This window comes from Styela clava, chromosome 7 (genome assembly GCF_964204865.1).
Source record: "Styela clava chromosome 7, kaStyClav1.hap1.2, whole genome shotgun sequence".
Taxonomy (NCBI): domain Eukaryota; kingdom Metazoa; phylum Chordata; class Ascidiacea; order Stolidobranchia; family Styelidae; genus Styela; species Styela clava.
This window is the reverse complement of record NC_135256.1, coordinates 9,156,927-9,229,015: the sequence shown is the minus strand read 5'-3', so window position 1 is coordinate 9,229,015 and position 72,089 is coordinate 9,156,927. Positions and strand designations below refer to the sequence as shown.

At 34.9% G+C, this 72,089-nt stretch overlaps 8 protein-coding genes and 2 long non-coding RNA genes across 10 annotated transcripts in view; 2 read left to right on the top strand and 8 right to left on the bottom strand.

Moving 5' to 3' along the window:
• LOC120329063 (microfibril-associated glycoprotein 4-like) overlaps positions 1–6,599 on the bottom strand; it is a 10,584-nt gene extending 3,985 nt beyond the window's left edge. The window contains exon 1 of the mRNA XM_039395678.2: positions 6,273–6,599. Within this exon, the coding sequence (XP_039251612.2) occupies positions 6,273–6,516 (244 nt within the window). The 5' untranslated portion in view covers positions 6,517–6,599. The remainder of the gene's footprint in view (positions 1–6,272) is intronic.
• LOC144425281 (uncharacterized) lies at positions 2,369–3,324 on the top strand. Its single transcript, XR_013477426.1, has 3 exons — positions 2,369–2,492; positions 3,027–3,098; positions 3,187–3,324. It is a non-coding gene; the product is annotated as an uncharacterized LOC144425281 (long non-coding RNA).
• Positions 5,054–5,844, bottom strand: LOC144425280 (uncharacterized). Its single transcript, XR_013477425.1, has 2 exons — positions 5,714–5,844; positions 5,054–5,444 (listed from the first exon to the last, which is right to left on the bottom strand). It is a non-coding gene; the product is annotated as an uncharacterized LOC144425280 (long non-coding RNA).
• A 2,025-nt stretch (positions 6,600–8,624) lies between the features above and the next one.
• On the bottom strand, positions 8,625–12,136 carry LOC120329061 (ryncolin-2-like). Its single transcript, XM_039395674.2, has 6 exons — positions 11,302–12,136; positions 11,046–11,111; positions 10,821–10,972; positions 10,327–10,423; positions 9,529–9,625; positions 8,625–9,164 (listed from the first exon to the last, which is right to left on the bottom strand). Exons 1-6 carry the CDS (start codon positions 11,543–11,545, stop codon positions 8,843–8,845), a joined length of 978 nt encoding a protein of 325 aa, XP_039251608.2. The 5' UTR covers positions 11,546–12,136; the 3' UTR covers positions 8,625–8,842.
• Positions 12,137–28,041: 15,905 nt separating this feature from the next.
• Positions 28,042–31,135, bottom strand: LOC120329062 (ryncolin-2-like). Its single transcript, XM_039395677.2, has 6 exons — positions 30,801–31,135; positions 30,294–30,359; positions 30,062–30,213; positions 29,614–29,710; positions 29,142–29,238; positions 28,042–28,777 (listed from the first exon to the last, which is right to left on the bottom strand). The coding sequence occupies exons 1-6, from the start codon at positions 31,042–31,044 to the stop codon at positions 28,456–28,458; spliced, it is 978 nt and encodes a 325-aa protein (XP_039251611.2). The 5' UTR covers positions 31,045–31,135; the 3' UTR covers positions 28,042–28,455.
• Positions 31,136–35,803: 4,668 nt separating this feature from the next.
• On the bottom strand, positions 35,804–39,352 carry LOC120329083 (transmembrane emp24 domain-containing protein 6-like). Its single transcript, XM_039395701.2, has 5 exons — positions 39,084–39,352; positions 38,070–38,202; positions 37,596–37,741; positions 36,915–37,033; positions 35,804–36,116 (listed from the first exon to the last, which is right to left on the bottom strand). Exons 1-5 carry the CDS (start codon positions 39,306–39,308, stop codon positions 36,008–36,010), a joined length of 732 nt encoding a protein of 243 aa, XP_039251635.2. The 5' UTR covers positions 39,309–39,352; the 3' UTR covers positions 35,804–36,007.
• An 840-nt stretch (positions 39,353–40,192) lies between these two features.
• Positions 40,193–41,895, bottom strand: LOC120329057 (uncharacterized). Its single transcript, XM_039395670.2, has one exon. The coding sequence runs from the start codon at positions 41,814–41,816 to the stop codon at positions 40,722–40,724; it is 1,095 nt and encodes a 364-aa protein (XP_039251604.2). The 5' UTR covers positions 41,817–41,895; the 3' UTR covers positions 40,193–40,721.
• Positions 41,896–48,681: 6,786 nt separating this feature from the next.
• Positions 48,682–50,261, bottom strand: LOC120327919 (uncharacterized). The gene has a single exon (XM_039394289.2). The coding sequence runs from the start codon at positions 50,242–50,244 to the stop codon at positions 49,129–49,131; it is 1,116 nt and encodes a 371-aa protein (XP_039250223.2). The 5' UTR covers positions 50,245–50,261; the 3' UTR covers positions 48,682–49,128.
• A 3,853-nt stretch (positions 50,262–54,114) lies between these two features.
• On the bottom strand, positions 54,115–60,450 carry LOC120329042 (sodium-coupled neutral amino acid transporter 4-like). Its single transcript, XM_039395652.2, has 11 exons — positions 59,264–60,450; positions 58,683–58,852; positions 58,218–58,344; positions 57,996–58,117; positions 57,655–57,796; positions 56,907–57,155; positions 56,564–56,643; positions 55,863–55,963; positions 54,923–55,047; positions 54,588–54,732; positions 54,115–54,306 (listed from the first exon to the last, which is right to left on the bottom strand). Exons 1-11 carry the CDS (start codon positions 59,303–59,305, stop codon positions 54,137–54,139), a joined length of 1,473 nt encoding a protein of 490 aa, XP_039251586.2. The 5' UTR covers positions 59,306–60,450; the 3' UTR covers positions 54,115–54,136.
• Positions 60,451–68,707: 8,257 nt separating this feature from the next.
• Positions 68,708–72,089, top strand: part of LOC120329056 (OTU domain-containing protein 3-like) — a 4,311-nt gene continuing 929 nt past the window's right edge. Inside the window, exons 1-8 of the mRNA XM_039395669.2 lie at positions 68,708–69,124; positions 69,470–69,567; positions 69,932–70,080; positions 70,525–70,637; positions 70,897–71,019; positions 71,170–71,286; positions 71,710–71,800; positions 71,959–72,089. The exon at positions 71,959–72,089 is cut by the window's right edge and continues 54 nt beyond it. Of these exons, the coding sequence (XP_039251603.1) occupies positions 69,038–69,124; positions 69,470–69,567; positions 69,932–70,080; positions 70,525–70,637; positions 70,897–71,019; positions 71,170–71,286; positions 71,710–71,800; positions 71,959–72,089 (909 nt within the window). The 5' untranslated portion in view covers positions 68,708–69,037. The remainder of the gene's footprint in view (positions 69,125–69,469; positions 69,568–69,931; positions 70,081–70,524; positions 70,638–70,896; positions 71,020–71,169; positions 71,287–71,709; positions 71,801–71,958) is intronic.

The window sequence follows — 72,089 nt, the reverse complement described above, 5'->3', positions numbered from 1 at the left end:
ATATTGTGATGCAACTGAACAGTTGGATTAAGTTTTATTATTTTCTTCAATTTCAAATGCAATTACATATTAATATTTGCGTTCCACTATTATTGCAACATTTGCAAGTTACTATAGTTATTATAAAAAATCATAAAATTCTATGTACAACCATCAAAATCATTTTTGAACAAGCTTTGAATAAGGAAAGAATAATACATACACTAAAAATAACTTAATCTAAATATATGAACCTAAAATTAACAAAAATACTACAGTATAAACTCAATGTTCTAATAATTACATTTGTCCTGACGTTTGGCATCTTTTTTGTGTCACCAGCATACTAAGGCCAGGCTGAAATGATTTTATAGAACCAACTCTAACTAACGAGGCCACATGATCATGGGTTAATCTGGACTTTTGCGAATGTTTAATTAATTCCAGTAATGCAAAAAAGTTACTCATTTCATGTATAGATCAGTAAAAAAACAAATGACAGATTTTTTCGACAAGACATTTCGCACCACATTGCGTGGCATAGGATTGCTTGAATTATTATTGATATTGATTTTTAGTAACTAAGTCGTTGTATAAATATATTAATATACAAACACATGGAAATTTTCTGTTCGAAGTTGGTCTTCGAATTTGTCATATTGACTGCTGAGCTTATTGTGTTTTTTCATTGTATTGATGGAAATATGACAAATTAAACAATGTGCTTCAGAATTTTGTGAAAAGCAGAAAAGTTACAACTCCCATTTTCTTCGAAAATGCCACCTTCTTCATGTACTTTGCGTTTAATTTAATCACTCAAGTGTTTATTCAAGTATTCTTTTGCAAGCTTGATGTGTATTCTTAATTGGGCCAAAATGTGGACAAAAAAAATTAATATTCCAAAACTACTTTCAGTAAATTGTTTTCTGTGTGAATAATCAATTTCACTTTAAAAGGTTTGAAAAATCTATTACATTTAGATAAAAAAAAAAAAAAATACTATTACAATTATTGTTAAGCGTTCGAGGGCCGCACTGGAAGTTCTCTGGGGCCGCGAGTTTGAGATCTCTGGTCTAGATTGAAGTTGTCCAAAAATATATATGATAGTATTTTATCATGAATGATGATTATACCCCTTCCGGAATTTCTTCTATAGTACTACCAAAAGTTGATGAACCAAATATAACACAGGTGCAGTGAGTTACCCGTAATCCTCATTTTCCAAAGCTGTTTTAAGTATGTCTGGCGTGTTTTGTGCCTTTTTACAAATAAGACCCGAGTATGTAATTTTACGCTTTGCAATTTTTAGTTATTTTCCTCAAGCCCTGCAGGATGTAGGGGTCATACACAACTCTACCGGAGGGTCAAATGTCTTTGCATGTCACTGATATGTCGCCAGACTTCTGATATCTCCCCTTCTGCTATAGTTGTCATGTGAATAAATAATAGGAAATTGTGATTAGACGAATAGTTGAAAGTTTTGCTTAATGTCGGCTTAATTTCTTGATTGATATACTTACTATTTCTGCTATTGCCTCTTGTGCTGCAGGAGTCTCACAATGCTTAGACAGGTTTGTCCACAACTTTCACATCTGAAGAAAGAGAGGAGATTTATTAATTTTCGTTAAGAATAAATAAAGCAGTCTATATGATTTAGAATGGAAAAGCTAATGAATCCAATATCTCATGTTTTATGTAAAAAATATTTTACTGAATTTGGTTAATAAAACAAACTAATAAAAGGGTTTAGTCAGAAAATTACAAGCATTCGTGGCTCCAAATATTTGAGAGATCAGACTATACAATATAGACCGGTATGAGTGAAATGTTAGGTGAACTTGTTAACACTTTGATTCAATACGCAAATAAAAGTGAATGCGCAATAGTATGTTACAATGAGCAGCAATCAACAATGAGTATATATACTCACAACTGGAGGTGCATGAACTATTTGAAACCATAAGGTGTAAGTAAATATGTAATTTCGGCAAATGGGCAACCACGTACCGTACTGAATTAATAACTTCGGAGTATTTGACAAAGTCTGACTTTCCCACATGTACTTAACAGTGCGATGCCCGGGTGTGATATACAACAATAGTATTTACCTTATCTTTTTCCGATTTCTTTTTACCTTAACTTTCCAAAATATCTTTAAAATCGACAACAACTGTCAAAGCAGGCACGAACACCATTCGTGCTACGCCTTGAAAGCAGCACACATCCGCTCGTTTTCGTCTCGTCAAGTATGTGCATTGGAGCGTGCTATCGGATACGATCTTCGGCCAAAAATGCCGGAGTTGCGCATCATGTTGTTTAATGTCATCAATGACATTACTGGCCGAAGATCGTATCCGATAGCACGCTCCAATGCACATACTTGGCGAGACGAAAACGAGCGGATGTGTGCTGCTTTCAAGGCATAGCACGAATAGTGTTCGCGCCTGCTTTGACAGTTGTTGTCGATTTTAATGATATTTTGGAAAGTTGAGGTAAAAAGAAATCGGAAAAAGGTAAGGTAAATACTATTGTTGTATATCACACCCGGGCATCGCACTGTTAAGTACATGTGGAAAGCCAGCCTTTGTCAAATACTACGAAGTTATTAATTCAGTACGGTACGTAGTTGCCCATTTGCCGAAATTGCATATTTACTTACCCCTTATGGTTTCAAATAGTTCATGCACCTCCGTTTAGATTTTTTTAATCAGTGAGGATATATACTCATTGCAGATTGCTGTTCATTGTAACATACTATTGCACATTTACTTTTATTTGCGTATTGAATCAAAGTGTTGACAAGTTCACCTAACATTTCACTCATACCGGTCTATATTGTATAGTCTGATCTCTCAAGTATTTGGAGCCACCAATGCTTGTAATTTTCTGACTAAACCCTTTTATTAGCTGGTTTATATACCAAATTCAGTAAAACATTTTTTACATGAAACATGAGATATTGGATTTATTAGCTTTTCCATTCTAAATCATATAGACTGCTTTATTTATTCTTAACGAAAATTAATAAATCTCCTCTCTTTCTTTAGATGTGAAAGTTGTGGACCAACCTGTCTAAGCATTGTGAGACTCCTGCAGCACAAGAGGCAATAGCAAAAATAGTAAGTATATCAATCAAGAAGTTAAGCCGACATAAAGCAAAACTTTCAACTATTCGCCTAATCTCAATTTCCCATTATTTATTCACAGGACAACTATACCAGAAGGGGAGATATCAGAAATCTGGCGACATATCAGTGACAGTGTGATTCCAAGAAATATAATTAGAGTACTCCATGAATGTTTGCAATAGAAAAACAACCTATGGAAGCATGCAAAGACATTCGACCATCCGGTAGATTTGTGTCCACATCCTGCAGGGCTTGAGGAAAGTAACTAAAAATTCCAAAGCGTAGGATTGCATAGGCGGTCTTCTTTGTAAAAAGGCACAAAACAGCTTTGGAAAATGAGGATTACGGGTAACTCACTGCACCAGTGTTATATCTGGTTCATCAACTTTTGGTAGTATTATAGAAGAAATTCCGGAAGGGGTATAATCATCATTCATGATAAAATACTGTTTATATATATATTTTGGACAACTGCAATCTAGACCAGGGATGTCAAACTCGTGGCCCCAGAGAACTTCCAGTGCGGCCCTAGAACGCTTAACAATAATTGTAATAGTATTTTGGAAGTTTTTTTTTATCAAAATGTAATATATTTTTCAAACCTTTAAAAGTGAAATTGATTATTCACACAGAAAACAATTTACTGAAAGTAGTTTTGGAATATTAATTTTTTTTTGTCCCCATTTTGACCCAATTAAGAATACACAACAAGCTAGCCAAAGAATACTTGAATAAAACACTTGAGTGATTAAATTAAACGCAAAGTACATGAAGAAGGTGGCATTTTCGAAGAAAATGGGAGTTGCAATATTTCTGCATTTCCCAAAATTCTGAAGCACATTGTTTAATTTGTCATATTTCCATCAATACAATAAAAAAACACAATAAGCTCAGCAGTCAATATGACAAATTCGAAGACCAACTTCGAACAGAAAATTTCCATGTGTTTGTATATTAATATAATTATACAACGACTTAGTTACTAAAAATCAATATCAATAATAATTCAAGCAATCCTATGCCACGCAATGTGGTGCGAAATGTCTTGTCGAAAAAATCTGTCATTTGTTTTTTTACTGATCTATACATGAAATGAGTAACTTTTTTGCATTACTGGAATTAATTAAACATTCGCAAAGATCCAGATTAACCCATGATCATGTGACCTCGTTAGTTAGAGTTGGTACTATAATCATTTCAGCCTGGCCTTAGTATGCTGGTGACACAAAAAAGATGCCAAACGTCAGAACAAATGTAATTAAAAAAACATTGAGTATATACTGTAGTATTTTTGTTAATTTGAGGTTCATATATTTAGATTAAGTCATTTTTAGTGTATGTATTATTTTTTCCTTATCCAAAGCTTGTTCAAAAATGATTTTGATGGTTGTACATGGAATTTTATGATTTTTTTATAATAAATACTGTAACTTGCAAATGTTGCAATAATAGTGGAATGCAAATATTAATATGTAATTGCATTTGAAATTGAAGAAAATAATAAAACTTATTCCAACTGTTTAGTTGCATCACAACATAGGTCACAAACTAAAACTATCTTAAAAATATCTTTCAAGTATACATTATCAAAAACTGTTTGCGGCCCTTTTTACAATTTCCAAAATGCAATGCGGCTCTCGAAAACCCATGATTTTGACACCACTGATCTATTCTAGAGGATTCAAGCATAGCTTTGGGAAAGAATATCACTTCAATTAAATTGAAAAAAACCTCGCTATATTAAATACAAAATCGTTGCTATCATAAAGATAAACCAATTCAGCCACTCGAAATATATTGGCCTTCACAAAGTAATGGAGGCAAAATTGAGAGTTCATTAGCTATGAACATTTGTTCTTTTCGTTGTCTTGAACTTTTCATACTCCACAGCCCCTGTTCATTTTTCTAATTTTAATTACCATGTGATGGTCATACTTATCTTTAACTTGTATTTTCTGTCATGATGTATTATCTCAATGTGTCAAACTATTAATTAGTGTGCATATTTTGCTTCCAGATGACATAAATGTATTGTCTTGTTTATTACCTCAGCTTGGAGTATTGACAAGAAAAAGGTGCCAGTAAATTAGGTAAAAAAGTTTTCAACTCTTTGTTATAATCAGAATTCACAATTAATAGGAATTATAAACAGCCAACAATCAATGAGAATTATATGCGAAATCCCACAGAATAAAGTTGTCTAATATCGGAGGAGGGCAAAACATATAGGTAGTTTCCATTCACACAAGCATTTCAAGAAGACTTGCTCGAGCCAAACTAAATGAGCATCGTCAAGTGATCGGTAAGGCTGCAAGTTGAATTCAGCCCTGGAACCTCCTGCATAGAAGATAATATTAATTAGTGGGCTATGAGCTAAATTCCTAAATTTAGACACAAACCTATCTACGATGCATTATGTACCAGCAATGTTACCTACGATAAACTGAATATGTAATATGTCTAATAAATTCACCTAGTTCGATAGGTGCAAACTTTGTGTTATAAAATTGTATCACAGCATCGTTGAGAGAAGTAAAAACAGTTTTTTACGACACCCTCTTTAAATGAAAATGCAATGTTTAAGCGCAAACATCAAAATTACTAACTTTGAACTTTGTCATTATCTGCAAAATGTTCCACACAAATCTTCTTAGATAACTTCTTCTTCACAAACTTCTTAGATATAGAGATTATTTTCTTTTGTTACAGGCGCAAAAAGGCAGGTACTACACGTAAGAAAGACGCCGAGTAGCAAGAGCGAGCGGAAAACGGTCGCGAAAGTCGACGAGAAATATGTGAATTGGAGCGTATCATGAAATACAATCTTTCGCCTGTACAATGAAATACAATCTTTCGCCTGCAGTCTTATGGAGTGACGTCAGAGTTGCCTATCATGTTGTTTAATGTCATTGGTCTAAGTATGAAATGAATGTTGTCGAAAATAAATAGATGGTGAATTGGTAACACGAGTGTTTCTGTGGTGATTTATTCAATTATTTGTACAGTATACTGAAATCAGAGGGAGTGCGTCGGTACAGCCATTAGATATGTACCAAGGCGAAAATATAGCTAAGCCTATTTTACACGAAATCTAAATGTTAATTTTAACTAACTTAATAATCAATACTAATTTCGAAACCAACGTTGTGAGCGTTGCAGCCTTACCTTGGAACATATCCCTCAGTTTTCTATCGATAATATCATAATCAACGGTGCCAGGCGGTCCCTGAATTCCTGGGGGACCTTTTGGTCCAATCTTACCAGGCCTTCCCTGGTTTGCATGTCCAATCGAACCATTTTCGTCAATACAGTGATGATGCATTTGCGTAACGTGCTCACAAAAATTGTCGTTCGGAGTAGACAAGCATGGTGCTATCACGACTACAACAAACATTACTATTGTTTCCATATCTATGTTAATGTATGGCTAGGAACGTCTCAATTTACTTTGAAACAAAACAATAATCTATCAACCATATTCTAATTTAAAAATAGAATTTCCTTGCATTGTGATACTTTTTATTTCATAAATAAAATCATTTGACCCGAAACGATGCGTGATCTACATGCGTTGGTGATTTTATGCAAAAGTCGTTTGCTTGTCCTCGTTTCACGTGAATAATTTTTGGAAAATGCAATTATGTGGTAACAGTTTTTTTCGCAAATGTAGTTTTGCTTTCGCGAAGTATACTTATGGAGGATTGTGATTTTAGCAGAATGTATACTTAATCCTCGCAGAAATAATATCGCCTCCTTCGTAATCTATTGGGTAAATGAATTGAATAAAGTATGAAATAGGAAAATTTCGTAATGCTTCACTCATAGATGTAAATGAAGCATCTGAGATTGTTGATTGTTTGTCTTCGCATGTAAATGGATTTTTTAATTTATTGCTTTTGTGTAATGACAAATCACTGTTTTTCCGCGGAAGATTCATGCTGCCTCAACTATTTATACACATACAATATTTCTAAAATACACTATTACTTCATAATTCTTTTACTCTAATACTCTTTTCCATTACGAATACCATACAAATCTTATAAATCGAGCTGAGAAACTAAACCACTTACGCTTATCTTAGATAAGCAAACCAGACGTTGCGATTTTATATTTCAAGTATGATTCTAAACGTTGGTATGTAATATTATACCATGATCCTAGAAGCACAAACATACTTTATTGTGGTTAAAGATTTGAATAAACTTTTTCGCTCATACACTCTCTCAAATGAGATGAAATAGACAATTCGTTATTACGTCACTCTACACCTCTTTGTGATTCCCTTATCAACTTTTATTGTCTCTACGGCGTATAACGGCCGGTACGTTTTCTAGTCCGTTTGTGCGTCTCCTTTCAAGCATTGCGAAAAGTCTGCACTAGAAGTCTAGATATATCTTGTAAAACAGCCTCGTTATTTTGATAACAAAACATAACAACGATTATGCCAAAAAAGCGGAATGAACTTTGGGTGATAGATCGCAAATAGTTTGAAGGTTAATGAAAAGCTTAACTCTTGCATTATATTTCCATGCATTGTCAATTTGTGGATTATGGCATGAAGCGGAACATGGCACAGTTTTGGGGCGTCCATTCAATAAATAGTCTGGCGGTAAATATTTCAAAACATCTGGCTCATGAATACGTATGATTGACACGGTTACCATGGTAATATTGACTGAACCCCATAAGCGAGTACAACCTAATAAACTAACCATTCCAGATGGAAAACTAGTAAATTGTCGAGCATTATTGAGTCGATAGTACTCGACGCATAGTCCGAAGATTTACCATTCCCATAGATTCGAGATATTACAATGATTCCAGAATATTCTTGTGCGATGCAAAATAACATAATATGAACAAAAACGCCGCTATCGGTGGCATGGAACACATTTATCGTCTCGCCCGAGCCCGTCTTTCTATTCGGTACATACAATTGTCGTATCGTTTGAGTGATTTGCAATTGGTGGGTGTGTTTTGTTTTCAGTAGGATCAGAAAAGTTGATGCTGAGTGCAGGGGTTCAATAGCGCAGTAAATATTCGAATATATTGCAATGCAATAAGGAAATCAAATTTATATTCTATTCATCACTGCTTAATTTTTGTAAGAATGAGGAGGTAGAACCCTGGGTTCTTTCATTTCCGACCTCTGGTATGACGAAAAAGGGGTTTTCAGCCGTGACACTATTGCTATCAAAACAACTAAATCGCCTTTCCACAGTAAACGGGGTAATTTTAGATATAATGAAAAACTCGCTGAAGAACACCAAGCTCATCCATCTCATTAAAAACACTATAAAGAAGTTGTATAAACTAGTGTAGGGGGGCGATGGTACAAAAAGTTTGGGAACCACTGTTCTATAGCCTACTATCTTCGCAAATATTTGTTTGTCTCAAACGTCAAAATAAATTAAGTTGAAAAGTATTTTAACACGATTCTATAGTTACATTGGAATTAATTTTTGCATGAAAGCCCTGTCGATGATGATTACTACGATTTGAGAGACCACGTGATCGAAGCGTTAGAGTTAACTATTTTGACATTGCAAATCACACATATTAATCGGAATCACAAAACAAAGTTAACTATAAAGTATATGGTGGAACGATACGACACTATACTTCATCAAAATAAGTTCAAAGCACATTGCTCTGCAGTATCTTGTATATTCTATACATATATATATATCTATACATTGAAATATTTTCCAGCTCGTTGTACATCTCACATTTTATGAAGTTGGTCGGATTTTCATTTCCGTGAATTTGAGGGAGTAATGGTATCCTTTCCATCCATGCCAATTGATTCCATCTGCATAAGTAGAGTGTGCACCACCTTTATGGTATTTTCCGTTAAGATTGGCTATATGGCATTTACCATACCACCACGCTCCCTTGTACGCTGAAGCGCAATTGTTGGGCCAAGTATCGTGATCGCGATCTTTGGTTGAAAATTTCATCCCGTTTTCTCGCGACATTGAGTCCGTAGCATCGCCAGAATAAGCACCGAGATTTATCCGATACTTCGTACTTGCACTGCCGATCTTGAAAGTTCTGCAGACATTAAATATATATGTTAACCTGGCTGGTGGAGAGATAGATACTGAAACTCTTTAATTATGTACATGATTTTCAGATATATATATATATTCTTACATTGAAAAAGTTTGAAAAAAAAACTCAAGAATTTTTCATACCACAGAATGCAATAGAATTGAAAAAAAAAATCGTTAGACAACAGTACCAATTTGGCATACAGTTTTGCAGTCTACTGTAAAAACCTGTTATTCAAGTTTTAAAATCGCATTTTTGTGAAAAATTGGAAGCTTTCTCCATATAAATGCGTGATACTATATAGTGTAAAATGAAATATAGTGCTGACGAAAATTTTAAATGTACGAGAGGAATGAAAACTCACGAGTATCTTGCGTATTTCTTCACGCCAGACCAATCTTCGAGATCTACTCTGAGTTCATAAGACCCGGATGACGTTATTTTGTGTAGCGTTTCAAGACCTAAAAGAAGAAAGATTTAGAACTTCAGTGTTAAGTAGTTCTTATACATTTCATTTATACCGTTTATATAAAATATGTCAAAAACGCCGTATCAGGAAACCTTGTAATTTTTATTTAATGTTGTTTTATACCTAAACTATAGTGTGCGTAGCAGGATGTCAAGTTTGCTAATTGTTCAATAATTGTTTACGTTTGCCTAATTTATATATCTATTGATATATTTAAGTAAATTTTTCTTGATTGAACCTGGTGACATAGAAAAATGGAATTGTTTTTATCGCAAAAGTTTCACCCGATTCTATGGTAAAAACAAATGTAAATTTAAATTAATTTTATTGTATGACAATAGATAAGTACAACATCCAACATCTATAACATCCAATTCAGTACATAAATCTTTTTACAATTAAAAATTAAATTATCATTAGGTTTTAAAGACTTTATGATCGGGCGAAATTTTCAGGTCACCCTGTATTTAAGTAATTTTTTCTTGATTGGACCTGGTGACATTGAAAAAATGGAATTGTTTTATCGAATATAAAGATTTAGCACATTCTGAGAAAGTTATTGCCAAAAAAATACGTATACAATGTTCATTCATTCACCAAAGCAAAATGATTTCACGACCTAACATCGGAAAATTAAAAAACTTAAGAATGTTCAGTGAATGAGTTTTCCCAGAAGAAACTCCCATAACCTACCAAGCCAAAATTCCCCTTTTTTATTGCCGAATCCTGTTACATAGTCATTCCATGACCTGAAGAAGTCTTCACTTCCATCTTTTCTGCGTTGAAATACCTAAAAAAAGTTTTTTTATTGTTCGTTGTTTTGTTAAATTGTTGTTAAAAATTTTTTATATACAGAGTGCGATTTGACGCCAATATTGGTCAAAATTTCTCACTACTGTATATAACATTTTAATCCTGCTGTTGGTAGATTAAACTATTATAGAAAAAAAAAACCGACATCCAAACTAGGAACTCGACTATTTTCAATATTTAAAACAATCAAATCAATCGAAATGCGGTAACTGTATGGTAGCGAGTTATATTTATTTGTTTTACTTGAGAGATGATTTAAATTTTAGATAATGTTTGGGATATAGTTTTGTTTGCTGGTTTCAAACTCCAGCATCCATCCGAATCAGAAGCTATTTTGGTTGGTCGCAATTGTTAACAAGTGAACATGATTTTACAATCCATCCTCCTCCATCAGTTTCCATATCACAATAAACTTCTGTCTGTTTTCGTCCTGGATATATATCAAAAATTCCCCCTGTCTCGCTAGTTGATTTTATATCTTCCATCGATACCTTACTGCAATCGGTTACTGTACGGACACGTAGTTCTGGAAAATTTACAACATAGCGTGAGCGCTTCGTACGGATATATATGTCTTGAAACATTCCACAATAATTTACCTTCTTTCAAATTCTCAACGGCAACTTCACAACTTGCTACTTTTCTATTCAGCCGATTTTCAGTATCTTCAAAACAAAAATGGGTCTGTTACGATGTGATGCAAGTTAATATGGGAGAATGGTTTATCAATTGTATGTAGATTTCCAGGTGTTATATAGCTAAGCCTATTTTACACGCAATCTAAATGTTGTTTTCAACTCGACTGGAAGACCAACACTAAGTTCGAAACCAACGTTGTGAGCGTTGAAGTCTTACCTTGAAACATATCCCTCAGTTTTCTATCGATAATATCATAATCAACGGTGCCAGGCGGTCCCTGAATTCCTGGGGGACCTTTTGGTCCAATCTTACCAGGCCTTCCCTGGTTTGCATGTCCAATCGAACCATTTTCGTCAATACAGTGATGATGCATTTGCGTAACGTGCTCACAAAAATTATCGTTTGGAGTAGACAAGCAAGGTGCTATCACGAATACAACAAACACTATTATTGTTTCCATGTCTAAGCTAATGTAAGACTAGGAACGTCTCAATCTACTTTGAAACAAAACAATAATCTCTAGATCCTATTTGAATTCAAAAATGTCATTTCCTTGTTGTTGTAACAGTTTATTTATTATAACCAAAACAATGGATTTAAGAAACTAAGAACATGCAACATAATTTTTTTTAATATTTCACAAAGTGGATTATTCATTAAATAAATCAAATAAAAATAAATAAAGACATAACATGCAACATAATTCCTTAATCGGACCACCGTCTAATACTCGTAACAGCTCGTAACTAATGCAATGAGGCAGAAGCAGTCCGTTGTCGCTTGACGATAATCAGTGATCACAACACAAAGAACAATGATGCTATAATGACAGAATATGAACAACATAGTTTGTCTTCGTATGTGAATGAATTTTGTAATTTTTTGCTTTCAGGTCACCTGTTTATTGCGGAAGATTCATGCTGTCTCAACTATTTATACACATACAATATTTATAAAATATTACTCTATAATTCAAGTAATTTCTGTGATACTGATATTTTTGTAACTTACTCTTTTCCCTCACGAATACCATGCAATCTTATAATTCGATCTGAAAATCTAAATAACTTATAATAATTCTGATAACTGTCTTTGTAGTTCTCAAATTTACTACTCTATGTTTTTCTACCTAAGGTCGCGCGGCATAAAGCAAGACCATAAATTCTCGTGAAATCAGGCGAAGAACACTTCAGCATTAAATCAACCAATATTAACTACAATTCGCAGCAACAATCAATAAAATACCAAAACGTGGTTCATCAAGGCCTGGAGCATTTTTGGTATTGAAACGAATACGTCATTCAAGTTTCATTCATTTATAACTGTATTTTAGCTCATCAAATTGATCGCACTTGTTATATTAACATGACTGTGATGTACCATATAATTATAAATACCAAAGCACTTATTTATTTAGACAACAAGATCTACAGACAGACTGACTCATTGGCAAATTCTGCTGTGATTTTGCTCGCGTTTAACCATGCTCAAAATATATATAATTCATACAGCGTATGGACTGAAAATGAATTTCAATAATTAACGCGCGGATCGGCAATAATTTTTTTTCCTGAGACTAAGCGTCTGAACGGTACTAAATTTACGTACTAGGAAGATTTATCATGATCGACCTGACATGCACCACGTTTACATGCTCTCGTTAACCATATCTGTACAATACGACAAGCCATTCATTGCTAAGCATGCTACTGAGTGGGACTTCTGGCATTCCTTGGATTGAACAATCCTCTTTAAATTTGGCTTGTATGTCGTTGTTTTGTGATGACAAATAAAAGATTGATCGATTGATAATCGAAGCAGTTCTTTTACATGGTTGTCAGTCAGAACAGATTAATGCGTTTATTTCATGTGTTTTAGGGCAGAAAACACAGATTCGCAGACGTATGTTGACCCAAACATTGACAATATTCTAAGAGCAGCTCGTTTGGCATTGGGGTATTTTTCCATTGGTATGCTTTTCCTTAACTAACTCAATGGTCCCTTCCTCCAAAGAGCATTTCAGTTGGTCTTCCTCGTGAAGATCGATCATTTTCAACTCAGTTGCAGCCCCATCTGAGACTGAAGGGAATTTTAAACAATTCGTCTCAGAACTAAATGAGTCGTCGACGACGTAATCTGTGACGTTTTATCTGTACTTCACTCAAATGGTAAACTGCTCGTTTGTCGCCGAACTTGGTTTTCGATGCGATTACGACAGCCGTTGGAGTGCAATAAACGCTTCTCGCAACGAAGAATTTTATTGTGACGTGATAATGGACGATTGCAAGGTAAGTTGAGTGAAGGCGTTCGTGCTTCTTCGACGTAGAACAGTGGTTCCCAACCGAACAGTGGTTTTTGGCTCGCGACCCCCTTTGGTGGTTTACACATACCTCGCGAGTCGCCACCCCCTGCCCCACTTTCTTTACTTGTCAATAAAATAGGCGGCAAAGTGAATATTGTACAATTTAATTTTTTATCAAGCAGCAGTTTTACTCAATGTTACAGCTGGCATTGAAACCACAGACCTTATTCATTAAAAACCCATCCCACGCGCAAAAAGAAAAGTGATGTGAAAAAACAATTTTAACATTAGCTCTTATGGGGAATGTGATCACCAGAACAGAAATTTGCATATTTTGTAATTTTCTAGATATCTTTCATTGTATACGTGAGCAGTTTTGTGGATAGAATATTTTTTACATCTTTTTTGATATTTTTATCATGATAAACATGGTCAAGATTTTTGATAATCGTTCATTGAAATTTTAATGAGCGCGGTGTTTCCGATGACGTCATTCTCACTAGACCATGAGATTCTGTCAACGAGCCGTGCTCTGTGGAAACTGCTTGTGATAACCAAAGTGGCTATAACACTTTGGTGATAACAGAATACTGGAATACCGGTACCGGCACCACAACTGGCGTTCAACGAAAGACCTATTTTGGTTTTTATTGGATGTTATATATTTCATGAATTCCATGCAACTATGTACATTTCTGGTACACCTTTCAATATCCAATGGCCTAACTCAGTTCATATGTTGAGTCTTGTTGACACCAAAGTGACTATAGAGGACTTGCACGGGTCACGTGGCCTTGTTTACTGGACGGCAATAAAACAAAAACGTCCATTTGGCTCCTGTCAGTTGCAAGTCGGATTATACGTTTCCGTTTTGTTTGGCTGTTGAAAATGGTTATTTCGTATTGTTCCGCTGGCTGTACGTATAGTATAGACAACGAAATGGATCTTCAGTTATATTCCACTGTTTTCAAAAGATCCGGAACGTCGCGCAATGTGGATATCATCTATTAGCAGGACTGCTTGGTGTCAAGTCCAGAAGCCATCTCACTTGTGTTTCACTGTTTGCGGACAGCACTTCGTTGATGGTAAGTCATAATGTGCCGTTATCAATTTTTTTGAATATTCATAAGCTCCCTCATTTCAATGGAAAGCAGATGACAAACTACTGTTATTGGTAGGCCTAGGCGTAGGCATACTTGCAGACTTGACTCAAGTAATGTATTAATCAATAATTGCCATAAGGTATTGTTTCCCTAGTTAGCAGGTAATCTATTAGTAAGTGTGAAAAGTTGAATAGATAACCAAAGTTTAAGGCCAGTGCTAATGCAAAAAATAACCAGAATTCAATTGATTTCTCCATCTGAGAATACGCTCGCCACCGCATCTCTGACCCCCCTGGGAGTTTCACAGGTTCCAATCCCATGCGGGGATAGTTATGTGCGAGGGGATTGCAGCTCTCCTCCCACTGAGGGTGGTTCACACGACCGCTGGTCGATTACGACATCCCCCACCACCAAGTCCATGCTTCTAAAACAAATAACTGCCTAACTAATCCCGACATAGAATGGTAATTGTACGATGTTGCACCTTGCAATCTGTCCTCAAAACTACCCACATTGGTAGGCATAGTTGCGTATTAAATTGAAAGAAATCTTCATTAATGATCAGAAGGTGTTGTCTGATTGTTTTGTTAGTTAGCAGGTAATTTATTTCTGATCTGATACACAAACTTGGCACTGTCAAATGATGATTAGTGTTTAATTTATTTTCAGGAAAAAGGGAAGATAACTCATTATCAGCTGCTTATATGTCTCTTCGATATTTGAATTTTCGCCATCCCCAGAGAGGAAGAGAATAGTTAGAAAAAGGGGGATTTTGAAGAAAGGCAAAAGGCAGGACCATTTCAACAAATTCTGTTTACTTGTATGCGTTGCAATATTAATTTGCAGTTGTTAGCATAAACATTTAATGTGTCTTTCGACTAGACCTACCACACTTTAAAAAAAGCCGCCTACACCCCTTTTCACTAGAACCATAATACTGTGGAATATTTGATAGAAATTACCCCCGAGGCATCATATCGTCCATTTGAAAGGGCTGTGGAGGCAGATACATTTTTTACTCTAAATTATGGAATGATACTTCCAGGTTATCTTATCCTTGCTTATAGATATCTTGAGGTTAGTGACTCCAACTGACCCATGCATGCCACACTGAAAATTCTCTTGCGTACCGATAAAATTAGGCTGTTGAAGCCTTCAGACCTTGAAAACAGTCGAATCTGAGCACGATGGATTCATGGGAAACACGTAATATGCATTTAGAGGCAAACATATCCCATCCTGAGCAGCACCGATCCCCAACCTCCTGCCTATGGAATCAAAACATTAGACAAATTGGTGTACTGTGCGCATTCACAAATCTTTGCGAATCAAGTGTGCCTTTTGACTAAAGAAAAATTAGCATTGAAATGGTCAATCTCAATATCAACCTAGTATTTGCAGATAAAACCAAAAAAAAGTTTAGACTCTTAAGTCATATCTCATAATATTCTTTAATCAAAAGGTTGCGGCTAGCCAGCTACCGTCAGAATTCCCTTTCAGATCACAAAGTCGCAATATTACGCCTCGGTAAGTTCCATTGGCAACTGTATCTGGTTGTAGTATCGGTGTCCAACGTTAGACTAAAACCTTCACTACCAGACCCACCGAAACAATTTTTTTCTTGATAGGGTCGTCTTCAAATTGCTTTCGTTAAAGCGCAATGGACAGTTTGGACACTTTATCTCCACCAATCCACAGTAATCACAAGTTACTTTGTCATTACTATAAGCATCAATAAATGGATACTGAGGATGTATTATCAAGTCACGCAAGCTGAGGTCTTGTGCCACTGGGGTCTAGTTGCAACTTATACTTTGCAATCCATCTATTCCATGGTCGCACTCATATCTGTAAGATAATGGATACAGATAGAATTTTCATAAAATCTAACGATCAAGAAGTGTGAAATTTAGGTCCATATCCCACCACAGCCACTAGTCGTAAATGAATTTGATTCCAGGTAGCATCTCTTTTTTACCAATGACAATAAAAAGACATTTGGATCAGTTGCACAAGCACCATTAGGATAGGATTTATCTGGGGGGGAGCCAGTTATTTGTTTTCAGAAGCATGGACTTGGATGGTGGGGAATGGTCGTAACCGACCAGCGGTCATGTGAACCACCCTCGGTGGGAGTAGAGCTGCAATCCCCTCGCACATAACTATCCCCGCGTGGGATTGAAACCTGTGAAACTACCAGGGTGATCAGAGAGGCGGTAGCGAGCGTATTCCTAGATGGCGAATTCAATTGAATTCTGGTTATTTTTTGCATGACCACTGGTGGTAAACTTTAGTTATCTATTCAACCTTTCACACTTAGTAATAGATTACCTGCTAATTAGGGAAACAATACCTTATAGCAATTGATTATTAATTCCTTACTGTCTTACACAAGTCAAGTCTGCAACTGCAAGTAGGCCCACGCCTAGGCCTACTAATAACAGTAGTTCGTCATCTACTTTCCATTGAAATGAGGGAGCTTGTGAATATTTAAAAAAATTGATAACGGCACACTATCACCACATTATCACTCACCATCAACGAAGTGCTGTCCGCAAACAGTGAAACACAAGTAAGATGGCTTCTGGACTTGACACCAAGCAGTTCTGCCAATAGACCAAAGTTACCCCAGCCCACACTCAGCCTGACGTCAAGGGGTTAACCAACTATTTTACCACTTTATAAACGTTATTACATAAAAACTTGGTGGCTATGACAATATAGAGACCATATGTGATATACACAGATCAAATGCAATACCAAGCACGGCCCAGTTACCCCTAGTGTGGACTGTCAAAAACGAGTGTGGGCTAGCGTCACACGAGTGTGGGCTGGCGTTCTGACAGTGTTATACGGTAAGTTAAGGCATCCTAAACGCTCACAGAATACTAAATTACATATATCCACGTTTACCTCAGCACCAGAACCTCTCATAGTCCGGCAATTGATAGCACAAAACCGTCGAATCTCAAAAAAAGAAAATTGAAATCTTAGCTAAGTGACTGTTCTTTTTATGAATAAAAATGTAGTTATGAATAAACCATAATTGATTTGCACAAATACATCTTGTAAAATAAACATGATAAAAACATTTCACCGTCAGGTACATATTGCCTCGATGGCTTTTGATGTCGAAATTCAACAGTCCATCGAAAAGAAATCAACGAATTGTTTACCACGGAATCAAATTATCATAATATATAGTATATGATCTTACAAATTTCAAAAAATTCTACCGTAGAGAAAGACTTCAAATTTAAAGTCAAAATTAGCACACTCGACCGATATCAATATTTCGCGGTAATGGTGTTTCACGTCACATTTCTATTATAAACTGAAAATGATCCTACGGTTTGTTCCCCAAAAAATTAAATACTCGTATTACATAGTATTTCATCTAAAAAATATTATAAAACAAAAAAAATTCTACCGTAGGGAAAGACTTTAAAATTGAATTCGAAATTAGAACACTCGACCGATATCAATATTCTTTTATAATGGAGTTTCATATCAAAATTCAATTATTAATTGAAAATGATCCTATGGTTTGTTCCTCAAAAAATTATATAATCATATTACATAGTATTTCATCTAAATAATATTAGAAAATAAAAAAAATTTAAAGTGGGGAAAGACTTTAAAATTAATTTTGAAATTAGAACACCCGACCTATATCAAAATTTCGTGGTAATGGTGTTTCAAGTCAAATTTCAAATATCAATTGACAATGATTCTATAGTTTGTTCTTCAAAAAATTTAATGCTCGAATTACATTTAAAAAATATTGAAAAATAAAAAAATTCTATCTTTGGGAAAGACTTTAAATTTAAAGTCAAAATTAGAACACCCGACCGTTATCAATATTTCGCGGTAATGGTGTTTTACGTTCAATTTTAATTGTAAATTGAAAATGATCCTATGGTTTGTTCCCTTAAAAAATTGAATAGTCATATCACATGTTATTTCATCTAAAAAATATTGAAAAATAATAAAATTCTACCGTCGGGAAAGACTTTAAAATTAAAGTGAAAATTAGCACACTCGACCGTTATCAATATTTCGCGGTAAGGGTGTTACACGTCAAATTTCAAATTATAAACGGAAACGTATAACCCGACTTGCAACTGACAGGAGCCGAATGGACGTTTTTGTTTTATTGCCGTCCAGTAACAAAGTCACGTGACCCGTGCAAGTCCTCTATAAACCAAGTGGAGACACCGAGTGCAATGATGCATATCGGACGTCATTTTGTGTCCAGCGAATCGGGGGAGCGCGGCAACGTCGGTTTGTTTTAGCTTCGTCGGAAGGTCTCGTTCGTCATTTTGTTTGAAGATTTTTTACTGTTTTGCATTTTATTCGGGTAATTTCATTATTTTTCTTTTGCTATTTGCCTCGTGGAATCATACTGGTATCGTGCGGTTTCGTGAAAGTTTGGATAGTTATCTTATCATCCCGTGCGAGTTGTGCAACTTTGAAACCTCATATCTCACGAACCTTATGTTATATGCAGATAAGTTTTATATTGTTTGAAAGACAATCTAAGAGAATAATTATAATTATGAGATGGAGATAAAATGTCGCGATTATCATACAAAAATCGGCAAAACTGAATTTTTTTTAAAAGCTTTTGAATTAAATAACAAAAACTTCGAGTTGCTTGTTTTAACCTAATATGACATCGACACATTTGCAGAGGTTAAGAATAGCTTTCGACATTAGATATAATTTGTCGTGCACCAGTAAAATTGTATAAGTTATTTCATTCCATGTTCTCCAATTCTTGACATGTCCACTGAGCCAACTTGAGTTAAACAACAACGTTCCCTTATTACTTCGTTACGCAATTACGTAGCAACGTTCCGTATGAAAAACACATATCGCTTTTCTTCGTAAGTGTGAATCGTCATTAACCTAATGCATACGTTTAAATCAGGTACTATTTGAACTGGTATTATGATACCTGTTCACATCATGCCGAAAGTTTGAAGCCTGCGTGTTACATTAATCATTCCAGAAGCTGATGAAATGAATTTTCTCGGAAAAATGTTTCCTAATTTAACGAGGTATTGCAACAGTTGCTCCAAAAATTATAGAATGTAAATGATGTCATGGCTAGCACATTGTGGGGCCTAATGAATTTCATCGAAGCATGTACATTAGGTACAAAATTTAAAAACCAGCTGCCGCGATTGGTGTTGCAGCTCTTATCAACTTATTATTGGCAAGATATTTCGATTCTTTTGCGTCGGAAAATGTAAAATATGTACTAGGTGATCTAGCGACGCCATCATGTCTTCTACGTTCTCGTTGATAAAACTTAATTGTAATTTTATCGATATCCAACAGTGAAAAATTAGCCTTGATGTTTCCGGGGGAACCCTATAAAGACACGGGGTTCAAATTGTTTGTTTGTTTCTATGGAAAGTGTCAATCAAGTGTCAAGTGTCCGATGAATGCCCACAATCGTTACTAACTGTTTTTAGGTCTTACACACCTAATAACTATTTGAAAATTGATAGTTTTACCCAATATTTATGCCACCCATCCAAAAAAGCAATCGTATTTTTGCGCGAAGTATAAACTATATTTCGCACAAATACTAATGTCTTTCACAATATATGTTCGTCTGTTACTTTTCTGACAGATAAAGTTGCTTAAAATATAATTTCCCATCTTGCCAGAATATCGCTTTTAAAATTTTGAAACATTTCTCAATTTAAGGTTGAATATTCACGCAAAAGAGGAGACAAATAAAATTATTTAAAAACGGTATGCTAGTAGACCTGCGGCAAGAGCTCAAGTCAAATAGATAATATATTATTTTATACACTCCAGATTATTATATGTTCTTGTAAACTTGATATACGCCGTTATCTTTCATTCCATGAATGTAGTATATTTTTTTAATATTATTTTGGCAATGTACTCCTTGTTGAAAATTTGCGATACGCATATTTCAATATCCTGACATGTACTGCAAAAATAGTGCAAATTTCTGTAGTATAATTTGTATTGTAGTCCTGTCAGTTTGTTAAAATAGGTTCTGTGCAAGTAGCGATATTTACATCAGGAATTTTATAATTATTTAATAATACAAGAGAGCAATGCTCAAATATATGGACACGCAGAACAATTCTCCAAAAAATCATATTCGGTGACTTACCAGTACCTGTATAAACAACGCACCACATCACAGGAATCAAACAGACAAAAACACGGTGGTCGCAAATTGGTTGACAAAGATATTATCGACGTATTGGAAATGCGCACCCCCCTATTCTCCCTCCTTTAAATGTAAAAACGCGAAACCTTTAAAGATGGTTAAAAGAAACACAACGCTACCCACCTGCCAAAGTTCATCTTTTTATCTCTTATATTTGTATGGATTTTCAAGCTTTTGACAGCTACGAGTTAGTTCAGTGTCACCGCGCTACCAGAACTTCTCTATCTTTGAAAACATTGGGCTTCTAATTGCATTTCTGACGTCAAATTATAAACAAAGCACCACATCACAGCAAATAAACGGACAAAAACACGGTGGTCGCAAATTAGTTGACAAATACTGACATAACACAGTATCAGAATTTGCAAAGTTATAACTGTACGATTTAAATATTTATTCAGTTCAAAATTTTGTTAGGCAAGGATACCGGTACCGGTATGCCAATTTTAGTTTTTGAACGAAGTAGGCAAATCTGGTGAATGAAATTCATTTCACTACCGCTACTAGGCATTCTGACATTTCATATATTCCAGTATTCGGATACCGGTACAAATTTTGGTTTTCGTCCGAAGTAGCCAAATCTGGTAAAGGAAATTCATTTCACTACCGGTACCAGGCATTCTGACATTTAATATATTCCAGTGTTCGGCACTTACCGGTACCGGGTAACAGCGTATGGTACCGGTGTTAGAACTGAGACAACGCAGTTACAGGTACGGTATTAGGAATAAAATATTTTACATGTTTCCTGTTTATAATACAATAACTGAATAACCGTATTGGTCTAGTTACGGTCTACATACCGGTACATACTTGGTCTACATACCGGTACTGGTCTACAAGACATGCCACAGTCTACAAATATACTGACACCAAGCAAGCAGTCCATGATTTCGAAAAACAAATACCGGTAGCGAAGAGCGAAGCAGTATTTACCTTTGACGCCACCGGTACCTACAAAAAATTCCGAGTTTCGCGTAGAAATAATTTACAGAATCAAACCGGACAGCCAGTGTTCCCATGGATAAAATAATACAGCGAAATTTAAGACGAAATATCAGATTTCATGCGAAATTTAGAAATAAATGAAAGTAATAGCCTTCTGGCTAACCTTAACTTCGTATATGTATAACCTTCGTATAACCTTAACTTCGTATATGCTGACCATACCGCCGAGCCGAGTTATCCGAGAAACATCTGCGGATAATTAATTTTTCAGAAGAATGTTCATTCGTTTTGCCGCCTCGGAAGTTTGGTCCGAATTATGGAGCATCGTTATTTTTAATCAGCTGTTTAACGATCGCAGGTTTAAATCACTTAGTTAGGATCATACATCGATAGAACCCTGGACACAAAATGGCTGGTGTGACGTCACACAAGCGCTTATAACGTTACCAATGCATGTCCTCACTTGGTTTATAGTCACTTTGGTTGACAGTTGACACCATGTACGTTTGACTCAAAACTACACACGTATACGATGAAACCTATCTAGAAAATCTCAAAAAATGCAAAATTCTGCTCTGGTGATCACATTTCCTATAAGAGCTAATGTTAAAAAAAAAATTTTTACATCACTTTTATTTTTGCGCGTAGGATGGGTTTTAAATGACTAAGGTTTATTCGTGGTCTAGTTTTTGTCAAAGCTAATCTCATATCATCCTAGACCGGGTTCATGTGGTCGAAAAATTCTTAATTCTTCGCGGTGTATTTGGAATGCTTAGTCTCCAAATGACATTTCAATTTGGACGGTTTTGTGGATTCAGCACTGAGAACGACATTGCACAAGACACACTGCGGCTTCTCAATACCGCTGATGACGTAGGATGTAAAACCGAACTTAAAATAGTCCTTCTCATATCGTCGCCATGATAATTAAAACAAGAGAGCAACGCTCAAATATATGGACACGTGGACTAGAGCGAAGCAGGGTTTACCTTTGACGTTACCGGTACCGTACCCTCAAAAAGTTCCGGGTTTCCAGTCGCAAGAATTTTTACAGTCAGCCGTCACGCTTGGCGGATTAAAAACCGTGTTCCTATAATTAAAAATTATTACAGCGCAATATTGGATGAAATATTAGATCTCATAAGATTCATAGAAAATTCAGGAATAAATGAAAGTAATAGCTTTCTGGCAAAAAATCAATCTTGAACCACTGAAAATTCCAAAGCAATTGGTCCAGTATTCGAAGAGAAAAGCGATTTTTTAATGATAATGACGAAAGAAAATAACAATAACAACAAAATTTTGAAACGATCGTTATGGCCACTAAACGTGTCCAATAAAGGGAACCTCCTGAGATGGCGCACAGCTTGAACTCAGGTTGTGTACCAGCTTAGGGTTCAGGTTGGTGCGCATAAAGGGATTAAAACCAATAAGTTAAAGTACCAATAAAGGAATTAAAACCTTACTGCAGGATGTATGATAATCTTCACGATGAAACGACATAAACTACAAGCCTCCCTTGGTATCGAAATCTCTGCGTTCCACAGCATTCTTTCGAAGCCCGCTTTTTTAATCGCGGCGAGCGGAAATGCAGACGAGTTCGTGTGACGTCACAATGGCTAACATGCTAGATATATCTTGCGCCGCTTGCTTGGTTTTCAAGCAAGAAGTGACATTTTGGGGTCTCACGACAGCTAGTGGAAATCTCTCAAGACTTCGGATTCTATTGACAATATTTAACCTAAAGCTTTGTCTTATTTTCTACTGTTTTGCAAGACCTTCGCGACTCCCCTAGAAACCCGCCGCGACCCTCAGGTTGGGAATCACTGACGTAGAAGAACAATAGATCTTCCCCGAGCATCGACTTCCTTGTTTACTTCGTGACATTGGCCAATCAGCAAGATGCAAAAGTGACGTAACAATGCTTCTTTTTTCGCATCCGCTCGGCCACTTTTCCCACTCAGACAGATTTTCAAGCGGGGTCGTAAACATCGTTTTCGCGTTTTTGAACTCTATTCGTTAGTTTTCTGTTGTGTTTCGGAAACTTAAATATAAATCAGATGATTCAATAATCACTCTGTCTTCCTAGGAGTTTTAATTTAATTGCAGTAATAAAAAATTAGTGTAGAAATAGCTGTGATAGACTAGGCTAAAGTTCTCTACCGGTACTTTTTAAAAACAGATTGTTGTATGCCAGTGGTTCTTAAACTTTTTCGAGCGCGACCCAAATCTGAGTTTTATGAATACTCGCGACCCAATCCTAAATAACGCAAAATGTGTTTTTAATGTTAGTACAGTTTGACTCAAACTATTTATTAGAAACAGTCCATTGACTCAGTGAGATTGATGAAACTGAAATTTCCTTTTCATTATATCTTCAATACACAGCTCTATTTTACTTAACGCAATACGCAAGTTGTCACGGGTATCGAGGCGATTGCGAGCTTAGTTTTGTTAACCGTCAGTGCCAAATATCCTCGCTCGCACAAGTGCCTTGTCTCGAATTGTAGCAGAAAAGGCGCCCGCTGTCCGTCGCAAACACGACATCCTAGCTGGCCTTCGGTATCTCTCGCAATATACAACTTTTTACTCATCAAATGTGCACGCACTGCTTCGTTCGCGGTAAATGGTGCCTCGAGATGAAGTCACATCTTCTCTAGATATTGAATATTCTAATGTCGAGAAGCGAGCTTTTTCATTGCGTCGTCTATTACAATTTACATTACCAAAAAGACACCCATTTTTGGTTATTTTAATCCACTTAGACGGCATTCCACGCGGTCAACACAACGACAAGCGACATGCATGGTTATTGGTTACCGATACCATAAAAATAATACACGTGACTGGCATATCAGAATTGTGATGTAACAATGAGCTCAAGACAGTTCTTTCCGTGAATGAAATTTTATATTTCATTATTTTTAAATACCAGGGTTTAGAAGCTAAATTGAAACATTGGGAAAGCTGAAAATTCGCCTTCTCCTCTTAGATTGCCCTTGCATTGACGACTTTGTCGCGACCCATTTTTAAACCTTCCGCGACCCATGTTTGGGTCGCGACCCATACTTCAAGAACCACTGTTGTATGCGATGAATCATAATGATGGCTTGTAACACCATTTTACAGGCGCCAACTCGCAAAAGCACTCCTAAAATAGCCCCAAAAATTTTGCAATGGTAAAGTATGGGAGGAATTTTTCGGGGGTCAAAGGTCGGCGAACGGTCCATTAGGCCGCGAGACGAGGCCGTTTATCTTCCAGTTAGGGAACTACCTGAAAATGATTTTAAAATGTTCCTTAGAAATTTAGTAACAAATAATGACTTGTTTCCATTTCCAAAAGTTGCATGTTTTACGGAAAAGACGCTTTTACTACAATAAATATGTGCTACCATCTGTCCTATATTCTCTGCGTTTCCGGTATCATGGGCCAATGAACGCAGACTTCTGTATGACGTAACAATTACAATTGATCAGCTCTAGGTGGATCTCCCCCGTGGTCGGATGAATATCCGATGTACTGCTCGCTTTTGCGTTGAGTAGCCTTTCCATAGATTTTTTTCAGTTTTTTGACACGTTTGTGGACATAACGATCGTTTCAATATTATGTTGTTGTTTTTCCTTGAGACGTTGGACACCTAGTGGAAAACCTAGAAAGTCGCTTTCCTCTTTGATTACTGAACCAATTGCTCTGAAATTTTCAGTGGTTAAAGATGAAAATGTTCTACAGAAGGCTATTACAAGCTATTTCATTTATTTCAAATAGTCTCGATAGCACTATGGGATTCGTTTTTTTGACACATGAAGGATTTGTTTTTATGCTGGCACTTTTCTTCTTGTTCTTTTAATCACGTGCACATCGAACTTCGGCGGTTTCCATGTAACAAAACTTTTGCTATGCTAAGATTTGTTAATGGGAAATGTTGAATTGCGCGCAACGACTAACAGACCGATTGCGCGGCACCGGTACCTGGTTTTATAATATAGTAGTGACTCATCGCTTGGGTTACTACATTTGTGAGTTAGATCATCTTGCAATTTTAATTTACGCTGGCAAAGTACAGGAACTAGTGAAGACAAGGCAGTTCCGTTACCGTACCGGTAACACAGCACGGTGACACTAAATTAACTGTCTCGTAAAAGCGGGACTTGCACTCACTGTTATAATTAATGTCTTTAATATGGGTCTTTTCTTGGAATCGGTAAACTCTGCCGTGCTGGGTAAGTTACCGTACTATAGCCATGTAGCTGTTTCACTGTTCAGCTTCGTTCAGGATATCCTATGATTTTCAGTGAATATATAAAAAAAATATATTAAAATATTTCGCTTTGTACTACGTGTCCATATATTTGAGCATAGCTCTCTTGTAATATTTTGTTGTTGTTCTTGTTAATTTTCGTCTTCATCATTGAAAAATTGCTTTTCTCTTCGAATACTGGATCAATTGCTTTGAAATTTTTAGTGGTTAAAGATTGATTTTTTTCTAGAAGGCTATTACTTTTATTTATTCCTAAATTTTCTATGAATCTTATGAGATATAATATTTCATCCAAAATTGTGCTGTATTACTCTTTAATAACGGGAACACAGTTTTTAATCCGCCAAGCGTGACGGCTGACTCTGAAATTTTTGCGATTAGAAAATCGGAAGTTTTTGAGGCTACACGGTACCGGTAACGTCAGAGGACTGCTTCGCTCTGGTCCACGTGTCCATATATTTGAGCATTGCTCTCTTGTTATTAGTTGAGTTATTATAAGAAGGTGTTGAAAGTATAATTACGCTATTAAACACTTGTATATCCTTATCATAGATAGCAATTTTACTTGAGCACTAGCTCATAAAACACTGTTAAATAGGTAGGCCTGCGGTACGGTAACTCCCAAGCTCGGCTAGACCTACTGACTTAGAATAATGTGTCACAAATAACGATATTTTCTTGCTTGTATGAAAGGTTTATGATTAATTTAATGACGATCCTTCACTATTCAGCAGACTTATACTACTAAAGGGGCTACGGCATATTTGATTCAGAAAATGATGGCTGTTTCTGCAATGCACGTTTGTGTGAAAAAGGGGAAAATAATCAATTTCAATGATGTCAGTTCTCAGTTGGTCTAAAGCAGTGGTTCCCAATCTTTTTTGGCTCGCAACCCCCTTTGGTGGTTTACACATACTTCGCGACCTAAATTGCACAGATTTTTGTATCGACTGCAAAAACCACATTGCATTTATAAAGGAAAAGTCGATTTTCGAAATGAGGCTTTCGGAAGCAATTCAGAAGAAAGTGAATTAGATATAGATGTCAATTTAATAAATATTATTTTTTTTCAGACGTCTGTTAGTGTCGAAGGTCCTATTTCTATTGTCTTTATTTCAAATACACAACCACCAAAGCTGAAGAAAACTAATTGTAATATTGCAGTTCCCTGTGTTATGTACATCCTGTATTTATTTGATTTTCTTGACTTTTCTGGTATATTTCTCTGAGAAATAACCGATTTATTCGTGTTTTTGTGCCCACGATGATAATTTGTGACTTCATTGCTTAAAAATACATACGTTTGATAGTTTCTATGAAATAACTGCAACTTCTTATGCTGTTCTTTGTTGTAAACTACTTGTCTGAGGAAGTCTGATTTTGGTAAGACAAATGTTAAAGAAATACATTTGTGTTAGTGTGCAGCAGGGCTCTTGAATTGCATAGTTCTTAGGCTGTGTTGTTGTAAACCTATGATTATTGATTTTCTGGGAAACCTTATATTCCATTTCGCATCAGGAACAAGCTGTAATGCGTTCAGAACGTTCATTTTTATACAAAACTAAATAATTTATTAATTGATAGTTACAAGATGTGCTCTACGAAACTCATTTTCTGGGCGTTTTTCAAGGCCTCGTCTCACAGCCTGATGAATAATTCTATCCATGGTAAGGGTCTACAAGTGTTTAATAACTTACCGTACTTATACTTTTTAACACCGTCTTAGTATAACTTAACTAATAAATCTAAAAAAGACGATGGAAAGACTACAAACTGAGATTCATCCGCCCGCGAACAGATGATCAATTTTTAATTGTTACGTTATACTGAAATCTGCATTCATTGGCCAATGTTGCCGGGAACGTAGAGAATATAGGGCAAATCGTAGCGCATATTTCTTGTAGTAAAAGCCTCTTTTTCGTAATACGTGCAAATTTGGAAATGGGAACAAGGTATTATTTAATACTAAATTTCTAAGGAACATTTTAGATTTATTACCAAGTAGTTCCTTTATGTGCGCTACGAAACTCATTTTCTAAGCTTTTTTCGGGGCCTCGTCTCACGGCCTAAATGCACGATGAATCATAATAAGAGTAATTGATAAAACTTGCGCTACACGTTATGAATATCGCCGGAAAACTATCTTCTAGTCTACCATCCTCGCAAATATTTGTTCGTCTCAATCGTCAAAATAAATTCAATTCAAACGTATTTTAACACGATTTTATAGTTTTATTGAATATAATTTTTGCATGAAAGTCATGTCGACAATGATTACTGCGATTTGAGGGGCCCACGTGGTCGAAACGTTAGAGTTAACTATTTTGGCATTGCAGACTACACATATTAATTGCAATTACGAAAAAAAGCAAACTGTACACTGTGAAGTATATGGTGGAACGATACGACACCACGTGTCCACCAAAAAAGTTCACAGAATGATGTCCTGCAGTATCTAAACATATACATTGAAAATCAAATGAAAATATTGAACTGTTGTTTGGAAAATATTCTCCCCGTTGTACATCTCACATTTTATGAAGTTGGTCGGATTTTCATCTCCGTGAACTTGAGTGAGTAATTATATCCTTTCCAATGACGCCAATTGATTCCATCTGCGTAAGTAGAGTGTGAACCACCTTTATGATATTTTCCGTTAAGATTGGCTTCATGGCATTTACCATACCACCATGCTCCCTTGTACGTTGAAGCGCAATTGTCGGTCCAAGTGTCGTGATCGCGATCTTTGGTTGAAAATTTCATCCCGTTTTCTCGTGACATGGAGTCCGTAGCATCGCCAGAATAGGCACCGAGATTTATCCGATACTTCGTACTTGCACTGCCGATCTTGAAAGTTCTACAGACATTAAATATATATATATATACTGGAGAGATAGATACTGAAACATTTCAACTATGTACTTATTTTTCATATTTATATACATATACCGTATATATTATAACATTGCAAAAGTTTGAAAAGAAATCCAAGGATTTTTCATACCACAGAATGCAATAGACTTGAAAAAATAAAGTACCAATTTGGCATACAGTTTTTAAGTCTACTGTAAAAACCTGTTAACCAAGTATTAAAAGCGCATTTTTGTCAAGATTAGGAAGCTTTTTCTACATAAATACTTGATACTTCAGTGCAAAAGCAAGTATAAAACTATTGTGATGCTAATGTAATTTTTAAATGTACGAGAGGAATGAAAACTCACGAGTATCTTGCGTATTTCTTTACGCCAGACCAATCTTCGAGATCTACTCTGAGTTCATAAGACCCGGATGACGTTATTTTGTGTAGCGTTTCAAGACCTTAATGAAGAAAGATTTAGAAGTAGTTCTTATACCGTTTAGATAAAATATGTAAAAAATGCCCTATCTGTAAACTTTGAATTTTTATATTTAATGTTATTTTATTTATTTATTTGTTTTGGTTTACGTTTGCCATAGTTATATATCTATTTATATATTTAAGTAAATTTTTCTTTGGTGACATTAAAAAATGGAATTGTTTTTATCGAATATAAAGACTTATTACATTCTGAGAAAGTTATTGCCAATAAAATATGGATTCAATATTCATTCATTCACCAAAGCAAAATGATTTCATGATCTAACATCGGAAAATTAAAAAACTTAAGAGTGTCCAGTGAATGAGTTTTGCAAAAAGAAACTCCCATAACCTACCAAGCCAAAATTCCCCTTTTTTATTGCCGAATCCTGTTACGTAGTCATTCCATGACCTGAAGAAGTCTTCACTTCCATCTTTTCTGCGCTGAAATACCTAAAAAAAAGTTTTTTTTATTGTTCGTTGTTATGTTAAATTGTTGGTAAAAAATTATAATGTGGGCGATTTGACGACAAGACTGGTCAATATTTCTCACTGTATCGAATTTCAATTAGGATACTGGTAGATCAAACTATTCTAGAAAAAAAACCGACATCCGAACTGAAAACTCAATTATTCTCAATTTTTAAAATAATCAAATCAATCGAATAGCAGTAATTTTAGGGTAGTGAGTGATACATATATGTTTATGAGAAAGATAATTTAGATTTTAGGCAATGTTTGTGATATAGTTTTGTTTGCTGATGTCAGAAGGTCGCAATTGTTAACAAGTGAACAGTATCTCACAATCCATCCTCCTCCATCAGTTCCCATATCACAATAAACTTCTGTTTGTTTTCCTCCTGGATATATATCAAAAATTCCCCCTGTTTCGCTAGTTGATTTTATATCTTCCATCGATACTTTACTGCAATCAGTTACTGTACTGACACGTAGTTCTGGAAAATTTACAACTTAGTGTAAGCGCCTCGTACGGATATATATATATATGTCTTGAAACATTCCACATTTAACTTACCTTCTTTTAAATTCTCAACGGCAGCTTCACAACTTGCTACTTTTCTATTGAGCCGATTTTCAGTATCTTCAAAACAAAAATGGTTATATTTATAAGATATTTATATATATAGGAGAATTGTTTAAAAAAAATTCGTTTCAGAATTATTTTCAACACTGATGAAGATTTCCAAGTGTTTAATTCCAAAATTGCTTACGCATCTGAGTACAATATTTTAGAGAATTTATCGCAACAAACTATAAATTTTCTATATCCAGTTGAAGCATAAGATAAAAGTTTATTTCATGTTGTCGAAAATAAAAAAATCTGTGGTAGTATGTTGTATTATCTCAACAGTATTCGAAAATCAAAGAAATTGCGGATGTATACAGCCATTTAGATATGCACCAAGACAAAAAATAGGGCTAAGCCTGTCTCAGACGCAATCTAACTGTTACTTTTAACTTTACCTCGACAAATCAGCAATAACTTTGAAACCAACGTTGTAAGCGTTGCCGTCTTACGTACCTTGGAACAAATCCCTCAATTTTCTATCGATAATATCATAATCAACGCTACCAGGCGGTCCTTGAATTCCTGGGGGACCTTTTGGTCCAATTTTACCAGGCCTTCCCTGGTTTGCATGTCCATTCGAACCATTTTCGTCAATACAGTGGTGATGCATTTGCGTAACGTGCTCACAAAAATTGTCGTTCGGAGTAGACAAGCATGGTGCTATCACGATTACAACAAACACTATTGTTGTTTCCATGTCTAAGCTAATGTATGACTATAGGAACGCCTCAATCTACTTTGAAATAAAAAAATAATCTATCGGCGATATTCTAATTTAAAAATATAATTTTCATCGTATACCATTGTGTTACTTATTATTCGGAATTGCAATTTTAGCAGAATGTATACTTAATCCTCGCAGAAATAATATCGCCTCCTTCGTAATCTATTGATTAAATGAATTGAATAAAGTTTAAAATGCGAAATTTTTTTTTATTTTTCATTACGAATACCTATACAATCTTATAAATCGAGCTGAAAAACTTAACCACTCATAATAATTCTGGAAACTGTCTTTGTTCTAACGACAAAAATAATAATAGTTCTCAAATTTACTATTCTATGTTTTCTACCTAAGGTTGCCCGGCGTAAATCAAGACCACAAATTATCGTGTAATCAGGCGAAAGCCAACACTGACTAACTACAATTTGCAGCAACAATCGATAAAATACCAGAACTTGATTCAACAAGAGTACTTGTTATATCAACGATTTTTTTAAATTTAAAGCTAAAATTCCCAAAACATGCTGAAACACGATCAAAACAGACTGACATCAAAACACATTACTCATTGGGGAATTTTGCAGCGATTTGGCTCAGGGTTATCCATCTTTCCCAACTAAACACATTATTCGTTGCTTGCGAAAAATGCAAGCTCAAAATATCTATAAATCATGCGGTGTATGGGCTAAAATAAAGTCCCGCAAATATACGTGCGAGGCCTGCAATAAATTTCCTTCAGCAGACTAAACTTCTGAACGATAATTAATTAATTCACGTACGATGAAGATTTATCACCGCCGACCTGACATACACCACGTTACCATATTTGTGCAATACGATATGGATACAAGAGTCAGGAGTGGTTTTCAATCTTTTTGATGGAGCGGAACCTCAATGAAGAATTCCTGAGGCTAGACGAACCCCTGTTTAATTGTCTAAAGCAGCGGTTCCCAAACTTTTTGTGTGTGCGGCGCTAATTCATCAGGTTAAAATACCAGCGGCGCACTTACACGAAAAAAATATGCTGCTCTTCAGTAAATCTCAATATCGTGATCGTTATTTTGTACTTTATTGGACACGTAGTGGACATAACGATCGTTTCAATATTATGTTGTTCTTGTTGTTTGACACAGAATAACACACCTAGTGGAAATATTTAAAAACCGCTTTTCTTTTCGAATACTTTACCAATTGCTTTGAAATTTTCAGTGGTTGGAGATAAAATTATTCGCCAGAAGGCTATTACTTTTATTCATTTTAAATATTTCTGTTAGCTCTGTGAGATTTGTTTTTGTTTGCTATGACGTCATTAAAGGTTCTGCGCACTCGGACGCCACTTTGTGTCCTATTGTACTGCTTCGCTTGGTGTGAATATATTTGTAGACTGTGATCTGACGTTACGGTAAACCGTACTGTACTGCGAACAGACGTGTTCATATATTTGGCCGTAGCTCTCTTGTTCCATTTAACATTAGTAAACATGTATGCTCAAGGAATAAAGGCAAACTCTCCTTCCTCATCTTTGCCTGTTCGCTAAACTCGGTTCAGCAGATAAATAAATTGCAAGTGCAGCAAGTGGTGTCTGTATCTATTGTTACGTAACAATAGAGGCAGACAGGCACCATGTAACAAAAAGTAAAGCGCAAAGAATTTATTGATTCATATTCAATGGGAAACAATACAACTTTTATACTAAATACAATGTGTGAAATATCAAACCATATTTTAATTATGTTCAACACAATTCTGCTAATTTTGGCGGCGCACCTGATAACACGCTATGGCGCCTTTTGGGAACCGCTGGTCTGAAACAAAAAGCGCATTGCGTCAATCGTTTTGACATATTACTGCGAAACCTTTACTTTAACGTTTGTTCATTTAGTGCGCTCCGGATTTATCTTGAAGCAGTTGTCACAAGCAGTTAGCAAAAGAGAAAATTTTTGTTTTTAGTGAAGGACATTGTCCGAAAGGACCTAAGGCATTAGCCCAGGCCAGAATACAATTAAATCTCCATTCAAAAACTTTTTTTCAAATTTTACGACGACAAATGTCAATAAATCACCAATTTACAGCTGACTATACTCCTTTGTGTTGTTTTCTATATGTTTACAATAGTTATTAAAAAAGGTATGGATATGGTTATATAATTGTAGCTCATTTGTTGTTGCCATGCACTCAAATTATTATTGAATATGAATATGAAATGGGAACTGGGAATGACAATATGTTATTTATTATGGTAACGATCATTCTAACTTTAATTTGACCTCAGGAATGTGACGGGTTAATTAATACTCTCCCAAATATGACATCACACAGATGTCACCTTCTACGAACTCGCGTTTTTTCGTATCCGTTGATTTGTTGAGCAGCAATGCCAATAATACATTAAAACGAAAAGAAACCTACCATTTTCACGACGAATGGAAGGTGGATTGCTTTTACCACCATAAAAACAGCTTGCGTATGTCTCATTTGCGTGGCGATTATAGCGACGACAAAGCGACGAGATATTTCACATCTTGTCACTATCCAATTGTCAGCGCAGTACGGGCAGAAAAAGCCTGGCTTTTAAATTAAGCAATCCTCTGTTACGAGATCAGTGTTTGGTTCAAGCTATTTTTGTGAATCAACATTTTTAACATGAACTTCACAAGGAACTAAGCATGGAATACGCCTTACTGATGAAAATCTGCAATACCCGCTCAGAGTTATAGTGTTAAGTAGCCTATACGCAACACACTGGTGGAGAGCATCAGACCAGATTTGCTCGATTTTTGTTTTCTGCTTGTTGAAAACAAGATATTCATGATTAGTTGAATGTGTTTTTGAATGTAACATTTGGCAGTACAACTGTCAAGTTCATTTCATCTTAGAGTTATGCAGGGTGTTTGTAAAAAAAGTAGGTAAATTGTGGACCTGTGGTTCCGAGGATATTGATGTAGTGATCACTTTAAATTCAATTTGAAAATTGAAGTGTCATTGCTAATAATTTATTTGCTACGTTGTGATAATCGTTTGATTTCCTGAAGAATCATAGAGTTTATCAGTGGATCTATCTACTTGACGAAATAATACCAATAATTATCAAAAATTGAATCTAGCAAATTGACTTTTATAAAAGTGTGCATTGAACTGGTAGCCCTCGGCGTAATCGGTACCCAGAAAGTAGTCCTTGGCTTCGAAAAAGTTGGTGACCCCTGCTCTAGAGTCACTTATTAAATGATAGACGCTTTCAACCTAAATCTTTTTGTTCACGAAAGTTTCTATCATTCTCGGGTCGCCTCTTTGGGAGTTACGAAATCAAAAAAAACTTGCATTTTACCATACTAACAGTCGTCTCAGAAATACAAGCGAATACTACTCGCCCAGCTTGCTAAGTACGATCATTGTTTATAACAGTGGTTCCCAACCTTTTATGTTTCGTGGCCCCCTTCCGGCGGCTTTTTGCTCTCGTGGCCCCCCTGTTCGCCATTCCAAAATACTAAAGGTGTTGGATTGTATTGAGTTTTTACGACCTTTTATGGAATGCAAAAACACACCACAAGTCCAAATTTTTAGTAAACAATCAGTTGGAATCGTGCGCTTGGGACTGTCTGACAAGTTTTCTCTCATTAGGCACCGTCTTGATATAGCCCAGCCCGACGAATGTCACTGTCAACATCAAGGCATTTCTAGATTTTGTTTCCTCGGACAGAAACCCGAGCCAGTGTTGCTTTCTTGTCAAATTTATCTCCCTTGGCAGCCAAGAAACCGATCTTTCACCTGGTGATGATTTTTGTCACTCAACTTTTGGAGATTGGGTGGATGTAATGATTCCCTATTCATTACATACAAGTAATGCCGGCATTGAATACATTCTCTGTCATCTCGATTTACTCTGGTTGAGCCAACGTAACTGTCGTTCCATTTTCGGATTTTGGGCATTAAGATTTATATATGGATTTGGGCGTCTATAATACGATAGTGAAGGTGAAGGTTATCTCGCAGTCTAGTGAAACTGCCTGTCTGCAGGTTCAACTATTAGCCTTGTGTCGTGGCCCCCTTATGGGGCCACAGGCCCCCGGTTGAGAACCACTGGTTTATAAGTTTAATAGGTTTGACAAATTAGCTGTCTTGAAATAGCATACATTGAACCTCTAATTCAGGGGTCGGGAACCTTTTTGGTCAAGAGAGCCATAAAATATACATATTTTCAATTGCATTTCCGTGCGAGCCATATAACATTTCTTCACTTAATCAGGCCTGAAATGTTTACTCAAAAGTCAACACATACAATGTCAATATACATTTAATGAGATTTCTGATGCTGCATGTAGTCGCTGCGGGCCTTGAACGGTTGCTCAATTGCAGCCCAAGTTGAAATCTACAAAAGTGTTTGAAATTTCGTAACAATAGTAAGCTTAGTCTTAGAATATTAGATTTTTCTGGGAGCCATATGCTCGCGAGCCATGGGTTCCCGACCCCTGCTCTAATTGTTCTTCAAATATGGTCGAAGTGATAAAGTTCGTATAAAAAATAAACTATGGTGTATGCTATATCATGTCGTAAACACAATATTGCCATAGGCCTTGGGACACGGTTGAAATATATCCTGAAATCACTTCTAGCCGGCTGATATATTAATGTAATTCGAAAACTGAAGTTATATGGATTTTATTATTATTCATTTTTTCTGTCGAATTTACTTTTTTTAAATAGTAGAGTATTTATTTATGTTATTATTGTAATATCATACCTTTCAAAAGGCGCTAACCAGAGTATAAGATATATATTTTGAAAGCCGAGTAGGCTTTTCTGAAGGTAAGTCTGTTCATTTTGCTGAACCATAATGAAAGAAACAAAATAACAACGAAAACAGTAAACCAGTTTCGAATATATTGAAATTAGTCGAAGTTTTTTCTTCATTTATGGTTCAGATCATTCATTCAGATCATCAGGCTCTTGCTTGTGTTTTGCGTGTTGTTTCTTGAAACATGCGTTTTAGAGCAAACGTTTGAAACCAAGCGGTCAATGCAATAACGAAACATGTAACTATGGAGGCCCTGAAAAGCAAAATGTGAATTCAAGTTAAGTAGAGAATTTGTAAGTGGAATGAGGTCTTTATTAATTAAACTGTGTTTTGAAGCGATTTTGTATAGATAACGTTTGGGATATTTGTGATAAAAATGTTGTAATACTCCTCAAGTACAGAATCTCTGGCGCTACCGAACTATGTGCATCATGATGTCGCACAACCTGAACCCTAATCTGGTGCACATACTATGTTCAGGCTGTGCGCCATCTTGGTGCACATACTTCTGGAGCTCCGAATTTCTTTCTTAGATATTGATTTAAACGACAGTGGCAGATAAACAAACATTTTTTCGAAATTTGTGAACGCATTTCGCATTTACATTGATTAGAGGTTTGCTGGAAAGAGAGGGACGGAGTATCTAGCATTAGCAAGTACCGAAACTAATAATGGAAAAAACGCAGGACTAATTCAAGGTAATCGTTTCGACCGACATTCGTCGCGCTGACGAATTGACTGTCGTTCGTATTAAAGATGGGAGGTCAACGCAAGTTTGAATCACGGGTGAAATTTTCATGAGCAAGGGTAATCCTCGTTTGGTAATCCTCTTTTGAAGATATTTTTATCTTTCTGATACGGCTTGTATAGCTACATGATTTAACTGTGTTGTTGGTTATTCCCTATCCAAGTAAAATCTAAAACCGTATCCACATTGGTGAGAAATAAAAGGATTGGTCAACACTTTTTACGCGATCAGGTATCCAAATAGAAAATCCCAGATAGGATACCACACTTGGAAGAGAAAATAATATTCGTTGTAGAAACACACCTTCCTACATATACGAGCATAGAGCTCATTTGTTCCATATTAGCACCATCTTCTAATTTCTGAAAGTACAAATGCCGGTATATGCGCATTGTTGCCATGGCGATTTTATGTGAGGATAGCTGCAAAGAAAATAACTTTTGAGTAAGAAAGCTTTATGCAAAGTATAGAGCATATAATTTCTTTTTGTTGCTTCGTCTGATTGAACATTGTTAAATTGTTACCCGTGCTAAATAACAAAAGGGGTAAACAAATGGGTAACTCAATTATGTTGAGTGAAAAAACAAGTTATGGCGGTTTATAATTTTAAGAAAGTCTAAATTGACTGGTGATTAATATTATTTATCTGAGAAACAACAGTAAAATCTTAGTAAAATAACAACATTATCCCTATAGCAGTATTGAAAATGGAAGAATACAAAATAGTAAAACAATAATTAATTAAGATTATTCACGTCTTTTAGTATTAAAAAAATGTATGCCTACATATATACACAAAAAAAACTTTTCAGTTTATTTTTGATACTATGTGAAAAGTTGTTCATGTACCATCGGCCAGTGAAGTTATGTATTGTGGTTTGTCAAGGATAGATTTGATATGCTATAATATGTACTTCTAGTAGAATCTTTTGAAAACTCCATTCAGCACCATCTTATTACATATAATAATATTGAACTTATTACCGTCATTGCATCTGTGGTAGCGTCAGTTTCATTTTGTTCTTTTATCATTTCTTCGAACGAGTCCTCATTTAAATAGGAAAATAAAACTCGAACCTTTTTTTCTCCGAATCGTTCCAGACTGTTGTGCAGACAAATTTCGTAAACACCTACACACCATAAATGAAATACACAATCTTCAGTTAGTGCTATACAATACATCAATTTTTGATTCATTAATAAAACCAGGATGTTTGAACATATAAATTTGAAATCAGTAATATATTTAGCATAGAGAAAGAGTCGATAGCTACACAAAAATCCAATGAAAATAACCCAAAATGACCGCTCTGATAAAGTAATGTAACGCGCTCGAAGAAAAATACTTCCTGTGTTAATGTGTGAGCACGTTTAGTTGGAGACAAATTGAGAAACCATTAGGTGGTTCATGGTTTCAGTACGAATGCAGGGATAACTTCATCACTAAATTAAATTTACCTGATTCGGTTGCAGGAGTTTCTGACATTTCATTATTAGATCGGAAGTGAGCATGGTAGATTCGCATGCCGTTTGGATCTTTGATTTCAACTGAGATGACGTTACGAGCAAACGACGACGGTGGGGTAATTACCTAAACCGGATAAAACATCATTGATTATTATATTCAACTACTATGGCTCATGAAGTATTTGACCGAAACCTATTTCAACAAGTATTTGAATTCTCAAATGACCATTTTGATTGTTAATTTCCACCAGTAAAATATGTTCTAAATAACTTTGTGGATATTCATAGTCATACCTTCGTAAGGTTCCTTACAATAATTTTAGCAGATATTGTTAGATCTGATCTGTGTTATGGGGACAAATATGTCGGTGGTCTGCGACACATCGTTTTTAGGGAACGCATTTGACACGGCCTCAATATATACAAGTTGACACCCCCAAAAAAAAACGAATCCAACCCGGATACGAGAGAGAACATATTTTTTTGTGAAACAATTCGTGGATTACTGAAACTTCTGGGTACAATCATACACATACGAAAGTATTAGTTCAGACGTGTTAAAATTTATTCGTTTATTTTCGTAGAAGTAACAAGAAAGCGATGCTTAAATATGTGGACACGAAAACCAAAACGAAGTGGTACGACAATGCAACCTGTCACAGTAGACCACCGGCAGCGTACCGCAGCTGACCAGCAGATATCAATTCAAGCGATAGCGGGGCCGCCGAACGTAAATTTCAAAGCAATTGATCCAGTATTTGAAGAGTAAAGCAATATTTGATAACAACAAGATCAAGAACAACAACAACATAATATTAATCACAAATTGATCCATAAGGTCCATTTCGTGTCCAGTTATGTTTTTTTATACAGGTGAACACCATATATTTATGTCAAATATCATAAAGTATACAGGACTCGTATAGTTTACTCTGAGTTACAACATGTCAGAAGTGGAGTGGAGTAAAATCCATTGATAGCATATTCTTTTTAATTATCACTTACCCGATATTGAAACTGCATTTTAGCGTACTTGGGCACGTAGTGGTAATAACAATCACTGTCTCTGGCGTATAAAATCACTGAAAATTCACTTTTGACTATAGGATCCGACGGATTAAAGAGAAGTTTGTCAGTTGGAGAAGGAGGAATCTTTTCCATTGCATTCCGCTGTGCTAATGCAATCTCAAGGATTGCATAAAAGGCTACAATATACCCTATAATGCTCATAACTTATATATACACAAATAATTTCAAAAAGAAACCTTGTGAGCTTGCCCTGTAAAGCAAGAATTTTTGTTCGTGAGTGAGAATGAATTTGTGGCAACGTAAATAGAGCAACAAATGAGAGGGTCTTCTCAAACCTCTTTTATATTAAAGTCTACGGTTACTCGAAAAATTTCACCTATATAAAATTCTCACACTTTTATTCCTTGTCGTAATTTAGTACTTTATGTTCTTTGTCTCACCTTGTCTGCGTATGACTTTTATAATCAAGTTATCTAAGTCAGATACTTTTTCGATAATGTCGAAATCTATTATGCTTACATACTATTCATTTAAACGTCTTCGGAATATGTTTCCCATGTTCTGTTCTGGTTTTCAAATATTTTTATTTACATGCTTCTGTTCCTTCTGTTAGTATTAATTCTGTGATATGCTACGTGTGATGTGTCTACATGTACTGACGAGACACGTGGGAAAATGTCTTCGAAAACCACCTGGTATTTTTATGCTGTACAAACAAACGTTTTAAACACAGTCACAGCCTATACATGGCGATATTGAAGGGAAGTAACTCAGTGAAGTATACGAGCGACAAAAATAAAATTAAATGACGGCCGATTAGCTTTTGACAGTGAAATTATAGACAAACGCGCGCGTAAACGATCTTAAAAAACTTACGCAAATCAAATTAAATCGCGTGGTGTGACTAGGTATTTATTGTTTCAATAAGTCTCTTCGACTTCTGGCCTGCTGTCTCTTTCTCCGGTGTATTATTTTGCTGTTAGCAATTGACGTACATATATATATATATATATTTATCAAGGAACCCTATCTCACAGAAGATTCAGTTGATTTTAATAATATATTAAATTGTCACGGTTGCATCAATTTTTATGCCAATCATATTTGCGTGTAACAGAAATGACGTATGAATCATGTTGTACAAATATATTTATGAAATGGGAGGGGTAAATAAACAAGGGACGTGATATCATAACCAAGCTAGTTGAATGACACTCACTTGTCTTCATTGTTAGCCAGAAAACTTCTAATGTGTTGAAATGCAAATTTATTACTACTGGATATTGAATTAAAACATAAAAGGATCACATATAATTAATTCAAACTCAAAGATACAAATGTTGGAACAGAACACAGTGTAAGAAACGTAAAAATGTACTACATTATCTTCCAACTAACACAAATGCGAAGTATATATAATGAAAAAATGCGGAAAAAGTAACATATCAAGTTGAAATATCCTCAAGAATGACTATACACAACCTAATTTTTAATCAGGACAAGATAGAAAACAGTTCGTCAGCTTTTTTGGGAAATAATGCTTACTCAACCAGCGGTCCTGTCAACATATTTTTTATTAGTCCTTCTTTCGACAAATATATGTCAACAACTCAATTACAAAGTCATGCTAGTAGTTCCTATGGAGGGCGATACAGAATCACTTTCATTGGGACATTTTCCGTCTGTCTTTCCTTCTTCATTTTCTTCGGCCTCACAAAACATTGTACATGGTGTTTTGAGAATAGACACATACATTTCAAATGTAGAGATGGCACAAAAAATATTGATCAAAGTACTGGTGCTGTAAATAGTGGTCATTATGGAATGGGGAACGGTATCTGAAGAGATGAAAACTTTAATGACGGCTGATCCAAAGTCGGATAGAGCTGCTATGATTGTACATAACACTGAACGACGAATCATAATCACGACAGAATCGGACGACTTCGTTTCATGATCTTGAAAACAACAAAAGACATTCCTGATATGCTGTTGCTGTTTTATACCATTCGCATTCTTACAAGTATTCTGTAAGGCTACCCTACCACGCACCATTGGGTAAATAAATAAGCCAAGTAGTAGTAACTGTGCCAAAATCAATCCGGTGCCCAGAATATATCCCGCAGTTCCATTAGAAGATGAGTCTGGGTTTCTCACACAACCGTAAGGAGATGCCTCGTAGTTGGACGGGAAAATTGAAGCCCAAAAGAGTCCTCCAAATGTTGAGATGATGACAAGAAGAGATGTCCAACTGATAAAATTGACGTATTTTCCCGCAAATCGTCTTGTTGAAGGATGCTCGTACAAGATTCTCTGACGTAACCAAAGAAAAACGTAAATGGCGCAGCGAGAAATAAGCCGAACGGCAATTGAAATGTCTGTGATGCGTTCGCAATATAGTAAACCTTTTTCTATTGACGGGAGTTGGAAAATGACTGCGTTCAATAAATATCTTGGTATCAGTAAAGCTACAGACATAACACAGGCTTTATATATGAGCCCACTGTTCAAAGTAGATGTTCCTGGTTTTTTTCTCCATTTCTTATTCCGTATTCCATATAAAATCAGAGATATCAAGATCCAGATGGACGTTAGCAGCAAAAATAAGTTGGCTACTTGGCATCCAATGAGAGAGGTTGTGAAATTATACTCAGTTTTATTTGTGGGCGCTGTTATGTTGTTTCCAGGAATCGCTGTTGTATTTAACATACTACTTTTTATAACTATTTCAACTATATCTCATAAAAACGAAACTTCAGTGTATATAGTATATCGCTCTAATGTATATATGTAAATGCAAACCAAAGGATTTTAAAATCGTATGTTTTCGATCTTATATTTTATTTATAAGCATGCTGGGACAAACCGAATTGTCATCCAAAGTGGAAGCATATTCTACAATTATATATATATGATTATAATTTTCACTATATCTTATGTTTCATGATCTACAAATACTCAATTTTGTTCGCAGATTTCAATTCATTAACCAGATTATGATACATTGTAAGTATCATATTTTCGTAAACAAATTTTAAATCTATAATCTGCACCCAATCTAAAAATTATAATCATAAAGCCCCAAATTCATTACTTAAATTCAGACTTCTGCGACTTATTTTACTAAGAATAATAATACAACTATCGGTAACGCCAATGGTTGACTGAATTTTTTTAGTCTTCATTTGATCACAAGTATATGCTCAATATGCTGAATCAATGTACGCACTCGATGATTGTGTTTCAAACTGCTTATTAAATATTCCGAGAATATTGAATGCATCATTTCAATATTACGTCAGAAATTAAAACAGGAAATCACGCTAAAATCACAATATTGTAGATAGGGATTGACTAATAAGTACAAATTCAACCTGTTGAAAGCGAAAAGTGCATTCCTGCACGCCAATTAACATATCATGCCATTGCTGCTAAATTACTGTATCGAGTGAACTCAATATCAATCGATTTTACAACTGATTTGATCAAGTAAGTGTATCATTATGCGACATGCGACATTATGCCTTTTAAATTGTCGGTATGGACAATCTGAATTAGATTCCCTATTATTGGACACTCCTAAAGCGGCCATTCCAATGGCGATTGAGGACGTGTAACTATCCCTAAACAAACATAAGGGACTTTTGCTGAAATCACGTTAGTTGTTGGGTGAAGAATAGCTCTCCGCAACTGATAGATCGAACTGATAGATCATTTGTCCATTTCTAAGCACGAGAAAATCGATTTGTTTTGTCTACAAAGTTGGGTCGCTGCTGCAAAGCAACAAATTGTAAAAAGAGGTCTTAGAAACAAATATATTTATCAATCAATTTGAAGCTCCATCAACTACCCCATGCAGATCAGGTACTTACATTGATCAAACTAATTATAAAATCAAAAAAAAAATCGGGAATTTTTATTGATTCATCGTTTTGCTGCATATAAGTGATTGCTAATTTCGGTTGTTAGGCTTCATTTGTCAGCTGTATCTCTATGTTCGTGTAATACTATGTCCATTTCAAAAACAAGTTTGCCTCTTATAACAATATATATATATATGGTACTCCTGAAGTATGCACACCAAGATTTTTTTTGCTCGAAAACTTTTTGTGAAAATGATTCTTTCGAGTAGTTTTACAAAACAAAAACGACTGCATGAGCTTTTCGCAAATGTGCTATTGCATCAGGTCATGCCATGAAATCAGCATTAGCAAAATCGATTTTTATCAAATTGCTTACAACAATGCCGTTACAGCTTAGCTTTATAACGTTTTTTTTTCGCAGGCTTTCTAGAATATTATATTATGTTATATAACTATATTATTATGAATAATTGTTTTGTTTATTAATTCCTCTCCAATAAGGAAGTCGTATTATAATGAACACGTTTATTGTCAAATATATACACCTTGTTTACAATTGTTTTTAGATTTGTTTACTCCGAGCTGGAATTTGTTTATTGTAAACATTGATACTCTATTTTCTGCTGTGTGTGGTAATTATTTTTTGTTGAGATATTCTTCTGTAAAAATTCAAATCAAATACATTGGCATAAAAATATAGAACGATGTTCCACGTGGAATGAGATCTAAAAGATACACTCGTTTCAAGATAACATAAAAAAATACTTACCGGTACGGTGACTCGAGCCTACAGACTAACTGTAGCCTACCATGCCCACGAACCGACGGTACGCCGCGCTAGCGTCAAATCTGTTTTAATGGTCAGTCTGTATACACAACGGAAGTTTAACACAATGCAAGTATATTCGTATGCATATATATATTCGTATTATATTCGCCAGTATTTTCGTACGATATTTTTCCAATTTCCCCAGTAGTGTAATAGGTTAGGATATTCATATATCGTGAGGAAGTGTAACGATGACGATTCATGCGGCCCGTCTCAACATTAGGCTTGCACGTAATTGACAAAAATCAATTCCGTAATTACGGCCAAATCGATTACGTAATGACCCCGTAATTGCGATATTTTTTCACACATTTAAACCTATCATACCAACCAATTGAATCCACTTCATTTTCGATTTGGACATCGAGTTTGGGTTTTCATATCCCTGGCAGTACTACACGCCGGCGACATATGTTAAGATAGGAGTGAATTCAAATTAATTTTATTCTGATTTTTATCTTTTGTGCTAGCTTTGATTTCCTTTAGCATCTTCGCGAATTAACCGTCCCAATTTTATGCGATCAATTTTATCATTACCGACACTGGTATACCAATATTTATGAAACGATAGTTGACTTTTTTAAAATCGTATTAAAAAGAATGTCGGGTTTCCAATTTATCAATGCCACGACGAGCGTATTCTCTCGTTTGATTATACTTGCGCTTGCCTCGCGACGAAGACTTGTTATTGCACCGTTTTTAACATTATTCGACTTTACTACCCAGTCAGCATTTTATAATAATTATTGATGCCGACTTATTGACGTTATTCCGATTACCATGCTTCATTTTACATTAAATCATTTCGCGGTCTAGATGTTGTATCATTATTTGCAACAAATTTAGATCAAATATTAATTATTTGCGCATAATTTAAATACCGTACTTATATGATATGGCTTTTCCAAAAATACAAAGTTATATCGCAAAAAAATGCATATTGTGACATTTATTTTGCACTCACGAAAAAATTAACTTATTTTTCTGACTCAAGTCGACGATCCTATTGGCCAAGATTGACACAAATTTGGTCGAGTGTCGGTGGTTTTTAAGAATCGAAATAAGTTGCCGCATTTCGTAAAGACAGTTAATCATATTTGGCCGAAATATTGCGAGGCATTGTGGAAAATAGATTGAGCAAGGACAAGTCCGGACTGATATAAAACGATAAAACCGGTAACAGAACATCAAGGTTTTGTAATTGAAAATGGTTCTCGCACAGAATAAACACACTGGGTCATACTTGATATTTGATAGTAGTTAAATTGAGAATATTGAACTGTTAAAAACAAAAAAACGATCGTCGAAATTCTTAAATCTCGTTGCCTTGGTTAAATATAATCCTAGGATCAGGACATTTTCAATTAAATACTGCACAAAGGTAGTTATACATTACACATTTAGGCTACAATTTAGCTTTTTTTTAAATTTCAATCATGCATTGTGGTGGAGAAATCCCACTATTTAAATACGGGTAACTATAAAAATAGAATAGGATTCTGGATTCGATTTAAGTATTCTAAAACAGTGGTTCCCAACCGCCGGTCCGCGGACCGTCAACGGTCCGCAAAGGATTTTTACCGGAACGCGGGAAATCCCGTCATATTGTTGTTTCTCTGCCGTCTCAATCGCTTTACCGATGCCGAAAAGACGAAGTTGCGTTGGTTCATTACGCAATTTCTCTTCCGTCGTCATATTGCTGATTTTCACCGGATCGCGGGAAATCCCGTCATATTGTTATTTCTCTGCCGTCTCAATCGCTTTACCGATGAGAAAAACGGCTGCAAATACCGAAGCTCTAACTTCTTCTACTTTTTAAACTTTCACTTTTTACAATCGACGGAGTTGACTGCTTTGAAGAGAGCTCGTTACAATCGCGAAAGCGCTCGACCAATAATTACGACTTTACGTAATTCGTAACTTCCCTTCCGTAACTCGAAATAATTCCGTAAATCTATAAATTACGTGCAAGCCTACTCAACATGAATCGAAATAGCAAGTGATTTGAGTCAAAACTGTAGTATCAAATCTTTCACAGTACCGGCTGTCTTTCTAAAAACACTCCCGAGTTTGCTGAACACCAGATCGTTGAAATCCGATAGCGGAAACGCACACCGTGCGCAATTTTGAATTAGGATGACGTCATCACACTTTGAAGTGAAAAACGGATCCCACAGAAAATTTTGAAATAAATAAAAGTAATAACTTTCAATGCAATTGGACCAGAAGTTGAAGGAAAAATTGCATTTTACAACGACAATATGCCAAGAGAAATACTAACGGAACAACAAAACAATCCATAGGTCCATTTCGTGTCCAAAAAGTGAATCTCTCAATTTATGCTTTGCATGCGACAATGATTAGGTCTTATTATCGTGGAAAAGTACATCACAATACTGCAGTGATTTTGTTGTTTACAAGTATTGCTGTAGGATACGTACTTTATTATTTTTTTTTTTTCATAGAGCAAATTTTAGTATAACACAAATGGACCTTACCCGATTTTTTCACGGGTTTAATTTGATTATTTCCACCCGACATTTCTTAATTTTATAAAATTTCTTTTTCATTTTCGAATTATTTCTTATTAATTTTACCCAATTATCCTGGACATGCCCACACTTTGTCGTTATCATTTTGAAAAGCTAAAGTGTCTCTTTGTGTATATAACTGGTTTATTAATCAATCTCTAATTTATATAATAACATTACATGTGTCAATTGTATTATTATAAGTTAATTCCTTTCTAATATTGAGGTTGTCTTTCAATCATATTACTTACTATCGACTTAGGTATTTGTTTACTGTAAGCAATTATTACTTTTACTTCCCATCTTTTTTTATCGAAAAATTATATGCTTTAATTATATTATTATAAATCATTGTCTTTCATGTATTCGATACCTGTTTAATATTGGGATTGTTTTTTAATGAGTATTCCTATTGTCAAATCGATGCTTGTTTGAAATTGTTTCAACAATTCGTTCACTGTTTCAACTATGAATGTGAATTTTAAGACCCAAAAACCATATTCACTCACGTAGGCCAGACCGTTATGTGGCATAATGTTAGAATTTTGCAAATATTAGAATTTGGCCACTATTTTAGAAGAGCATACATGGGTTAGTGTTAATCAAACATTGGTGTATGATGAGTTACAAATGTTAACTTATTTAACACGGGAATTAAAACAACGCCGACTGTTTGATAACTATATGCATGTCAAGTTCACGAAACCCACTAACCGCTTGGGGTAAAATGAATTCAAATTAGTGAGTTTCTTACAAAATTTTCAAAAACCCAAATACAAACTATTATTTTTTTTTCTTTACGCGACCCGATATTTTCGCTGTATTATTTTAGTCGAAGATTACACTTCTTATTCACTGTTGCCCGACCACCTATGTACTTATTTTTTGCTGATCTTTCAGGAAACTCGATTCTCAGCTGCCTGCTGATGCGCTACCTTCGTGTCCTTATATTCGATAATTTGCGATCGTTTTTCATAAACACTGCATTTTGTACGTGACATAATCGATAACTTTATGTTTTTTGTAAATATACTCGAATGAAAAATAAATCGTGCTTGAATTACATTTTATGCTTAAATATAACAATAAATCAATAAGAACTAGAGCTGCGTGCAGCTTTAACAGGCTTCCCGCGTAAAAAAAAATTTGCATTTTATTGCTAGCTGAGAACTTCTGCACATTTGAGGTGAATTTCAAGTTTGTAGGACCAATTTGAAAAAATAATAATAATAAATAAATAATAATAATAATAAAACACAGGAATACAATAGGTTCCCTGCTGACAAGCAGCGGGAAGCCTAATAAAATGAAACACCTTCCTTATTATGCACGCGTTTACAACAAGCGCCATTTGCAAAGATGGTCGAAATTTTATTTGTGGTGGCAACATTTCGGAAATCAATTTAAAACCAAATCATTTACGGAGATATCATTTGCAAAAGGGAGATGGGAGGTAACGTTCCTACGATGATTTGTCAGCTTGGAAACGTGCTAACAACGCTTTTTTATGTTTTCATACATGGCTCAAATATTTGTTTACGTACTCTTTTACACATATATGCATATTCATTTTTTCTGCATTGGGATAGCATACTGTAATGTGTTTTGTCATGTGATAGTCGAAGTACATTACACCTATCAGTAACCAATTCGGGTCTTGTTCAATTGTTACATGTTTTTTTTATGAATATAACTTCAGATATTATGTCGAATAGACTATCTTTCACTTGTTTGGACGAGGTGTAATGACATCATTATTAAATATACTATATTACAAATAATTTGGTATTACTTCATATTGGCAATTTTTCAAATTCATTAACGAAGCATGCCCGACTTGACATGAGACTCTCCGTAACACATTGTATTATTAATAGCAAGATCATAAGAACATTATCAGTTCGGCCTACACGATTTAAACAAAAAATAGAAAGATGTAATGAAAAATTCTAAAATCACTTAAACAACACTATCTATTATGCAAATACATGAAAATTTTCTCGACAACAGCATAAAAATGTGACATTGACTTCCTTGAAGGTAACTATTCCTCTTTGGCAAAATGTCAACTTCCGTTAATCTTTATGGCATTCATTGGCATAAATCTATAAAGATATTACGTGTACAAGAGTAGAAAATGAAGTTTTAAACAATTTTAGACCTTGAATCTGACTGAAATATAAAGTTCGAGTATTATAAACTAATATTCACAGAATCAAAAATACGTTCAAAATGAAAATAATATATTAAAACCAGAAACTTATATATGACCTCTAGTCGTTATCCCTGTCATTAATTTTTACTAATTACGTCATGACGAGGTTTAATACCAATAAAATTGTTTAGTGTGTTACTTTCTAATTGCTTTGTTTGTATATCATAAATACCTTTGCTGGCGAACGTGTTTTAATAAATAGTATAATACCCGTGCAATAATAATGCTTAAAATTCTAATTCAATATTCTCGTTTTAATATTCGTATTAAGTTTTTTTACTTCAATTTAAACAATGATATTATTGTGCAAATGAGACCATTATTATTATAATGATCGCGTAATTTATTTCATGATATATTCCCACTTGAAAAAGAGGTGGGACCAAAGATGTCGACTAACCTGATGAAATAATTTTTGCCTGAACTCGACCCGGTGTCAATGAAAAGCGTCTGGAATATTTTTCATCAATAAAATGTAGTTATTTCAAAAGCAAATTACTTTGTCAAAATTATTCAAATACAAAAATATAAATAAACGAAAATGGCTTGTTTTTTGACGTCTGCATTCTTCTACGACACGTGATTAGGTTGTAAGACTCGAAGTTCTCATCTGACGGGACAATGTTTCATCACCTCTTACATTTTCAATTCTTTTTGTGCAGCAAGAATCACAAGGAGATATCAGGATTGACCAATACTTTTTGAAAGTTGCTAAAGCACAGAAAATATTTATAAATGTGCTTGTACTGAATATAACATTTTGTATTGGTCGCGGGATAGTTTGTGGAGGCAGGCCAAACACCACCCCAGCCGCAAGGATATCCGATAATGCAGCTATAATGGTACAAAATACAGAACGTCGTACTGTATGAGCTATAGAATTATTTTCTTTACAGAAACGTGTTTTACCATAACAAAAACATGATGCATTCAAGTTTTTTCCAATGTAGGGGTGTTGCATTATGTCGTTTGATTCTCCATCTGCAAGGTGATGCTGTCGAATACTTTGTTGTCGAAGAGATCGGCTCTTTACCATTGGATAGATAAATAAACCCAATAAGAGTAATTGAGTCGCAATCAACAAAACCCCGAGCATATATCCAATTACTAAGAACGGAAGACTTTGTTGGGTGTTCACACAGTCGTGTCGTGTGGATTCGTACGAAGCAGGCGCTACTGAGTAACAAAATAGTCCAACGAAAGTTAACAGAATCCCAAGAAGTGATGCCCAGCTCACAATATTCACACGAGTACCGCCAAGTTGTCTCGTCGATGGGTGTTGGTAAAGTATTCTCTGTCGTAGCCAGAGAAACAAGTATATTGAATACCTAGAAATTAGTCGAAGTGTAACAGATATGTCTGTGATCAGCTCACACCATTCCATAGCATTTCCAATGTTGCGAAGATGAAATATTAGAATGTTCAATAACAGTCTTGGAATGAGTAAAGCAATTGAAACAACGCAAGCTTGATAAATAATACCACTATTTAGGCTTGACGTACCGGCAGTTTTTCTCCATTTTTTATTTCTCGAACCATAAATACCCATTGATAATAACATCCATATGGACATAAAAAGCAACAATCCATTCACAACTTTTGACGTAAGCAGCATCGACGTAAAATCAAACTCAGTTGAATTAGTGATATTCGCACTTGTGGCATTGTATGTCAGTGTCACTGGAAGATCCGTAGACATTATTATCAACTTAGATAAATTTCTAATATTTGTAGATGATTTCTAAAAACAGTGGTTAATATTTTAATCAATATTTTTATATTTCACCAAAATTATCCTCAATAAACACTTTTAACTTGTAGCGTATTCAAAACGGGTGAATTTTATTTCGTCATGCTGGAATTTAAAAAGTCACACTTTTGAATTACAGCGTAACGCTATCACTGTATAAGAAAATGAATAAATTGTTCCTGTCCATCTCAAGTAATTTGTCGCCGAGGTTGGTATGAACACGAAGTTCGCTTTGCTTAATTTTAGGCGATTGCAATGTTTAGTATCTGTCCTAACTTGTGAATAACAGTTATATCATCTAGTAAACTAGATGGTATAACTGTATTTGTTTTGCCTGGTTTATTTTGGCGATATATTGGAAGATGGTCCAGCTGTATACATCAAAGCATTTAATGCATCTGAATACTCTGTGTGACCGATTCACATTACATTGTTGCGAACTATTATATCAATCCAGCATATTAAAATTTTCTGATCTGAAAATGCTCTTTTGCTCACATCAAGTTCCCAAACATCCATCAATTTTTATTTTCTACTCGTCAACTTTTCAGTGCAAATCATAAAAAACAATTTCGAATGAACCTATCTGGGAAAAACTCAGACAATAGTATTTTGTAACTTTTGACGCTTATCTGCCTATAATTATCTTTTTTCTTTTTGGCCTTCAACCGGAAGCGAAAAATGATATATATTACGCTATTAATCTAGGTAAAATTGATTAGGCACGTATGTTGTTAGAAAACACGAAAAATTGATAGTAAATCAACCACCGCAATGCTGAAGCCATATTCGCCGTAAAGTCAAACTTACTTGCAAAATCTGATAAATTTACGAACTTTGCTCTCATTTGCATGTTATTATATTAATCCGCATACTAACTTAAACGATAAAAAAACTAATAATAAAAGTAATATGCGAGACAGCTATTCCTCAATCTCTTACGTCAACCTTGGTCATCGGAAATCGGTCACGTCTGCAATAACAACGCAGGGACAAATCACATGAGATAAAATTGGTGATTTAACAGACATTGCTCATTTCAACAACTATGGGGTGAATAGGTCAAATAATAGCACCCATAACTCAACTAAAAACAGATTTTTTACGAGTCATACAAAACGCGTATATTTTGTAATTCTCGCAAAATCGTTTCTTATACGGTTTTAAACAAATATGTATTTGAGAGAGTGACTAGAATTTTTTTATTCATCTCATACGAGTAAGCGGTTATAGTGTCACACGGCGAACTATGGTCGCTGTTCCAGTACCGTGCCCAGGTCGGGTATGAGATATGTTGCGACAGTTAGAGGACCAGCAATCCTAGTGTTGGCATTCATTGAATAACAACTTTAACGGGGTCTGAAAACCAAGTGAAATATTTTATGTGGTTTTCTTCAATTATGTCGTAACAATGGAGAAAGTCCTTGTCCAAATCTCGTCATTCAGTTGTATATCATATTCGCTATATCATGAAAATGGTTCTGTATGTAACTTATATTACCCATTTTCCGATGAAGATTAATTGAATGTCTTGTGCAATGTAAACCAAGAAATTGATAACCGTCTACCATACAGAAATCAAGCTCGGCATATTGAGCTCGGCTTGAGTATTGAAATGGTAGTGCATGCAAAGTTTCTTTCATTGTTTATGATCTCAAAAAAGAAATTCTGCAGAGGTACTTGAGCGCCCACTAGTGACCACCACATCGAAAAGTAAAATCAAGTAAACGGCGGCTATTGAGTAACTCAGTACACAATGAAGGGATATTTATCAGTTTTTAGTTTTAGGTTGACAATAAAATGACATGTTTTAATATTCGAAACGCTGCTTATGTCATAATAATGACGCTTCAGATTAGTTGACAAAGTCATTCAAAAATCAGCCGTACAGGGAATATGACGCTTAATTTCATTAAAATGTCCGAGGCAACATCACAGCGCTTGCCCAAACTGAGTATAAATTGTATAGTCATCTCAAAATATATCCTTCTGAGATCAATGAAATAGTAAGAGCCACGTAAGCAATTTCATTACATCGATAACAATAAAACAATGTTCCAATATATGGGCACGAAAGTCCAATACTAACCACACTGCAGGTATATTGCACGGCCCACATGGAAAAATGGCTGAAGGCCAAGTTCGCAATCCAAGTCAATTACAGTCATGGCGTAGCGTAGTGGTAATGGTTTACCGACTAAAATTAGTGTTCAGATGGATAAACAGCATAAATATTTAGGACATAGAGAATATAATAGAAAGCGGAGGACATTAAAAAAATAAAAGTAATAGCCTTCTGGCGGCTACCTCCATTTTGAAGATTTATTTTTTTCGTTCCATAAAGTCACATCAACAACAACGATCTAGCAAAAGGATTCAAATGGTCACTTCGTGTTTAAAAAATTTCACAACAAAAGTTCGTTTTAAGATTTCACATAAAAGTGTTTCCACAAATGTCCCTGAATGGACGTCCAAGGAGAATGGTTGACGAAGGGAGTACGGTGACGTTTCACAATCCCAATAATACAATTACATTAAATATGAAAGATCCTCATGGTTGTCTACGCTGACGCAGTTAGTCACCGTTAGTCCAATTACTTTTTTTAGTGAACATTAACGCAGCTAAGAGGTACTGATTACGTAATTTCAAGACACCCGCGGGGTTATCTAGTCAGTTGTTTTGCGATGTGTTATCGCATTTTATTTTGGGTACAATTTGAATCGCATTAATGATGACTGTACGAATATAGTAAAAACATACGAACCCAATTCACTTCAAAGATTGTAGACTCCGTCTTTGCATTACTCTTTGAATGGATTGTAAACAAATGTTTTCATTTCCACGAGCATGATAATATTTTTAACATTTAAGGACTTTTATATCTGAAATTGGTTGGCGTTCGATAGTCGGCGTATACACTATGGAGTAAATGAATAAATTTGCACATACGGCTGTCATAAGAATGAAGTCAAGTCTGAAATTAGAAAAATCAAAAACCAAGTGGTAATCGATAAATCTTCAATCTCGAAATTGACATCGAAATTATATTCAAAGTAAACCAAATTGGCTAAAAGACGTTTATCGCTTGTTTGAAACGTGAAAATATACTTTTCGAAAATGGAAGTAGTTTAATATCTTACTGAGAAAAAGGGAACGATTTTTTAAATTAAGAAATCCCACGCAATTGAAACGGAAATATAATAAAACCTGTAATTTTATCTGTTTACTTCAAAATTTAAACTGAATGAATTCTTGTTTCCTAAATATAAATGTATATTTGAAATGAAAGCAGCGCACTAAAATTTATCGAAATTGAATTGGTATTCTTGAAAAAATAAGTCGATAGGCGTTCAGAATCTTTCTTGCTTCATTAAATTTGACTATAAATCGAAAGTGAAATAGGATCATTTGTGGGATACATGTTGTCTCTTTCTTAACACGCAAATTGTCATCAATTACCTTAAACACCGTGGTTTTTGTACAAATCTACGGGCGAAAAGAATACTGAGCCATCAATCTTGTCACAAGTCCAACTTCACCCGCTCTTTTCACATTTATCTCGACAAAGTACATGTTTCCGATCTCCTTCAAATTCTCGCATGGGATTATCTTGCCCATACGAATTTAGGACTTTGTTTTCCGACCGTAACCGACCATCCGTTAAACACCCTACGGTAGCGAGGAGTTCAGCAATCCTATCGAGAGGATTCCTAACGCTTAGCACGATGCGCACCGCCGAGCTTTAGTGCGGCCCTCGTGCAAAGACCCTGTTTCTGCCGTGTCCTTGGTCATTTTGATTTATAAAACCCATGTTTGCAGTAACTTCATATATATTTATTTTTAAAAGTATCCCAAAATAATAATACACAAGGTTTGCACCATGATACCACTTCCCACAACACATATGCTGATAGCAGCTATTTTGAGAGGAGATTTCAAGCGTGAATTGTCCAGCTTTAGGAAGAATACACAAGGAAGAATGAAGGTCACCATATTGCTTGTTGTCGCACCTAAAAATAAATAAAAAATGATTACACACTTAAGTTTTACTGAATACTGATTGTACGATCCCATATATATGTTATAAAGTATTTAAATTTGATATCTGACTTTTCTCCATAGATAAAGATAGTGGGACGAAAATGTGGCAATTCAACTTCGGCTCTTTATTGATATACACTTCTTTGATTTGATCATAGTATGTTTTACTTATCGAAGAAAACAAACATCCTTCGTCACAAAGCAAAGTAAAATAATTTAAACTAAATTTTACTATTATTTTCTTACTTACCAACAATTCCGTAAACTTCCCGAATATTTGTCACAAATATCACAAAACATAGAATCATCGCCAAACTGACAAGCATTATCCCAATATGTCTAAACCAAGAAAAGTTTTTCTTCGGAAACAGTATAAAATTGATAGCTTTTCTCATCTGAATATGAATGAATTGTTTTATTTATTAATTTAATTTTGGGCAAATAACGAATATAATTGTACAAGATTGTTATCTTGTTATTACATAATAGAATTGATGTAGAAATGTTGAAATCAAAAAACGATCATTTAAAAAAATCGTGGTCTGAAACATCTTCCAAAGTGAGCATTGTTCCTATTAAACTTACCGAAAAGTGATTCACTGGTACTGTGACGATAACAGTTAATAGCACACATATCCTAACAAGAAGTGTAAGAAGGTTGCTCTGGTCAGTTAGATTATAAGTCAAAAGTAATTCTGGTTCCAACCAATCTGAAATGAATGATAAAAATAAACGTCATGAACATTGTTCATTAAACATTGGCCGCACAACGGTACTATTGCCTTTGACAAAGCACAATTTCACGCTAAGAACCTACACCTTATAAATTGTTGACGTATGAAAAAAGCGGTCGTCCGTGACCAACAATTTCTCAACAGATTAAAAAGGAGCGTAAATACTTATATATATAAATAAATATGTATGTACATATGTTAGTTGCTGGTTGCTGACACAATATTCTTAAAGTTAATCAGTTGTCATTGCCGGAAATAGAAGTCTGTACATCTGGTAGTTAAAGCTAGAGATTGGTAGTAATTTTAAAGTATTCCGCCTATATTAATTTCATCATGCAACTTACGATTTATTTTGAAATTTTGAAATGACAAATATAGTCAATATTTGTTAGAGAGGAGTGACATGGGCGGTATTTTACGATAGTTTTGGCTATTCAAAGTCAAATGGGAATGACATTGCAATTTTCCACGGAAGATAGCAAAATAACCAACAAAATTACTAGCTAGTTAGCTTGAATTCATGTCCTGGACATACCTGCATACAGGCTAATAAAGACTTATTCTGAACCTTTATTTTGTCAAAATGGGTATTCGTTATTCAGACCTCATTGCTCTCCACAAGTAGTTTACGGAGTAGTTTGCTGGGGCGAAATTGATTTCTTTTAAAATTGTTTGAAATTATTTTCTTGCTTATAGTTATTGACTTCATAAAATAATCTTGAATTTCAAAGATGATCAGCAGCTATTTTAATATCATTAAATAAAATTAAGATTAAAAAGTTATTACTCACTATAAAATGTTAAATATCCAAATACTGCAGACAGTGAATACAAAGTAAAACACGTTGTAAATGCCGAAAAAGCCACAGTTTGCATTCTCGATGTTGATGGACTGTCAAAAAAATCAAAAAGTGTTTTTAAAAAATAAGCAGAATATCAAACCACGGTACTTGATATGTCATTTTTGACTTTACAAAACAAGATTCCTTAGAATGACGTTTACATTAGTCAAAATCAATATTGCATAACCGCAATCACGAAGTATTTATTATAAGAAAGATTACGAAACGCGGGCACTGTTGGTACCATTTAGGCATGTTACACTACGTCGTAATAACATTTTATTCTATCTAAAATAGGTAGAATATTTAAAAATTGCAATATTATCAATACGTGCTATCGCTGTTCTAAATCTTTCTTTTTCAATCTAATGTGGGCCGTAGAAAAAACGCAGCTTGAGGGCAAATTATTTGTACTATCCAAAATTCGAACCTAAAACGGTTTACACAAACAAACAAATATTTTTGAAAGTTGAAATAAACCGAGTAACGTTATCGCCTTTGGCAGCTGACTGTAAACTGATTGTATTCACATTTTTTCGGAATTATTTTAAAATATATTTTGTTTGCGCGATTTCTGACCGATTTGCAAAAATGTTAAAGAGTTTACAGGTAGCAGTGGAGCAATTTCTACGAAACCTATTGCGTTTTACCTTTTGAGTTCTGCATAGATAGGAAGTACACCGACATGGCCGGAAAATGCAAAAATGATGGTTGGAAGTCCATAAACCCACTGTAAATATAAAGAACTAAATTTAAAAAAATGCTCGATTAAAAAATTAAGTAAATCGAAAATTACAAACTTTGTCTAATAAGGTAATCAAGTATCCCATTAAATTTGCTTCGATCGTACATTTATCGACATGTATACATTATTTAAAAAAATCGACCATGGTAAATATGATAAAATGCGATTTTGTAGAATCCGGGAACCAGGAGCATGCTAGTATGGATCTCTCACGACTTGTTTCAAACGGAATTAAGATTATATCTCACCTTATCCGTGAACTCGAAAACAGCTGCGTCGCATTGTTGTTCCTCATGTCCTAGATGAAAGTTGGGAACACTACCATTAAAATAATGAAAATCCGCTCCTGACGCATTAGAAATCAAATCTCCACTTCCAAATCCCGAAAAACTTTCTTCCATATACGCAGTGAAATTTTCTGCTTCAAATAGCGTAAGATTGTCTATGATGCCTTCACTCAGCAAGGGACATGGTGTTGTGAATTTTTTGAAAATTACCTGGAAATAAATAACATGGTAAAAAGTGCACGTATTAACTAAGAAATGGGCTCAGCACTGAAAGAAGTAGTCAACAAATAATTTAAATATCGCATTTGTCAAAATACAAAAACTAACGAATATTCCTTCACAAATATCCAGTGTCCAACAAATTTAATTGGATTAAACTAAACAGTAGTAAGAAGATTATTTCTGATAATATTCTCCATGCAAATGGGCTCATAGAAATAAAGCCCCGATTATGAATAATCTTAACGATGGATAATCAAACCTATTGCAGTGGAAGAATTTGATTGTGATGAATAGTCAGAATCGGTTCAAACCAAACAAGTGGCAGTGTTAGAATAACTCCACTCCACTCGTGTATCCAAGAGGACCAAGAAATCTAATATTTGTTGCAAATACTTACAGTGATTACAAAAAAATCATGCATAGAATTGAAAATCCACTCGTGTATCCAAGAGGACCAAGAAATATAATATTTGTTGCAAATACTTACAGTGATTACGAAAAAAACCATGCATAGAATTGAAAATCCACTCGTGTATCCGAGAAATCCAATGTTTGTTAAAGATGAAAGTGGAACGATGACAGCGCATGTTACAATTATCACAAGAATGCTTCCGTTATAGTACCAAGATCTGTCGAGACAAATTAGATTATGACAGATTTGTACTTGTTGTGGAAATGTTATTATTAATGTTGTTAGTTGACTTTTACCTGATTACTCCGATTCAAACAAGTTTATGAATATAACCAAATGAAAGGTAATCATTTGCCTTTTATATTCCTTCACCTTTGATAAATTCAAATAAATCTAATTGTAAATATAGTTCTTACCCATCTGATTTCGTTTCGTCCATCAATGAAAGAATTACGTTGGGAAGTTCATATTTTATTACGAGAAGGTATGAAGAAATTGATCCAATGTTGTTTCCAATGATGCAAAGAGCAGCGATTACCTATGAAGAAAGACAAATGATAAGAATAAAGGTAAATAAAAAGCAATATGCCCTGTGCCTGTGCACAAAATGAAATCGTCAATGAACTCAGTCTACGTACTCTTCCAGAAAGACCAAATGCGCTGAATCCTATTTTCTCATATTCTTTGACTCCAGTTTGTTCACACATTTTCAATAGCAGGTATATAGTGAATAACGCAACGGAAACAATGCAAACGGCGAATAAGCTGTAAATAAACAAGAGAGCTATGCTTAAATATATACAGACACAAAAGTTATAGCCTTGTAGCAAAAAATACAATTTTTAACCAGTGAAAATTTCAAAGCAATTGGACAAGTAATTGGGGTGAAAGGCAATTTTTCATAACAATAGCAAAAAAAAAATTCCAAGAACAACAACAACAACATATTACCAAAACGATCCATAGGCCTACTTCGTGTCCAACATGACAAAATGATTAGTTGAAAATTAAAAAAAAAAAAATTTGACTTAATGAGCTTAAATTAATCGAGGAAAATTTGAATGTTTAAATAACGTGAACGCTAAACAAAATTGGAAACTCACAAAAACAGAAATATTCCTAGCTGTCCCATTGCATACGGTAAACCCAATATCCCGGTTCCGAGTAAAGCATTCACCATATTGAACGTGCTTAGGGAAAACGAAGCACTGCGAACATTTGGTTCAATTCCATAAAGACTTTTCCGTTTGTCCACAGAGGCACCTTCTTCCGCCTAAATATGAGAAAAATTGCAAATAAGATGTTACACGATTTTAGAATTTATAATACAATGATCACTGTCTTTGGAAAATTAGATCTTATTTTTAAGGATTCTTCTCAAGTTTCAAGAATTGACACAATTTGCAATCAAAGAGCTAAAAGAATTAATATTCCGATATATTTGCATTGGTAATATTCGGTTATATTGGTGTTACGTAGATTTGTAAAAAAGTCAAAAATAACCTCAATCACTGAGTTGAAGAGAATCAAACAGAGACAAACTCTTGAACAAAATAATTCGAAAGTAGGATTCATTGAAGTCGAAAAAATAAATTTGACATGGATAAAATAAACGTTTTAACGTTCCAGATTAAATTTTTCAATCACTAACTGGAATTTTTCCTATCAACCGTAGTATGCTTACCTGTAAATCAGATTTTGACATTGCGTCTTTCGAATTCATCATTGGGATAGATGTTGTTCTTCTGTTGACTTTATGAGTTTATAAAATTGAATATATTAGTTATGACTGATATTTAATGATATATTTGCAGTAGCGTAATATATTGTAACTTTATTTGCAATATATGAACTAACTGTAAAAGTCATAAAATATATTCTTCTATATTTTTTAAGTCTCAACGCGTTGTTGTCTACGTTGATACAGTGTATCTGGACATCCAACGACTCAGTTTATATAGTATGCGTAAATCGCCGAACCTTCTTTTTATCAAAATATAGCCCTTCTAAACTATCAAATTATGTAACGATGAACTAAAAATATGGTAGTAACTTTATTTCCGCATAAATATTTTACCGCCATTTTATATTTTTTTATTCATATTCTCTCGAAGGAGAGGTTATCGTGTTGCTATTTATATAATGCAACACAAATAAATACTTTTCTCTTATCGACTTCCATGCAATATTTTGAGTTATGAGATATGTTCATAACATGGGTGTAACTATATTTGTTAACCTTATAAATTTAAGTTTGTGAAAATGTGACACGAGACTTTTTAAATCTCCTAGATTGGACTTGTCCAATGTCCTTGCATACAAGTATTCGGACGCAAAATAAATGGCCCGGAGAAGAGGGTATTCAGTTACACGCTACCATAATGAATTGCATAGTGTATGTAATAGATAAATGAAAATTTATTAATAACCCTGGAATGACCCTTAAATTTACCGTGAACTCATATAAATAGGTGTAATTTATTTCAGATGTAGCTCTTAATATTCGAATGTAAAGATTGACACACATTAACATTTTTAAAATATACGCGTTAAACAAAACAATTAAGTACTTATGAATAGTCCAAATAGCATGATGTAAAAACGTTTCGAAACGTATAAAATTATTATATGAAGTTACATAAGTTAAAAACAGGTATGTGCACGTTATTATGCAAATTTATTGATATGATTGTTTATCTTTTTTACATTGGAATGAAACATTTGTATTCCAAAAAAGCCACGATAAAAATCTTGATCATGTTATTTATGATTCGCTGTGTGACATGACTGACATCCCAGTCCTAACCGTTAAATAGTCATAGTTTTAGTATGGAATGACTACACGCCAAACATGATCCTACTTGCTGTAATTTACTGAACATACAGACTGGACGAATGACATAACATGATATCACAGAGATATATATGTATACGTGTATACTATTTCGGGTATAGTCTGGTAATTGATTATAATAATATGCATAAATAAAAATATTTACTTATATAAATAATATAATTTTCGCAGAAAATATTTATATTTTAGAAAATGTATAGACGTTGCACATTATAGTTTTCGGTGTTAAAGGGCATTTCTCTTTTTGTGAATGTTTTGTTGTGCAGTGAGCATTGGTTCATATTAATTAGGGACATGTCATTTTTGTATCGATTCGTTTTTATTGCTGACTAAACATTCTATGTAAATATATTTGGACTAGAAATCCTGCGTAATCTTACATGATTAAAATATATCTTCAAGGTACACATGTATCGGTTATCGCTTATCGGGATGGGCATTGGCTATTTTGATGAAAGCTTGCCGATAATGAATTGGCAATTTTAAAACGGATATGAACGATATCTAAATCCACAAAAAAAGAAAAATATTTAAATTTGGCACTATACAGAGTTAATTCTAGCGATTACAAAATCAGAAATCTATATTTGCAATGACACACTGTTTCCAAAAAAATAGATGTTTTCAGCATTTTTGAAGTATCGGAGTATATGGACGGGTATTAGTCGAAATTAACGAGATCGGATTGCTATTGGCAAGCTAGATAATTTAGTTAGTATAGTAACATGGCTGAATTTTCACCATTAGACAATATAAGCACGTGCTTTGGGCACCAAGGGAAAGGGGGGAACCCCCCAAAAAATTCGTAGAAGAATCTTCAATGGTGCCTCATTGTTCGAAGTGTAATTCGGGTTGGTCAGGCGGCGCAGACACACTCAAAAAAATCATGCAAATTAATCATAACTTAGCCTTCAATCAGTAGCGAATGGATGTTTCCCCGACACTTGACGCCAGAAAAATTCTTCCTATATATACTGCAATTTTTTTTACCTATTTTAAAAGTGTTTTCTGAAGTTGGCGCTTACAATGTTTGAAAACATCATTTTTATTAAAACTATTTGAGCACGTTTCGCTTACTGGTTGGCCTAGTCTGTAGCGGCGTTTGTGGGACTAAATTCTGATTATTGCAACGAAACTAAAGCTCCTCGGAATACATAATGGCTATTAAGTTATTTGATTAAGAACTGGTTTTTGACACACACAATTGAAAACACACACATACAAAACAATGAGATATTTACAACGATTTTTGGATATATGTTAATGAACGATAAAGAAACTACATTGTTCCCGCATGTATATAAATCATTGTTTAGATAGTCGCGTAATTGTTTGAACTTGCGCTTATTCACTCGGATCTATTATCTATCATATTGTTTTTCACGCCGTTTTTTTACTATCTTTTTTTTTTTTCTACTCTATATATATACGATAGTGTACTCTTCATATCATGCCCTGATGAAGTTTTTCTGAATAGAAATTCGAAACGTCGGCAAATGATATCGTTTTGCTATACACCGGTTGTGCTTTATTTATCTTTGACATCTGTCTGAGTGGTTGGACAAATTTCAATTGTTTCGTCATTGTTAACTCATTGTTACGAAAAATGAACAAATAGAATCGATTCTCGTGGGAACATCCATACTGAAACTCACTTTTCCAAACTCAGATAACATGGATCACTGGTTTTAATATTATTGTTTTTTGCTTTTACGAGACGAATAAAAACACATACATATATGGCACCAACGTTTCAGGTGCTTAAAGCCCTCGAAAGTCATGATCTGGCCCTGAGTATAGTAAGTTAGTACACATACAACATTTTAATTGGTGTATACCTTTCTGTATGACTTTTCATCTAGTACTGTAATCTTTTCGTCCTCCTCTCCTCAACTAACAAACATTAAAATCAAACACCCGTGAGGCATTCCCGACAGTGTCACCCACAAAAAGATGTTCGAAACATTGGCGGTCACTCAGCAGTTTCATTGCGGACGATCTGAGTAGATCTATTGCTGTGGGACATAGGATATACACAATATTGAACTAGAGCTGCAAAATCGCATCACGAAGTTTTGTTCTAATGAATCCTCTTAAGGGGGCATAGATCCGTTCTTCCTAATACTAATCATTTCTTATCTGTTTTATCTGTGAATAATTATTTCAAGCCTCGAGGGGGTTACATATTCTTTATGATCCTTGGAAGGGATAAAAGATAATAATTGTACAGACGTTGACTATACGCTCCCAAATGACATATCCATCCTTCAACAATTTTGAATATATATGATACTTTACACCATTTTTCCATGTTCTTTTAAATACTGTATATATATATATATATATGTATATATATCAGCGTGTCGTAAAATAAATATTGCACTATATGGCTTATTATTCGTTGACACCTGTCTTCAACTAAAAGACTTTCTAACTGAAACGTAATATGCATGTCGTAAAATAAATATTGCACTATATATATGGCCTATTATTCGTTGACGCCGCAATTCTATAAGAAAGACCTCAAGATATGCTAGATAAAAAGAAGCATAAATTATGATTACGTTTCAGTTAGAAAATGTTTTTTAGGTGAAGACAGAGACAACGTTTCTTCCTCCAACTACGTCCTTTCATTTAAAGATTGCGCTATACATATAAGACCATTCGTACACAGAGAGTCAATCCATTTTATACACATGCCATTTTCATGTTTTTTTCCTAGTTTTTGTTTGCATCAAGTGTATGTTCATTTTGGTGAAAAATAAACTACTGACTGACTGACATGCACCTCATTACATGGAACCGCAGTGTGTATATATATAAAGTATACATGCATAAGAAACGGATTGACTTTCAATGTACATCACTTGAATGGATCCATGGATATATATCGAGTGGCTGTATATCCATATTGAAGCTTAGGGGCCTCAATTCATACAATTTTGAGATATTATTCATTATTATGTCGTCCTTTAATTGAAGAGGCTTGTATCAGATATAAATTGTTTAATTTTTATTCAGGTTAAATATTATTGCCTGAAATATTAATCTGTTTCAAATGGTTAAAAAAACATGGTCGACTAGACGATTTTTTTAAATTCGAAAAACTTTACCGCTTTAACCTGGTAATATGACGATTCAAAAACAGCCTTAAGTTTCATAATTTCATTTACCATCCAATCTACTTGGGTGATTAGCGTTCGCACTCGGTCTTCAACTAAAATTTCATGGCACTCATAAACTTTATTTATGACGTCATAATACATCCATTTGGTTAAATCACTACATATTATGACATCACAATTAATTTGTTTATTACTTTTATCTGCTGAACATATATCTTCAACTCTACCAGTTATCTCGTTTGTTTATTGTTCTATTGTCTGTTTAAATACTGTATTGGTTTACATTTCATTGTCATGTGTATTTGACTATTTAGAATAGATATAATAAAGTTTAAATATTTATGCAGGAAAAGGTGAAGACCGTGTGAAGTGAAGTCAAGTTTATTTTTTCCAGTCAGTAAATAAATAAAAAACAATTGAACACAGAAAATACGAAAAAACGAAAATACGAAAAAGGAAAATCACAGTTTCACTGGGGAAGGGAAGTCGCGAGAAACCAAAGCTGGTTATCGAGCAACGGCACCCAAGGTTCAAATATCTAATTTGAATAAATGAAATTTTAGAGTTAAGACACTACTGTTTTAATCTAAAATCGCTTAATTAATAGGGATGGTTAGTTTCTTGAGATTGCATTAAAGACCCGGAAAACAAATTGCTGGACGGGAATATCCCAAGTCAGTAAATTATTTATAGCAAGGGCTGTTCCGACATTTATAAATATAATACATATATACACTCAATTCAGTCAGTATTAAAGAAAATTAATCATGCAAGAAAATGAATTTATCATTACAGTGAAATGAAAAATTTGCAGTTTTACTGGGGAAAAAAGACCAAAACTGAATTTCGAACAGCGACACCCAAGGTTGTATTATCTATATTAAAAATGTCAAACTTTTGAAACTACTGTTGTTAACGGTGAGTACCATTTGAAATGTGTGTAATTTCAAAATGTGTGTAAAATGAAGCAAGGCACGTCTGTAAACAATTGAAGATTGTTGCAATCAGATTATCGGAATATCGCCAGTAAGTCAGCACAAATAATTATTATTATAATACGCTAGCTAGATAGCAAAGCAGGAAAACGCAAAAATGGTGCAATAACGAGTCTTCGCGGTGAGGGGTACTTCGCCGACTTCTTGTCCTGAATATGACGATTGAGATTAGTAAATTGCCGACTTTGATGTTTACCGATTGTACGGGTTCTTTGCGAGCAGACGCAGGTTTAATTAAACGAGAGAAAAAAAACGCTCGTCTTCAATTGATAAATTAGAAACCCGGAGAGGCGGAAACCGAATCCTGTTATCGGATCCCGTTGGATTCGAATCCACCGGATTCGGTATTTTATATTGCCCATACCTACCCTGTCTTATATCAAAAACCTAACTGACAAGTTCATATTGAACAAATTGCAAGTAGACTAGCGTGCCATGACTGAATTTAAAAATTTTGTACCGAATTTCCCTGTTCTACTTCGCGTCTGCAATCTAAAAATATCGGCTGGTGTTCTACATGTAAAACTTGTGCTACGAAACCGTATCCTGTGATTGATGACTGGTACTTGTATGCGAATTTGTTCAATTTACAAACAAATAAACATTCGCAAACTTAAACAGATGTTTATGTTAACTACTTTACAAAACTAGGGGAAAATGGATATTGTGTATTGAACTGCAGGTCCTTTCTCCTTGATTACTTCCTAGTTCGGTTCCGTATGTATGGGGCACTCACCACAAGGATGCTTGAACGAGATAGTTTTAAAGTGAAAAGTAAAAAGAACATGATCTCTTTCAACGAAATAGTAAGTATATTTGTGAGCTTTCGTTAGATCATGGTCTAACTTCTTCAAACAATACAAGATATAACTGTAAATATAAAAGATCATATAAATTTAGTCTATCATTGAGTTTCCTATAACTGGATATGGTTGCTATCGTATCATCTTCGAATAGCCGGTTTAACTGATGTGGTTGGGTTGTGGTTCGTCTATTTGTGTAGTTTCCTTTGTTTGTTTTTGAACCTTATTTGTTTGTATTTTTTTTTATAGTACTGTTTGTCTTTTGGTTTTATATTTGCATTTGGGCCACGTCCCCGTTTGAATTTTAATCTTTTCTATTGATTCCCTGTGGTTGCCGAGTCTTCATTTTGTCAATCCAGAATTTGTTTTTCCTGTAGAGTTCGTCGTGGGTTAGTGAGTCAATTCCTAGGACACTGAAATCGTCTATATTGTGCCCTTCCCTGTTGAATTGGTTGGTAACTGGTGTTGGGGGCCCTTTTCGAATGTCCCTAAGGTGGTCTGACGTACGAGACTTTAAATTTTCTTCCGGTTTCCCCAATGTACTGTGCTTGGCATTTTTTACAGGTATACAAATTTTTACTTTACAAAATGTAGTGATGTTTTTGGATACAATACTCGTTCGGTTGGTAGCAGACCCTATTTTGTCGAAAGGACAAACTCTAGTTTGTCATTTGCTTGAAACGGTATTCCTGATGGCGTTAAAGAATCTTCTTATAATCGTCCCAAATTTAAATACATGCAGCATCTTATATTGGTCATTAGTAAATCAGTCATAAGTAGACTTTCACTGAATTTACCCACTAAAATTATTTACATAAAGTCGACTTTGTTTAATACTTATGAAGTTTTAAAAAACAACAAAAATCGACCGCAGTTCGGAAACGGCTTTTGATAACGAGCGACTAACATACGGGCCTGGCCGGTATTTTAGTCGTTGGGCCTGACTAGGGTTAGTTCGGATACCTATAATTTTTACTATCCGGATAACGGATATATCCGGGTATTCCGTATTTTAACTATCCGGTTGACCGGATAGTTACTTCTAATTTTAAAGATCCGATTTCGCAAGATTTTTACGGCGAATTGACCAAAAACCACCACACAGTTCTATTGTTAATAGCTCAAATTCGCAATATCGCAAAAATACGAATAAAAACTGATATTATTTATGCAGCTTACTACGTATTTTCATATATGCAGAAAGCGGTGGCATTTTATAGTAGAAGTGCTTTAATTTTAACGTATGTCGACGCAATCGCGAGATACGTTGAACAGAGTTATTATGGAAAGACATTTTAAAATGCTTGAATCAGCCACAAATTGGTTATTTTGCGCAATAGAAAAATTTAAAAAGTTGAAAACATGCACATTACATGCAATCGTATACCGAAAATTTTGAAATGCTACACAGATCACATAGATTACAAAGTATTGGGAATTAAGTCCTGGCTTGTTCCATCATGAAATGCGTTCCTTCAATACACGCAATAAACTAAAAGTCACACCCGACCAAAAAGCCACAAACTCACACCCACACATTCAATACTTTTCAACCTAATTGGTGGCTAAATATGGGCAGAGTAGTGTGAATAGAAGGTGTTATTATATGCTCTGAAGTCTGGGAGATGTCAAGACGCCACTCAACAAAAAATATAAAAATTACTAATGCGCATATACATTATTTATATTGCTCTATTATCCGGTTAACCGTCACAATATTATCCGGATATCAGATAGTAAAATACCTCTCGGTTAACCGGTTATCCGGATAACCGCTATCCGGATAAACCAACCCTAGGCCTGACCGACCGCTTAGTTTCAATTGGTACGTAATGGAGCTTTCCCCGACCTTTGACCCCCAGAAAATTCTTATACTTCACCGTAGCAAAATTTTCGGGGCTATTTTGAGAGTGCTTTTGCGAGTTGGCGCCTGTAAAATGGGATATGTGTTTCAAACCATCATTGTGATTTATTGCATACAACAAGCTGTTTTTTAAAAGTACCGGTAAAGAATTTTAGGCTAGTCTATCACAGCTATTTCTACACTAATTTTTATTACTGCAATTATTAAATTAAAACTCCTAGGAAAACAGAGTGATCATTGATTTAAGTTTCAGAAACACAACTGAAAACCAACGAATAGGGTTCGAAAACGCGAAAACGAGATAATGTTTACAACCACGCTTGGAAATCTGTCTGAGTGATAAAAGTGTCTGAGCGGATGCGAAAATGGGGCATTGTTACGTCACTTTTTACATCTTGCTGATTGGCCAATGTCACGAAGTTGGGAGGTTTTTTGCTTCGCCCTGTCCAAAACTTCTTTTCAAAATATCGTCGATATATTAGGCTGTAATTAGGCCTACATGACCCAACCTTAAAATTGTTATGATAAATGCATTTTTTGAAACATTAAGCATTGTTGATACAAAGTTCTGAATATCCGTAATGACTTATTTAATGCACTATAAAATATTCGCCTTCCTTTAATTGTTTTTTGTTGTGCTCGTGTTTTTCAGTTGACAAAACAAATGAATCTTTTTCTCTCTCTGCTTTGAATCTGGGTTTAAGCGTAGTAGTATATATTTACGGTTTAAGCCAAATCAGATAGGCGTAGCAAACCAGTTGATCCTTCAATGTGTGCGGATGTGACGGTGAGGGAATACGCAGTCGTAATGTAGAGTCATGTAAACCATGTAAACAGTTGAGAAAAGACTGGCGGATAAAAAATATATCCGTTTGACAAACTATGTCATCGTGGATGGAACCAACTCCCATTGCTCAGGAAACAAGTCTCGGGCAACCCACTGATCTATTGTCTCTAGTTCCTGCATATTTTTATGGTTTATTAGTTTTGTACAGTTACTTCGTTGGATCGTCGCTAATGAAAAGATCATCTCATACAAATTTAAATTTATCATTTATCAGGCGTGGTGACTATATTATCCACACAATAGCGCCTACGAAATTGACCCGCATTTTATGCCAGACTCTATTGTTCTCATTTCTTTTGTCGCATACAATTTATGATTAACGACTCGAGTGTAAACAAAGAATTTCTGCATATGTCGTTTATTGTTTACCTTTTTAGAACCTAATCCTTTTGTGTCGTTGTCCCACCCAACATTGGTTTTTGACAAGTTCATGTCTCGAACAAATTTTTATTCGTTTCGTATAATCTATTGTAAAGCACACTAAAATGCGATTTATACCCTTTTCCCATCCCTTCACATCAGAACATGAACGTGAACATAAACTGCCTATTGTACATATCACCGTGGTGCCGTACCTCTTTGTCCTGTGTATTTTATTTGTATATTTCATGTCTCTTGTCCTACTATGACGCAGCAGTCCTAAACTGCAGTTATACCTGTTGGGGTGATGTCGCACATCTGTGTCGTAGGCCAGTAATGTCTTGAACATGTATCCCGTCTCTTTTATACCGTTTACTTATTATGCAGATACTGTTACATTTTTGAGGCAAATAAACATACACCTTAACACCATACAATAAACCTTAATGTTCGATAATAAAATTCGAAAATACTAATAGACCCAGGCGCCACCTCGAGTCAAATCAAACGGGGAGTTTATGTTGTGTCTTGTGACCCAGGTTTCAGTTCCTGGCAAGGCTGCGTTTCCTTGTCGCCCTTGATTACTGGATTATATATCATTTGTGACAGAATGTCGAAAAAAACAGGTAGAAATTCAAAGACGGACGTGGACAGAGCCGCTAAAAGAGCAGCACAGAATATACGAAAGCATAAACAGGTACCCTATCGGTACCGGTATGGTGCCGTACCGGTACTGTACGGGTTCATTAAATTTCGGAATTTTGAGACCTTAATTCAGTTAATGCTGTAATGGGTACCGGTACTGGTACGATATTGTTAATGATCCCAAAAAGTCTGCGAACTGACTTGTTATCTGAAAAACTAATGTACATTGATCGGAAAAATCACATTCTTGTCTTAAGTTTAGAAGTTGCTAATGACTGAAGGACCAAAGGTTCAGTCCAAAATTCGCAGCTTTGTGTCTTTCATATTCAGATATTGGTATATCAGTACTTGGTATATACAACCACCAGATAACAGTTTACTTATTTCTAATTTTCAGTCAATGAGTTCCTATTTATCAGAAGATGTGAATTACGGAGGATTTTCAAATCATCTCGCACTTTTGGGATTGAAATTGAGAGATATCCCCGGAGATGGGTTAGTTTATTTGTATGCTATATGATTTAATTTTTGTTCATAATTCTAGTTTATAATACAGTAATATAACTGATTGTCTAAGACCGCAGCTCTCAAAGAAATGATAAAAATGCAGTTACAAATCTACTTAGAAAGAAATTGTAATAAAAGGGAAGTCTACATTTGCTTATTTACCAAGCATATCTACAACAATGATATTCAACAGCAAAGGTTAATTTACAGAATGGCAGATGCACATAGCCATACTTACCAGAAATTAGTTGAATAACGATAAAATGAAATTTTAAAATTATTTATATGATTTTAATGTGTGCATACTTTTTGCTGTTTTTATTATCCTATATTGTTAATCATTTCTTTACAGAAACTGTCTCTTTCGAGCTCTCGGTGATCAAATGGACGGTCATTCAGATAACCACCTTCGACATAGAGAAGAAATCGTGAAATACATGACTGAACATAGGAGTGATTTTGAACCATTTGTGGAAGATGATATCCCTTTCAATCGTCATGGTATGCATTTGATGTTCATTATTTTACTTTACAGAGTTTAGTTCCATCAAAAATTATTCTTCAAATCTGAAAATGGCCTCATTGAACTGTTGTCACTAATTAAAGTCGCAAATCTATTTCTTGGGAATATTTTACCCTCGGTGTCTATGGGCCATTCCCAAATTACAGACAACATTTGGAGGTTTAAAGAGAAGTGTGAAAGCTATAGAAAAGCCAAACATTTTTCCTGTTTTCTTGCAATAAAGCTCATAGTAGTGCTTCACTGTTAATCTCTGATGTAAAAATGTTTTGGAACTCCCTGCAAAATCATATTATAGATTTGTTTCTATTTTGTGTTTTTAAATGGTGTGCTATCTATAATGTGTTTTTCAGAAAGAATAATTCTCATTAAAAATGTTCCAAATTTTTTTTTTTTTGCCTATACTTTTACTCTAAATTTTGCAGTTGAAAATCTACGAAACCCTGGAACATATGCAGGAAATGATGCAATTGTTGCATTTGCCAGGAAATACAATGTCAATGTGGTGATTCATCAACTTAATGCTCCTATTTGGACTGTAAGATCATATCATAATGAATTCAATTTAGCCTTAAAAATAGACGGTGAATCCAAAATAGTTTCAAGTACAATATAGAAGTCATTAAATTTGGAATTGAATGGGTAACTTTTACTGAACAGTTTTACTGATTTCTGAACTTTTAAGGCAGTTTTCCTGAGCCGACACTTGTGGATTGATTGGTTCACTGTTAGTTGTACTATACTATTTACCCATAATGTATGCATAAGCACCATTCTGATAATAGTTTAATTCGCAGGTGAAAGGCAATGAACAGCCGAACTCCAGGCAACTACATATTGCATATCATAATGGAGATCATTATTCAAGTATTAGGAAGATTAATGACAACAGTAATGGACCGGCTAATGTGAAACTTGGTGTGAGTGTTTTTAAGAAATTTGTACATGATGGGACTAAATTATTTGGGCACACACCCATACGCTGAAGTGACTTTATATAAATTTCAATAGAAAGAGTGGTAGATTAATACCATGCCAAAGGATATCTAAATAATGAAAATTCTTTCCAGGAATACAAGGAAACTGAAAATCTTATGCAAAGAAAGAATGTGAAGAAACGATCAGACAGTGTTTCTGAGTATGAACTACAAAAAATAAAACGAATTATTGAAGTAACAGGATGTCAGGTATCAGAAATTCCTAATTTAAATACGTTAAATAAGTCAGAGTTTTTCAAACTGGATACAGTGACTGTAGGATTAATTTTTTTTAATTTTCCAATGATAGTAAAGCCAATTAACTATAACCTCTCGTCAGGTTGCCAGTTCATTCAAGATGAACGAATTAAGCCAGTCTAACCATAAGAGTTATTTGACTAGACTAATCCCGAAACTACAAAAACAATGTTGTTTGCATGAAATGTGTCTGGCTGAGTGGTTGCACAAAATTCAAATGCTACACCACTGTAAACGGTCATTGGAACAAACAAGGAAGTCAGTGCCAGATTCTGGAATAAATACCTGAACAATCTGATGTCAGAGAGCCTTGTCCATCTCATTTGGCAAGCTTCAGGGAATGCAATATGCTATTGTAATTCAAAATTTTCACAGGATCGGAAGTTGATTAGGAAAATATTGAATGAAACTGGACAGGATGAAGATGAAACCGTCGGCCTCATTCTACAATCCTATTTATCAGAAGGTACGGTTGATAATAGTAAAATGATGGTTTCTCACAAACTTCTGCATTACAGAAGAGCTCGCTTTTTTCGAAAAACAAACATCACTTGTTAAAAAGGAATAAGGACCTTTGATTGTGATGTATTTCAATATACTTACGCATAAACACTTCAATCTTAGATGATGAATCACCTATGAGCTCGCCTAACCAGGAGAAAAATGATAATATAAATCACAGAACATCCAATAATTCAATATGGGATAAGGATGGTTCTGGAACAAGAATATTTGGTGGTCATCATTGTGCAACA

Bases quoted from the DNA above. Each gene is read 5' to 3' on its own strand.
- LOC120329061 (XM_039395674.2), bottom strand. From the start codon at position 11,545: ATGGAAACAATAATAGTGTTTGTTGTATTCGTGATAGCACCTTGCTTG. The intron at 10,973-11,045 runs GTAAATTATTGT...TAAATTTTCCAG, and splicing joins CGTTGAGAATTTGAAAGAAG to AACTACGTGTCCGTACAGTA. The intron at 9,626-10,326 runs GTAGGTTATGGG...TTCTTCTTTTAG, and splicing joins AAAAGGGGAATTTTGGCTTG to GTCTTGAAACGCTACACAAA.
- LOC120329062 (XM_039395677.2), bottom strand. From the start codon at position 31,044: ATGGAAACAACAATAGTGTTTGTTGTAATCGTGATAGCACCATGCTTG. The intron at 30,360-30,800 runs GTACGTAAGACG...TTTGTTTTGAAG, and splicing joins ATTGAGGGATTTGTTCCAAG to ATACTGAAAATCGGCTCAAT. The intron at 29,711-30,061 runs GTGAGATACTGT...ACTTTTTTTTAG, and splicing joins CTGATGGAGGAGGATGGATT to GTATTTCAGCGCAGAAAAGA.
- LOC120329083 (XM_039395701.2), bottom strand. From the start codon at position 39,308: ATGAGCATTATAGGGTATATTGTAGCCTTTTATGCAATCCTTGAGATT. The intron at 37,742-38,069 runs GTAAATTTAATT...TATGGTGTGTAG, and splicing joins AACTCCTGCAACCGAATCAG to GTGTTTACGAAATTTGTCTG. The intron at 36,117-36,914 runs GTGTGTTTCTAC...TTTGCTTTTCAG, and splicing joins ATGCTCGTATATGTAGGAAG to GGCCTCCATAGTTACATGTT.
- LOC120329057 (XM_039395670.2), bottom strand. From the start codon at position 41,816: ATGTTAAATACAACAGCGATTCCTGGAAACAACATAACAGCGCCCACA.
- LOC120327919 (XM_039394289.2), bottom strand. From the start codon at position 50,244: ATGTCTACGGATCTTCCAGTGACACTGACATACAATGCCACAAGTGCG.
- LOC120329042 (XM_039395652.2), bottom strand. From the start codon at position 59,305: ATGATGAATTCGAAAGACGCAATGTCAAAATCTGATTTACAG. The intron at 58,853-59,263 runs GTAAGCATACTA...TCTCATATTTAG, and splicing joins TGTCAAAATCTGATTTACAG to GCGGAAGAAGGTGCCTCTGT. The intron at 55,048-55,862 runs GTGAGTAATAAC...CATTCATTTCAG, and splicing joins TGGATATTTAACATTTTATA to ATTGGTTGGAACCAGAATTA.